This window comes from Lissotriton helveticus, unplaced genomic scaffold (genome assembly GCF_964261635.1).
Source record: "Lissotriton helveticus unplaced genomic scaffold, aLisHel1.1 SCAFFOLD_392, whole genome shotgun sequence".
Classification (NCBI taxonomy): Eukaryota; Metazoa; Chordata; class Amphibia; order Caudata; family Salamandridae; genus Lissotriton; species Lissotriton helveticus.
Genome location: NW_027611977.1, coordinates 294,500 through 366,588, shown reverse-complemented (window position 1 = coordinate 366,588; position 72,089 = coordinate 294,500). Strand labels below are relative to the sequence as shown.

The 72,089-nt window shown below is 46.8% G+C and overlaps 1 long non-coding RNA gene across 1 annotated transcript; it reads left to right on the top strand.

Annotated features, from left to right (window-relative positions):
- Window positions 1-45,823: 45,823 nt before the first annotated feature.
- On the top strand, window positions 45,824-66,022 carry LOC144807483 (uncharacterized). Its single transcript, XR_013606340.1, has 3 exons — window positions 45,824-45,876; window positions 58,420-58,539; window positions 65,783-66,022. It is a non-coding gene; the product is annotated as an uncharacterized LOC144807483 (long non-coding RNA).
- Window positions 66,023-72,089: the final 6,067 nt, after the last annotated feature.

Genomic DNA, 72,089 nt, shown 5'->3' with positions numbered 1-72,089 from the left:
CGAATCCAGAACACCTCGGCACGTCTGATCCTCGACGTCCCCCGACGCAGCCACATCACACCCCACCTGAGAGGCCTGCACTGGCTCCCCGTCAACAAGAGATTCACCTTCAAACTCCTCATCCACGCACACAAAGCACTACACAACACCGGACCTACATACCTCAACAACCGACTCAGCTTCCACATCCCCAACCAAAGCCTCCGCTCAGCCAGCCTCGCCCTCGCCACAGGTCCTCGTATCCGAAAAACCACAGCCGGCGGCCGATCCTTCTCCTACCGCGCCACCAAGACCTGGAACACTCTCCCTATCAGCCTACGACAGACTCAGGACCTGCTGACCTTCCGAAGACCTCTCAAAACCTGGCTCTTCGATCAGTAGCGCCCACTCCCCCACCAGCGCCTTAAGACCCCCACGGGTATGTAGCGCGCTTTAGAAATGCATTGATTGATTGATTGATTGATTAGATTATCATTGAAAGTTTGCATGGCAGATCATGGGGTGGTTTCACTGACATTCTTCTCCTTGTAACTGAATATACCCTCACAGATGTCCCGATCAAATTTGGTGTACGTAAAAGTTGTGTAATTGGTTTTCCTGAAACTACACATAATTATACAATATGCAAATCCATCATTTAGCATTATATTTTAGTGCAAAATGCTTCTTCGTGCAAAAAATAAAAGTTCCCCGAACAACAACTGCTGGCGCTCTAGTTGTTTGACAAGCTCCCATGTTCACATAATATGATTTTGGTATGAAAGGGGTATAATTACATGGTGTGGTATTATGAAGTAATTTCAGACATGAATTTCACATAAGTATAACTTGAAATTCCCAAAAATATGGGAAATTACACCAGCGAACTGAAAATTTCACCAAGGCCTAGAGTAAAATAAAAAAGATGCAATTACAGACATCAGGAACATTCTCTTATGCCAAGATTCATTCAAAGAGGATGAGTAGGAGGCTGAGGTTAGGTTGCAGTCCTGCATCATGGAATCTTACTTCCTAGATAGTACTACAAGGAATGAAGATTCATCCCTCGATTTGTAGACCAAGATGTAAATTCAGGGCCTGAAACGCATGAGTTAGTAAATATTTTAGAAATTAAGGGCCTTATTTATGAAAGCCTTGCGCCACCGGTGCGTGACTTTTTCCCATGTTAAAAGTGACGCACCGGCGGCGCAAGTCCTTCATAAATAAGGCCGTAAGAGCCTTATTACAATGAGGTTCAGCCGCAACCAACTGCTTGTCGGTTGCGGTCCAAACCGCATCGATTGCTGCGGTCCAACTGAAGCATTATAACTCCAAATAAAATAAAAGTACGGAAAGTGTTACACTTGAAAGATATTATATTTACTGCTCCTACTCAACATAAACAAACTCATTGAAAATATTAGACTTCAGACTCCAGTCTGAGCAACAGTACAGAAAGGTTTGGAATTCGCAAAGGTTAGACTTCCTATTCCTACTCTTATTTAAGCAGCACAAGGAAAAATATTGGACCTCAGGGAGGCTACATTTACTATTTCTCTGCAATCTAAGCAGCAGTATGGAAAGTATTGGACTTCAGAAGGTTTGGAATTAGTATCCCCACTCTGATCTAGGCAACAGTAGAGTTACTCTTTCCACTCCAGTCCAAGCAACTGTAGGGAAAGTGTTGGACTTGGACAGGCCAGATTTGCTACCCCCACTACTATTTAAGTAACAGTAGGGAACGTCTTAGATTGCAGAGCGGTTCAGTTTACTATTTCTACTTCAGTTCAAGCACCAGTAGGGAAGGTGTTGAACTTCAGAGCAGTCAAATGTACTGTTCCCATTCCACCCTAAGCAAAAGTAGGAAAACAGTTAAATTTTGGAGGGGGTAGATTACTATTCCCACTGCAATGTAAGCAAAGCTGGGAAAGTGTTGGACTTCAGGGGAATTAGATTTACTAGTCCCACCCCTATATATATACACAACAGAAGGCAAAGCATTGGTCTTTAAAGGGTTAGATTTAATACTCTCACTCCATCCTAAGTAACAGTATAAAAAGCGTTGGACTTTGAAAGGGTTAATTTTACTATCCCCGCTCTAATTAAGCAACAGTAAGGAAAGCATTGGAATTGGATTGGCTAAATATACTATTCCCACTCCAATCTGTGCAACATTAGGGAAAGTGTTGGACGTCAGGAAGGTTACATATACCAATCCTACAGTCATTAAAAAATATTTAAATATCTAAAAACATAAAAGGATTAACCATATTTAAAGTAAAAAATATATTTTGTAACGAGTTAAATAAGATGCTAAATGTATCATAAATATACAAAAAATGTATGAACAAATGAAATATTGAAATAAACAGATAGAATTCGCTTCTCTAGCTTCTACTGAAAAAAAACACAAACAAAAAGATAAATTGAATTATAAATAATAAAATAATAAAATGTAAATTAAAATAAATAAAAAGAAACATAAATGAAAAAAATAATATGCACTTGTTTATAAATATTACTAATATTACTAATCATTTCTTACATGTGGGCTGATTACGATGTTGGTCATAAAGCCTCTGAAGTTAGGTCAGTGGATTTACGGCCGACATCGTTGGTTTCAAGTCCGGTCGGCTGATTCCGATAATTGGTCAGAATCAAAACCTGCCAGTCATTCTGGCTGGCTTTCAACGGGCTCAAGGAGCCTGTCGGCCCCTCGGAACCGTCCTGTAATTCATATTGATGGAGGTTTAAGTCACCTGGATTACAATGCAAGGTTTATAGCTCAGTTTCCAAGCCAACCTTTCCGAAATAGAAACCCTGTTGGAAAGCGTGTTTGGGGTCCCCTAGCAGGCCTGCTTTCCCTTGCTGCCTCCGGTTGTGGGCCGAGGGGGCAGATATGGTGCCCCACTGTTAATCCCTGGATAACATGACAGGCACCTTGAGGTGCCTGCCCCGGGATGTAGAGATTAACACAATCTCCCATGTATCTATGGGGGCTTGTGTTACGACCAGTGTATGCCCATAACACTAGCTCCCATAGTGGAATGGAAGAATGAGACCACACCATGTGCAATCGCATCATAATTAGACGGTCGTGATCGGTCCCCTTTCTGCCATGTGTCACGCTGAGGAAACTCCGACATCGTAATAGGCCCCTAAGTCTAAGTAAAACAACATTTTTCATATTAAATAATCAAGGAAATAATTATATAATGATTTATACATTTTAATATTTAAATAATCTAAACAATAAAGAAAACTATTTTAATTTAAGTAATTTCCACATTTAAACCCCCCAAAATGAAAGAACAAATAAATATTTTTTAACATTTACATAATAAGCAATAAAATATTTAATTTACTTTATATCCCTTAACATTAAAAAACAATTCTGTAAAACTTATTTAACTTCCCACCACATTCCCCTACAAACCCAAAGTCCTGCTAGTAAATTATAAACAACTAATTACATTAGAAAAAATTAATCGATGAAAATTACAAACTATATTTAAAAATTGACAATATAATACTAATATTATTAGTATATACATATTTATGTATTTAAAACCAATGTTTATTACACCTACATCAAAGTACAGAATATTAATTACAACACTTTTCTTCCTAACGATATTGTATTCAATAAAACCTACATTCTCACTTTTGATATTCTGTTCCACTATATTTTTGCAGAGGTGAGCTTTTTGACATGTTTGTTGCATGATATTTTGGAATCAATGTGTGTTTTATTCACCATATGTAACATATGCCCATTTTGAAAATGTCCCTTTTCACATAAAAAGGGTAGTTGCACAACTGTAAGGGATTTTCTTTACTCCAGCACAAAGGGACCTCCAACCTAATTGAAAAATTAGTGTTTAAGACTCTATGTACAAAATGCCCACTGCTGAAAACATGTTTTTCAACTTGGTGAAGGACTCCTATCTTTTACAGGGGCACATTTTAAATATTCTTTGTGTGCAAAAACAGCTAGTGCATGACTATCAACTTATGCTTCTCTATTCCTGAACAAAGGATTCACCAGCCGCTTTTAGGAAGCCTAGTTGTATACCCCCCACACACCGATGTAAAACATTTGGCCTCACCTCTCAAAAATGTTTTTGTTAACATTGCAAAAGACTCCTATAGTTAAAACAGGAGCATTCTGTATTCCCATGAAAAAGACAGCAGTACATCAGCCAAAGTGACTTTCTCTATACTCATGCAATGAGCATACCAGTTAAGTTCAGGAATAACATTTGTAAGACTTTTGTATAGGATTTGGCCTTCAAATAATAAGACCTTAAACCCAGAGAACATTTGTTGCAGTTGACCTGGGCACTTCTGAGAAGGTGCCTTTTTCCATGAAGAAGGCTGTTGCACCACAGAGTCAAACTACCTTTTCCTACTCTTGAAAAAAAACACAAGCAATGTTTAAGAATTTCTATTCTACGCAATATAAAAGGTTGTTTCTCAAATGGGTGTTTCAACTTTGCGACAGTTTCCCATGTTTGACCTGGGCACATTTTGAGAATGTGTCTTTTCAAATAAAAAGGCGGATGTACCACTGCCAACGTGATTTTTTCTACATTTGCGCAAAGGACAGCTAGCCCCATTCTGGAAAAACCACATACAGAATTTGTGCTTCCAAGCACAATAAATGTTTTTAGTTTGTTAAATATGGTTTATGTACATATGTATTTATGTACATATAGAGTGTGAGCCTGGGTAGCTAGAAAGAGCCCCAAGAGCAGGTAGGATAAATACTTGAGAGAAATAGGAGGTTTATGAAGGAAGTACCATTACATTCTTTAATTATTGAGACGAAAATTATAAAGATGTGCCAGTTCCTAAATCTATTTCTCTATTGTAATAATCCTAAAAGGTCAGATCGAATCAGCATGGGGAGTTTGTTGCAATCAGAATTACAGTTTTATCTTCCTGATAGAGACTAGATTCCATAAGATGGTGGCTAGAAAAGAGAATGATCACTCAGGTATTTGGATTTTTAAGGAAGTGTGAATCTTCCTGAAGGGACACAGTTTAAATCAGTTAATGCTTCGTTTTAGTTGGGATTAATAGATATGGAATAATTCCAGTCTATCTCTGGTGTTGGCTTAAGCACCACTATTACCACATCACATCATCTCATGTGCATATATAAAGTACACATTCACACCTACGGGTATCTTGGTATTAACTACCATATGTTTATTGTTATCCAAGTAAATGGTAATTATTGTATGTACCTTTCAAGTATGGAAGACTGAGTGGAAGCACAAGGATTCAAACATGTGAGAGAGAGGTGAAAGACATATCCCACAAGAGGATGCATTAGTTTACTAAGCCACCAGACTAAAATAATCCATATGGATCCTTCAACTTACCTATCATAACACATCAAAGTGGAGACTTGAGCATGACTATAATCACACACTATATCTGTGCACTCTCCCTGTGCATACCTATTATCACACACTTTCTCTGTGGGGACCTAGGGATGGCTATAATCACACACTATCTCTGTGGTGACCTGGACATACCTTTAATCACACACTATCTCTGTGGGAACCTGGGCATGTCTATAATCACACACTATCTCTGTGGGGACCTGGGTGTGTCTATAATCACACACTGTCTCTGGCAGGACCTGAGTATATCTTTAATCACACACTATCCCTGCAGGAACCTGGGAATGTCTATACTCACACACATTCTCTTGGGCAACCATGTTAATACTATAGTTACACACCATCTCTGTGGGGACCTGGACATCTCTATAATCACACACTATTTCTGTGGATGCGGGGAGCATGTCTAAAATCACACACTATCTCGGTGGGGACCTAAACATCTCTATAATCACACACTATCTCTGTGGGGACCTGAGCATGCCTATAATCACACACTATCTCTGTGAGGACCTGGACATCCCTATAATCACACATTATCTCTGTGGGAACCTGAGCATGTCTAAAATCACACACTATCTATGTGGGGACCTAGAGATCTCTATAATCACACACTATCTCTGTGGGGACCTAGACATCTCTATATTCACACACTATCTCTGTGGGGACCTGAGCATGCCTTTAATCACACACTATCTCTGTGGGGACCTGGACAACCCTATAATCACACACTATCTCTGTGGGGACCTGGGTGTGTCTATAATCGCACACTGTCTCTGACAGGACCTGGGTATATTTTTATTCACACACTATCTCCGTGGGGAACCAGGCATGTCTTTAATCATACACAATCTCTTCAGGAACCTGGGAATGTCTATAAGCACACACATTCTCTTGGGCAACCATGTTAATACTATAGTTACACACCATCTCTGTGGGGACCTGGACATCTCTATAATCACACACTATTTCTGTGGGGACCGGGAGCATGTCTAAAACCACACACTATCTCTGTGGGGACCTAGAGATCTCTATAATCACACACTATCTCTGTGGGGACCTAGACATCTCTTTAATCACACACTATCTCTGTGGGGACCTGAGCATGCCTATAATGACACACTATCTCTGTGGGGACCTGGACAACCCTATAATCACACACTATCTATGTGGGGACTGGGCATGTCTATATTAACACACTATCTATGTGGGGACCTGGCTATCCCTATAACCACACACTATCTCTGTGGGGACCTGGGTGTGTCTATAATCACACACTATCTCTGTGGGGACCTGGGTATGACTATAATCACAGGTACCCCCCTGCATTTCAAAGTGCAACATGGCAGGCACCGCGCGGTGTGCTTTGAAATGCACAATGTGCATTTTTACCATTGCGGCGGGCGGCACTTTCTGCACCGCCCGCCGCAATAGTAAAAATACAGGATGCGCCTGCCTAATGCCCAAGGTGGGACCGCCGCTCCTATGGCGGGCGGTCCCGTTTTGCATGAGGATGGCGGGCGGGCAAAGTCCGACTGCCATCCTAATGACCCCCTATATCTCTAGGGACCTGGGCATGACTATAATAATCAGACACTATCTTTTGGAGGATTTGAGCATGACTATAATGACATGCTATATGTGTAGCAACCTGGGCATCACTCTAATGACACGCTATCTCATGCAATTTCAACATAACTATCAAACACTATCTCTACAGAGAATTGAGCATTATTACAATCACACACCATCTCGGTGGGGGCTTTAACATACATATAATCACACTCTGTCTATGGGGATTTGAGAGTGACTGTAATTAAACACTGTCAGTGGGAACCTGGGCATCAATATATACATGCACTATCTGTGTGGGGGCTTGAAAATGACTGTCACAACATACTCCCTCTGTCAGCTCTAGAACATTACTATAATCCCATGCCATATCTTTGAAGACTATTATTGTACAGCCATATCAATAATATGGTGAAGTTGATGTAAAAAAACTAGGTAGCTTCAACTTGACCTTTCCATATGACCACACTGCATGCTTTTTGGCCTTTACATGAATTTAATAATTTGTTGCTTCCTTATCTCTTAATGTTTGTGAGAACTCAGCAATAGACTAGGTATCTGTAAACCCCTTTCCGTGGACTTTATATACCATATGTTTCTACTGAGAAATGTATTAACAAAATCCATTTGCTGAAGGCTCTTAGGATACAAAGAGATATTGATATATGTCTAAACAATCAAGTAATATAGGCAAATCACTGAAAAATAACATTTAGTCATTTGTTTTTGAATGTATTCAATCAGACATGATTATTATTGAGTAAGTCCCCACAAGGATGGTAACACACGTTCAAGTCCCCACAAAGATGGTTCTGTGCGCGTGTTTAAAAAACAATATATTCGCAGATTTGAATCAGGATCCTATATAATGAATTTTTTCTCAACATTTTTCTGTTATTGGTTTATTTTTAAAACATTGGGAAAGGTTAGTCCCCACAATGCAGGTGTTCACACATAGTCCCCACAAGGATGGTAACACGTGTATGCGTGTGTGCGTCTGTGTGTCTGTGTGCGTCTGTGTCTCTGTGTGTGCGTGTCTGTGTGTGTGTCTGTGTGTGCGTGTGTGTCTGTGTGTGTGTGCGCGTGTGTGTGTGTGTGTCTGTGTGCGTGTGTGTGTCTGTCTCTGTGTGCAAGTATGTGTCTGTCAGTGTGTGTGTGTGCGTGTCTGTGTGTGTGTGTCTGTATGCGTGTGTGTGTCTGTCGGAGTGTGTGTGTGTGTGTGTGTGTGTGTGTGCGTGTCTGCGTGTGTGTGTCTGTGTGTGCGTGTGTGTGTGTCTGTCTGTGTGTGTGTCTCTGTGTGTGTTTGTCTGTGAGATGTGTGTGGTGCTCTTCTAAGTGTGACCGTCCAGCTCTATGAGTCATAATTTGAAGGGGCTGAGAAAAGATTTGTTTTTACCAACTATGCTTGTATATGTGTCCGAACTGTCAGGGCCTCTTGTCCCGGAACAGCAATCCCCGATAGAAGATTAATTCACACATATAAAAATGTATACAATACACAATTATTTTAAACATGTAAAGCCAGGGTTGGTTAGCAGTAAAAGTGATGCTGATAAAGAAATACTATTGGTGCTTTTATGTTGAAAGAACATAGAAATTGCTTTGTGACTTGGCAAGTTTTCCAGTTTGATCAAAAGAGGGAAACTCAAGCTACGCAAATGCATACTCGCACTATGTTGGAGAGAGAATCTGGGTCCTGGAGCAGAAATAGGGTTGCCACCTTTCCCAGAGAAAATACCGGCCTCATGTTTTACATTCCATTATAACATAACGGGGTAACCCAATAAATATCCGAGGACCTGGGTATCAAGTGGTACAAAAACAGTTGGTCCTGGACTTATTTGTCGAGCAATAAAGTCTAAAAATATTCATGTTTTTTTCAATTTTATGCATACATCTAATCTGCAAGAATTATCAATACAAACAAATTCCTCATAAGTGCACCAGATATAAAAGACATAGGCAGCTGTTGACTTTGTAAAGGTAAATTCGATTTATTATTCATAGATATACTTCTAGAACTGGTAGAAGGCACTACCTTATTTAATGATAGTCGGGAGGTTGATCCAAGATAAGGGCGTGTATGCTAGTGGTATGGAGCCTGGCCAAGTTTTTGAGAACATCACAATGTTAATTGTGTATGGGGGCAGGTTGCATGAGAAGAGTCCTACCTTGGTATGTCAGTTTCCGATGCGAGAGGTTCATCTAATATATCACCCTGATATACCAGAGTTAACAGACCAGCCCAGTACTTTTACTAGAGCGGGTGTAGCGGCCCATTTCCAAGAACAGTGGGCCCGATTCACAGAACTAACTTAAGACAAAATCCTAAACTTACGACCATTTTGGTATTCACAGTAGGCACTTACTCATTTCGTATACACAGAAGTCATTTAGGAGTCCTAAAGTTATGAGTCCTAACTTTAGGACTCCTAAACTGAGAAAAATTCTAACTTTAAGACTTTCAGTATTCACAGAAGGCATTTAAAAGTCTTAAAGTTAGGAGTCCTAACTTTAGGACTCCTAAATGCCACCATTGGTCTCATAGTGTCAGTGTACGATCCAGATCAGGCGAGAAATGGAAATTCATCACAGTCAGTAGTAGTAGAGAGAACTAGCTCTGAAGGGAATGGCACAGTGAGCGTGATAGCTCAATTGCCGAGACCCAGGGAATTGAGTACACCATTGCCAGTCACTGAAGACTCATCAAGGGGACAGATGGAGTTAAGGACGGCGAGGCCGAGATCCCTTGCTGATTCGAGATCAGACCTAAGAATGTGGGAGCCACACGTGAGGAATCGGAATGACAGGATGACAGTAAGTTGGGATCATGGAGGCGAAGGGAACAAACCATTCCTTATGGATACAGCCCAAGTGAATAGGTGTAGAGAACAGAGCAGTGGAAGCGAAGAATTGAATGGTGCATCTAGTCGAGAGACTCTGAAAGTGGACATAAGGGCAAAGATGCTGGATGTAGTGAGACTGAAAGCAGAGGTAGATGAGATAATCGAGGGAAATTTACCTCTGGAGAGAGTGGAGCATTATGAACCAGATGAGTTATTGTTTGTAGCAAAGGATGTGACTCGAAAGGCTAGGTGGGCACATGAGAAAATGTCTGCCTTAGCGAAGAGGTACAAGGTGGATTTGTCCAAATCAAAGATGTTACAAAGGGGTAACATGTTGCAATACAGTGAGCAGGAACTGGAAAAGAAGAGGGTCAATGGATTAAGGACATTCGGGAACTGATTATAGGGATACGCGCATGGAAAATGCTCAAAAAATGGGAAGAAAGATGGTCTAAAAAGAAGAGTGCTAAAAAGAGCGCAGGAGAGACACCACCTCCGGGAGGGGGAGTGTTGGGAGTACAGAATTACCCTTTGCGGGAGGTAGCTAGTAGAAGGTATGTGCCTTAGAGTAGAAGTGGCTTAGCAGCGTTCACAAATGACTTCCCTAAGCTGAGGGAGAAACCAGTTGAAAGGTACACACAGGTTGATCGCTTTGTTAAGATCTCAAAGGTGTTGTGGTTTAATATGAATACGCTGTTTGACATTGAAGTTCCGAGCGATTTGTGGACAGCTTGTAAAGTTGCTATTGATTGGCCTACTTATAAACCAGTTAGGGATTCTGTTGCAAATGGTCCTTCGCCTATTGTCATGAAGAAGTTTGAACAGATGATCACATGGCTGAAGTCCAAGGTAGCACCACAGGACATTGATTGGGTCAAGATAGATCGAACGATTCAGGAACCGAAGGAGACGGTACATGAGTATTATGAAAGACTTTTGAAAGTCTTCAAACAGTACAGTGAGTTAGATACGTTGGACCCTAAAGACATGGGACAGTTCATTTCAAAGACCCTAAAGACATGGGACAGTTAATTTCAAAGTTTGGTTTGGGCCTGAGACAAGAGATTAGACTTATGATTCAGCAGCATTTGATCTGTTGGCAGAACAAGCCAGTAGATGAGATACTGCGATATGCCAGGTATTGCAGTGATGAGGTGGACTTGAAACATAGGAAGCTTAAAGATAAGCTGATGTTAGTCCAGATGCAAGCTGCTGATAAGGGACTCCAGATTCAGCCAATTGGAGTAACATTAGGGAGAAAATAGGGAAGTAATCAGGGAGGAGCACAGAATGGTCAGGATCAGGGAAAGGGAAAACAAGTAGACCCCAAAACGGGAATGGATGTGGCGACAGTGAAGAAGACCACTGCATGTCATCTTTGTCACCAAATCGGGCATTGGAAATGCGAGTGTCCATTGAACCCAGCAAATCAGTTGCAGCAGGAGGGAGAGACAGTGCAGGTGCCTGAAATGATTAATACTGTGACAAAGCCAATATCGATGAAAGGGGGGACATTGGTTCCACAAGAGCAGGATCCCCTGCCACCGAGAATCCCGCAAGGGACTCGGACATACCAGCAGATGTCTCTCTTTGATGGGCTTGATGAGTACAGTCCTGACTCGTTGGTATGACGGTGCCTGAGGGGGGAGGAAGACTGCACTCTTTGGGTGGTCTTGGAGGTAGACCAGAGGTGACCGTTTGTAGAAGCTGACATTGACCGGCATCCTACCACCTTTTTGGTTGAGACTGATGCTACCCGTTCTACTGTTAGATCTGCAGTAGTTCCCAACCTACCCCTCCCGGAACAATCAATCCAAGTTGTAGGAGTAGCAAACAAGAAAATGACAAACCCTTTGACTGAGCCGATCCCTGTGAGAATAGGAACTTTCTGAGATAGACATCAGTTTGTGGTATGCGACTCAAGCCCAATCTGCCTGTTAGGGAGGGATCTTTTGTGTAAGCTTAACTGCACTATTTACTGCATAACAGATATATCTGTACTAGTCTAGTACGCATCATCATGCATGCATTTCCTTTTCCTCCCATAACAGATTTATGATGCTCGGCTGGCAAGATGAATGGGTTGTCCATGTGTAATGTTTGTCTTTGTCAAACCTTTCCCTCAAATCCCACTTTCCATCCATTCATTGAACCCCTAACCCTCTTACTCCCGGCTGTGTAATTTATTGAGGTGTGACTAAATCCAAATTTACATCATTAAATGATCACACACTTGCTGGGGGGGATGTGGTGAAAGCAACACCAACTGAAGGCAGGGCGAGGATCTTCTTCTGCTATAAGTATATAGCCCACACTGGCAATATTATAAATAGTAGATCGCCCACCCATGCACAGTATTCGATATTCAAGATTTTCCAGAGGAACCTAATCCATGATAATTGAAAGCATCATCCTCCTTTCAGCACTAAAGGTTACGCTTGTCCACTTCACAGCTCAAGTCGACTTTAGTTTGTAACTTGTACTAGCCCACCATTCTGATTTATGTTACTTTAGCATTGCTTATCATGGTTTCTGGTTTGGCAGTCTTCTTCTCGTGTACTGTACTAGTAGTCACACTCTAGTCTCCCTCAGGTGGCTGTCTCATTAAGTTGGTGTCAAAACTTGCATATAAAACGGCATTAAGTCAGTTTTAAATATGTCAATTTAATTAGTCCCTGCGATCAATATTCATTCCTCATCCTACAGTTTGAGTTCGGCTAGGAGGGAGTGAAGCCTCGGTGCAGGGTCTGGTGCTTACTGCTTCACTTCATGTTATGTACTGCTAGTGCTACTGTGCCACTATATAATTTTAAGTGTTACTGTTTTGCTAAGAGTATTGGTTACAATTTGTCTTTTTCTTTCTTGATATAGCTACTCCTGCTAATTCACCATCTGACAGGCTGGAGAGAGTAACCAGGACCTGGCAAAAGGCAGCTGGAGGCCATCGGGGCCCAATAGCAGTGGCTGATGGAGTAGACAAGCATTCTTCTTCTCTCTCTCTTGTTTAGCTAAATTAATCTTGTAGGCATGCCAGCTCGGCTTGCGCCATAGACAGACATGCTTGTGTCGCAGACTTGCGATACCTTACTACTGTCTGCAGGTGGGTCAGCTGTACTACACAATTATCTCATTTTCTATTATGGCCAGGCTCTGTTAAATGGCAAATGCTCAATTTCACTTTCGCCCCTGACTAGTCTACAACAAGGCAGATGAATAGTTACTAATATGAATGATGATAAGCGTCACAACGCCACGTGAGGTACTGCTATTATAATTCTTGTAACCATACAGCCGATAGGCCACCCATGGCTGACACTGTCGAAAAATGCCATGGGTAGGGAGTGGGCCTCGGAGGGAGGCGACTGATGAAGGGTGGGTTCATAATATATATGTTGTGCTTGGAAACTACTGTGAGTCAAGGGAGTCATCCTAAATACAACCACAAACATTTTAACAAAAACCTTGATAACCAAAAACATTCCTTGTTTATTCTTCTTCCCAGGGATTTTTCCATTTATAAATGCATTGTTCTTCTAGCATTATTTTATCACCCTTGTCTTTGCTACTCCGGCACGGTTTATGTTTTACATTCTCTTCATCCAGTCTTCACCTCTGATTGAATACCATCCATCCATCCAAACGTGGCTATCATTCTCAACAAACCTTTCACCAACATACATTTGTCCTTTACCCACCCATGCGTCCTTGCTTTGAGTCGACCCATCAAACCCCTTGGAGCATTCCTTTCACCACACACTTTCACCCACCCGGGCAGGCATCCTTTCTTTCACCTTTCACCCATCCTTCAACCGCCCATGCATCCTATCAGCCACCTCTATCATCCCTTCACCTACACATCCTTCTCTGCCAGTCATATTACATTTCACCCATCCTTCCTCCTTCCACCCTTCTTTTGCTTTTCCGTCAACCCATCAAGGTCTGAGATTTCATCATAAAACTTTCTTTGCTGAGTTGAAGATAGAAGAGGCTATTAGTTACTCAACTCCGGCTGTATATGCTGATGCTAAGTAAAGAGTGTAGGAGAGTAGGGTCTGCTATCCTATGGTCACCCCAAATTTTTGCTTTTTGCTTCACTGGTTTATGACTTAATGTGGCTGTGGGCCTGCTAATCAGACCCACAGCCTGCTGTTCTCACTCTAAATTATTACCAATGTACTTTAGGTGCATTACGAAATTGGAACTGGTTCACCTTATTGGCCCCTGTAACAGTGTACCCAGGTACCCAGGGCATAGGTGCTTCCAAGGCCTACCAGGGGCTGCAGCACGTATTGTGCCACCCCTGGCCTGGCCTCCATATTTGACACAACTGGCTGATCACTCAGCTGGGGTAAGTCGGTGTAACCACCCCTTACTTAGGTATAGTATGCCTATATATAACTTAAAATGGACACATATGTTCCTATCAGCCACTCCTATGGAAGGCCTCATCAATCCTGCTTGGAAATATGTGAGCTGGTGCTCTGGCATCAGCTGAGCCTGTCTGCAGCTTTCGGAACCATGTCCTTTAGCTGTTTCATGATACTGCCATACCATATACTCTTATGTGCATTATAATCCTCGCGGTTAAATGCTATCTCTGGTTTGGCTTTATCAAAACATGTCGAGTAAGGTGTCATACGAATTGGAATACTACCCCCTCGCCAGTTCTGGCGACGGGGGTAGCATTCCACCCTTCTAGAGGGACATGACATGTACCTAACCTGAACCACGGTTAAAGTTAAACAGAGCCTCAGCATCGCAAAATGGATGCTGCCACCACAGACACAAGTCTGACCTCCTTCTGCTGGGAGTCCTTCCAGCGAGGGCGGCTTGGACAAAGGGTTTCCTGCCTTGGGAGGTGCTAGCACCACCCCAGGCAGGATTTTGTGTATTGGGTAGGACAGGGCTGAATAGAATCAGACATGCCTGGGGCACACAAGGTGTCCCCGTGCATTTGCCAGTTCAAACCGGTGCTGGGGCTTTCCAGCCCCAGTCTTGGCGCGAAGCTGGACAAAGGAAAGGGGGTGTAACCACCCCCTTTCCTGGTCCCACCCAGAGGAGGGACCTAGTAGGTGATCCGGCCCCTAGATTTGGAATAAGAGTAGGAGCTGTGTCCCAGGACTTCAGATCATCCTGAACTTGACTTGAAACTAAGAAGAAAACTGGACTTCGACATTCTGCTGCACAGAAGACTGAAGAGAATCTCCCTTGTGGCCAAGGAGTGACCACCCTGTGAATACAGGCACCAACCAGCAACTCGACATCTGCTTTGCCGCCGCCTCCCGCCGGAGCCCGAGCCCAGAAAGACCTGGATTCCCAGACATCTCAGAGCCCGATCCACAGTCCCTGAAAATAAGAGATCCGTGGAGGCACCGAGAGACGTGGGACCAGACACCTTGAAAGACCCCCGAGAAGCTGACTGCGCAGCACCCGAGGCACTCTCGATGCTGTGCTTTGGGGTTTGAGAAGCCCCGACATTTGCACTGAAGATCAGCCCCCCAGCATCTCCACGATCTGCATGGGGCCCTTTTGCACTTTGCCACTTGACGCGCCATCCCGGCCACTTGCCACGTGGCTAGCGGCCATCTTGGCGACGAAAACTACAACTTACACTGCTGGTCTGGTTGCTCCAGACTGGCCTTTGCTCCCCTGCAAAGGAGCACCCGCTCTGACCTTGCTGGTCCGAGTGAGAAGCTTGCATCGATTCCTGCATGGCTTGCATTAGCCAAGGCCTGTTTGCTCTGATCAAGAAGCCGATGCCGCCAACAGCTAGAGCCTTTGTGGGACAGCTTGTGACCAACGCCTGGACGTCCTTGACCTCTTCGTGTCCACGTGGCTGCAGAGACAATCTTCACCTTTTCACCTGTTTGCATCCGACATTGCCTGGTTCCATGGTAGTCACTGGCTAGTGACTTTGAACATTGTCCCCTCTGCTTTCAGGTCTTTACCTCTTCAGATCCACCCTTGGATCCACCGGAACTCTCCTCGACGACCCGCCTGCAGCATCTTCAGCTCCAAGCACCATCGACCTGCGTGACGAAACCCGACACTACTTCGCACCTGTGCACCCGCTTCCTGTGGGTGAGGTAACTCAGCAACGCCGGTGTTCCCACACTGGTATACTCCTCTAGTGCCTGTGTCTAAAGTTTTATCCTTGTAGAACCATCGGAAGGTTCCTAAAACACTAACTTTGTAACTTTTACGCACCATTGACATTGCATTGGTGCATGCGTGCGCTTTAAGCGCTGCACCCGAGTCCCGCGGGCCTTTCCCGACTTCATCACTGCTAGTACCGAACAGCTCCAGCGATTCCCCAGGCCCTAGGCCTCTTTCTTTTCTCCATAGTGGTTCTTATACCACTATTTTAGTAAGGTGATCACTAGAACTAGTGAGCAGCATATACCAGGCCAACTTCTCACAAAGGGTGTCTTTGACTATTCACAACTTAGTCTCAACAGTGCAGTGTACATCCTTGTAGCGAGTGTATAAATTGTCAATAAGCAAGCAATAAGACTCACAACCGCCCACCACTGCTGCTGGCTCACCCCCTGCAGCTGCCACAGCTGCTCCCTGCTGGCTGGCATCGCCGTCTCCGCTGGCCCTGACACTGGTGGTCGGTACGGCTAGAAAAAACATTACACATTGTTTAGATGCCATATACACCTCCCCTAATCATATTTTTTCCGTAGCAAGATTGAAAATATATACACCACACACATCACTACAATTCGGGTACAGACAATATGTCCTATCAAAAATAATAAAATATCCGGTTGTGCATTTTGTTGGTGGCAATTTTTGAAATGTCGCTCAAGAAGACAACCTTTAAAGGTCTGGACTCAGAGTCTAGAGCTATTGGTGAATCTGGGTTTTTGCTAAGAAATAAAACTGGGCGGACAATCGGACTTAAGGTCTTCTTGGTAGGAAAATGTAATGGTGCCGTCTTCATCCTCCTCACACTTCCTTTCAGCCGTGGTTCACGGTAATCAGTTCACCATCAACTGCTACTAATATGTATATAATGCTAGGCCTAGATGACATGAAGAGCAGCAAACACAACTTTGTGGTATCCAATGTGACCATGGCCACTCTCTCGTTTTACTGATTGGACATGAGATAGTAAAAGAAAGCCTTCCCATCTCAACAAACACGGGTATAATACCTTACTTGGGCATGCAATCTGCACGGCAGAGTAGTAGTACTAGTGTACTAGTAGTAGTAAGGACCAATGGGTTCTCTGAGTCTTACATACTACCACTAGGCAGTCCACAAAATAGTTAAGGGGAGAGGGAAAGCTGACTGAAAAACCAGAAGAAAGCGAGCTACAGACAGACTAATACAGACAGAGGTAGTTTGAGGTACAAATTTAAATACAGACACTAGAAATATAAAATAACAAAGTTAGTAAACAGGATAATGCAGGGATAACAAGAACTTAGAAACAGTAGATTGATCGAAGAGGATTTGGGCAAAAAATTAAATTAGGAAACCAATGAAGGCACGCCCATAATGAAATTTTCCAGGCTGATGCAGCTAAACAGTGAAGTACAGAGAATAGATTCTTAGGCCACTCTCTACTACTCAAGGTCGCTCTGCCTGTGCCCACCACTAGACAAGTGGAAAAAGGTTTCTATCTAGTGGGAAAGTAATGCCGAATAAGGACAATGTATTCATTAGTGAAGCAAAACCCAGCCTCGAGAAATGAATCTCAGCAGAGGCCTCTTCTCAGAAATGACGAAGGATTAGTTTAGATTTTTAACTCAAAATGGCGAACACATAGAAAATGGCGCCGCAAATGCTAACTTACACAAAAAAGTACGCAAACATTAATTTTTCTATTCTAACAGTATCTAACACTATGCTGTACTGCATGGCACAGAATGTTTACTTTTTTACCTTTTTTAAAACTTTTATAATACAAACATTCTAGTTTAATGCTCCACATGCATGGTTACGTATATAGAAACAATGGTTCACATGCAAATAAATCTCTTTAGGAGTTTCACCAGAAGGGAAACACATAACGCACACTTAGAACAATTCTTTTTGACAATAAATGTAACAGGGTCAGGGACACAGCCCTGTCAAGTATCACGCTTCAGGCGTGATTCTAATGCATTTCAGTGTCTTGGTCCGCACCACCGCACTGAAATGTGAAGTCACGCATATTAGTGCTTGTGGTCCTCAGCTGCCAAGCACTGCGGTCGAGCCCTGGCCTGTTTAATTAGTAATAGCAGCTGGGGAAGCGCGCACAGTTCCACACACTTAAGAGGCTGGCCTGGGTAAGCCCACTACACATCATGCAACACTGCTGTATTCTATGACAGGACCGGAGGCTTCAGATTATGCTTCTCTTTCTTTACTGTATTATTCACAGCAGCCAATAAACATACAGTTTAATGAAAACAAACTACAGAGGCCATGATGCTTAGCCTTAGCCACGCCTCTCTGAACCCTATAAGAGTCCTGGTAACACTCCCAGCGTCCTCTTTCTTTGCTGCTCACACAGCAAGAGATAAGTGCTATGTTCCCTATACTACTTTGTATTGAATGCTTATTAATTGTTACTATACTATTGAGGCAGTGTCTATGACCTGTTTATCAGCGCGCGCGCTGTGAATTCTTGGTTGTTTTTGCTTTTAGTGGTCTTTATTACCCCTTTGCATCGGTGCTCGCGGGTGCTTCCCGCATCGGGAGAAGCCACCTACGCGGCTTGCTGACAGCGCTTCAGAGTGCATACACGGAGCTCCGCTCAGATTTTATTTCAGGCAGGTTGTTCAGGATCAGCACATATCACGCGCCAGTACCGGACCGCTTCGCGGTCGGTTTCCTCACCTCCGGTGGCTGTATTCGCTGGCAGGCAGCGCAAGGGCTCCCCCTCATCGCCCGAACGTGCAGTGGAGCCGCGAACCTCTCGGCAAACGCGTGCAGCGTGACGCGCGCCCATTGGGCTATTTTTTGGTAGGATTTGGGCACGCGTTGGGCTGCACACGTTGTTTGCCGTTTCTCCACCGATTTTCACCGCGATTTCATCGAGCTGGTGGAGAGTGACGCCTAACTGGCTGGAACAACAGTTTTTTGCCTTATTGGAGTGCGCACACGCTCCTTAGACTTTGTTTCTTGGCTCCTACGCCCTATTGGGCTGCAATAATTGACTACAGCACCTGCTGAGGGGGTCTGGTACTGGTTTCCTTGTAAATTGAACAGTGTGCATTGGGTCTGACCCCCCCCTGACTCCCCTAGAGCCTGCCTCTGGAGAGATTGCTTAAGTTTCTATATATTTATTTACCCCACTGTTGTTGGAAATGGAGGAGTGGGTGCACTTTGATGAGGAGGCAGGGGAAGAAACTTATGAGGAGCAGCCTGCTGCTGCTGTGGAGGACAAGATTGTGGAGGCCTTGGACGCATCGGTCCAGGCCTCAGTCAGTAAGGCAGTTGAAAGCGCAGTTCCTGCAACTGTGCAACAAGCATTGGCAGCTGCACTCAAGCCTATTACTAAGCAGCTGGAGAACTTTGCAAAGCGCCATGGCTTTACAAAGGACAAGTCCACAAAAAAGACTCCACCAGCTCCCAAGTCTAACCCCATTACACCCACTACTGATCAATGGCCACACTCTGGCGCTTTAGCTTCCCTCCCGTCAGCTTCTGGGCAAGACCATGCCTATCCGGCAAGTGGCAAGGCTGCCAGTAAGCAGCATTATGTGGATACAGACACCACTACCACCACTGGTACTGACACCACTGATACGGATGAGGAACAGCCACCGAAGAAGAAGACTAAGAAGGACGTCGCTTCGGCGTCAGAACCTCCTCCTAATACCCTCTTTACCTTCAACCCATCCGACATTGTTCACCCTAGATCGTCAGATTGGGTTCCAGCCCCGGCGGTGGCAGAGTATCTTCAGCAAAATATCACAAAAGGGATTTGACAAAGAGGTTAGAAACCGCCTTAGATCGGAATGCCCTCGTCCCGACCTTGCCCATAAGGTGGCGGAGACTCCGGAAATAGACCATAGTCTTCTAACCTTCCTAAAGAAGTTTGCAAAGGATCCTAAAAAAGAGCTGGACCGAGCCTGGCGAGGATGCAAGGACAAAATGTTGGACGTAGTTGGCCCTCTGGCAAAAATACTGGAGATGGCTTTGCAGGCGAAGGAATCCAATGTTCCAATTGATCCTGATATCTTGGATGGTTGGACTCAACGAGCCATTTGCCTTTTAGGGAACGCTAATTGTGCAGTGTCCACGGAGCGGCGCAAGTCCCTCTTGATGCGAACTGACTCTAACTTAACAGAACTTGCTACAGCGGAGCCTGGGCCACTTGCTGAGGGCAATCTTTTTGGCGACCGTTTCGTGAAGGATGTCTCCAAGTACGTGGGCACCTTCACTTCACTAGATAAGGCTCAGTCAGGCATCAAGCGTGTTCTTCAGCAACACCTTTTTATCAGGGCTGGACGAGGTCGGGGACGCTCGCCAGGCCGCTTCGCCAATCAAGGTCCCCCCAGAGGTGACTTCGGACGTGGTTGAGGAGACTGGGACTCGACCAGAGGTGGCACATTCTACCCTACTCGACGCCCATATTCCAAAGGCAGATACCAAAGAGGAGGCAACAGAGCGGGTTTCCAGGCCCAACATTCCTCAGGTGAGCGTAATGGATTGTTTCCTTTTACCATTGGGGAGTCGCACTAGTCACTTCCTTCATACTTGGAGTCTACTGACTCAAGGCGCTTGGGTCCTTCAAACCGTTCAGGGGTTCCACCTGGACTTTTACGAGACACCGAGGCAGGTACAGCACCCAAGGGTTCTCCATTTTCCCAACCAGAGAGGATTTGTATAGACAAAGAGATAGAAGAATTGCTTTGCAAACAAGCCGTAGCCGGTTGCGAGTACAACCCACACGGGTTTTGCAGCAGTATCTTCCTAGTACAGAAAAGGGGTGGTGGTCACAGACTAGTGTTGAATTTAAGAGGCTTCAATTATTTTCTGGTCTACAACCATTTCAAGATGGAGGGGATCCATCTGTTAACAGATCTCTTACAACCGAACGATTGGATGGCGCGCTTGGATCTCAAAGACCCCTACCTTTCGATTCCCATCTACCCTCCTCATCGCCGTTTCCTCCAGTTTCAGTGGAACGGACGGTGGTTCGAGTACTCGGCCCTTCCTTTCGGGCTTTCCTCGGCTTCTTGGTGCTTCACCAAAGTAATGAAGCCGGTGGTCGCGCACCTGCGGCAGCAGGGTGTACGCATGATTATATATCTCGACGACATCCTGATCATGGCTCAAAGCCCGGACCTACTGTCACGACATCTTCAGATGACAATATCTCTGCTCCAGGCTCTGGGGTTTGTGATCAACCAGGCCAAATCGGCCCTGATCTGGTCTCAGATGATGGATTTCCTAGGATTCGTGATCGACTCGCAGTCGGCACAACTCAGTCTGCCACGATCCAAATTGAAGGACCTGAAGAAGGAGATTGTATCCCTTCTCAGCAAACAGATGATCTCACTCAGGACGATTGCCAGGGTAGTGGGTTTATTGGCATCATCAGTTCAGGCGATATTTCCCGGCCCTCTACACTACAGGGCGTTGCAGAGACTCAAGATTCAACATCTCGAGAGAGGTCTGACTTACTCAGACCTGGTCCCTCTGACTCAGGAGGTGAGAGACGAGATGCGTTGGTGGTTGAGCCACGTGGAAGCGTGGAACGGCAGAGCCATTTTCGGCTCCATGCCTGAGATAGTCAATTTCAAAGCTTTTATTCGATTTGTAGGTACAAATCATACAAGCAAAACTTATAAAACAATTTTTTACATTAAAATTATTATAAAAGGCAAAGTTATACAAGAGAACTCCGGAAAATTACATATGGGAAGAGAACAAATAATAACAAGCACTAGACATCAATTCATGTTTAGAGATATAATAATAAACTAGAAAACTAGAAAATGCGGGGATTATGCACGTGCCTGAGATAGTCATCGAGTCCGACACCAGCCGTTGGGGCTGGGGGGCACGCTGTGGAGATGTTTCCACAGGAGGGAGGTGGTCTCCGCAAGAGCTAGAACTCCACATAAATTGCCTGGAGCTCCTCGCGGGCTCCTTCGCCAACAGGACTCTCTCGCCGCAACGGACCTCTTGTTGCATCCTCCTTCGGATGGACAATGTCTCGGCGGTACGTTACATAAACAAGCTAGGAGGGATGAGGTCGTGGAGGTAGCCAAGGTTTTTTGGCATTATTGTCTCAGTCATCAGATCATGATTATAGCAGAGTATATTCCGGGCCAGTCCAACGTGATAGCGGACTGGAATTCGAGACACCTTCGGGATTACAGCGATTGGCAGCTGCTTCCCAGTGTGTTCACCGGGCTTCAGGACCTTTGGGGTCCGTGTCAGATCGATTTATTTGCATCCAGGCTGAACCGCCAGCTTCCCAGGTTGTTCAGCTGGAGACCGGATCCAGCAGCGGAAGCGACGGATGTGTTTTTACAGGACTGGTCGGGGGCGGTGAACTATGAGTTCCCTCCTTTTCTTCTGATCCCACGTGTGACCTCTCACATTGCCAAACAGAAGGCGGAGGTGGTCCTGCTGATGCCTCTGTGGAGATCGCAGCCCTGGTTCCCGATGTTATTGGGGATGTGCTGCGACCTTCCCAGGATGCTCCCGTGCTAGGACCTCTGCGGGAACAGCATCCGTTGATCCTGTCTCAACGAATATCGCTGATGGCATGGAGGCTTTCAGGCAACAGTGGAGTTTGCCTGGAGTTTCAGGAACGGCTAACGACTTTATCAAACTGGCATGGGCCCCTTCCACGAGAAAAAGGTATTCTTCAGCCTGGAAAGTTTGGTTATGTTGGTGCGTGGAACGGGATTTGGATCCCGTGGGGGCAGGACTCACACAGATCGTAAATTTCTTGTCAGACAAAGCGGCTAGCGGGTTAGCCTATAGATCCGTGAACAATTTCCGGTCGGCTATTTCAGCGGGGCACACCCACGTTGACGGGAAACCGGTGGGTATGCATCCCTTGGTATGCAAGCCCCTCAAGGGCATAAGTGTCGCGAATCCTCCCAAGCCCAAGTATTCTGGGCTATGGGACGTTTCGTTGGTCATCAAGCTGCTTGATAGTTGGCCCGCTAATGTTTCCCTTTCCAGAAAACAGTTATCGGTGAAATTAGCCATGCTATTATGCTTGTCAGCTTGTAGAAGATCGTCGGATGTACGCGCCTTGGACGTTACAGGTAGAATATTCACTCCGGAAGGAGTCTCTTTTACCATTACAGGTCGTACAAAGACCCTTTCTAGACAGGTTGATTATAATGCTTTTCCTACTAATCCAAAATTGTGTGTGGTCCAATGCTTGAAAGCTTACGAGGAGTGTACTCGTTCTTTAAGGCCAGAGGTGGTCACGTAGCTTTTGATTGCTGTTCAAAAGCCATTTAAACCGGTGTCCTCTGCTACTATTGCAAGATGGCTTAAGTTTATCATGAAGGAAGCTGGTGTTGATGTTCAACTGTTTGGGGCGCACTCTGTTCGTGGTGCCATGGCTTCGAAGTCATACCTGTCGGGAGCTAACATTCAGGATATCATGCATTGTGCTGATTGGTCGTCTGAATCGACATTCAAACTGTTTTATTATAAGCCGGTGGGAGACATTACATCTGTTGTTTTTGATACAGCGTTAAACTAGCATAATCTGAAGCCTCCGGTCCTGTAATAGAATCAAAAATAAGCTAGCATTCGCGCCAAGAATTTTCAATTCTATTAAGGACACGGAGGCGAGGATTATCCCACCCGGCTATGTTCAAATGTTTGATCATGATTGCCCACCCGTTATGATATGTTTAAGACTGTTTATACAGGAATTACGGGTTGTTATATTTCCTTTTTCCTAGGCAAAGACAAGAAGTCAGAATGAAGTGTCTTCCGTTGAAGAATGAAGTTGGAACGACGTTCCCTGTTATTCCCTGTTGGAGAATATTATAGTCTTTGGTTGTTGGACTTATTCTGCAAGTTCGTGCAAAGAAAGAGGACGCTGGGAGTGTTACCAGGACTCTTATAGGGTTCAGAGAGGCGTGGCTAAGACTAAGCATCATGGCCTCTGTAGTTTGTTTTCATTAAACTGAATGTTTATTGGCTGCTGTGAATAATACAGTAAAGAAAGAGAAGCATAATCCTCGCCTCCGTGACCTTAATAGAATTGAAAATTCTTGGCGCGAATGCTAGCTAATTTTTGATTGCTTAAATAATCACTGCGCAGCCGCACGCATTCCGCACTTTCCTGACGTCACAACTACTGCAGCCAATCATGGGAAGATATTGGGCAGCAGTTACTTCTGCGCTGAGCCCGCTCGTTGTAAAATGAGGACTCCTGTGGTTTTGGAATTAAGCATGAGGCGGCCACCATGGTTTGATGTCGCCCAAGCAAACCGGCCCAGGACCTCTGACTGCAGCTCTCAGCTGACACTGAGCCGGCCAACCGAGCTCGGGCAGTCAGGCATCAGACAAGCGAGGCCGACATGGAAAATGCAGCTGTACTCCCTCGGCAATCACTGCATAAAGTAAGTGTGTGCAGAAGGCAAGTCCTGGACGCATAACATAATTCATTGAAGTAACGTTAATTTAAAGTTCCAAATGTTGTGGTTCCCGTAATTAAGAGCCTCTGCCTGCCAGCAGTCTATTTAGTGATAAGAAATAATATTTATCAAAAGTCCTGGATAGTGTTTAGGTAATCTTTGCTACAAAACATGCTTGCTACCATTGGAGGGAACACTTTCTAGGTAGAAACACACATTTTCTAACAGTATGGGTTTCAAGCTTTCAGCTCCTGCTTCCTATAAAGCTTTGAAGTGTCTAGTCTCGGCTTTTTCCTGACCTCAGGGCACTCTGTACCTCTTTTCCGGTCTCTTGGCCTCTGGAAGATACCCTCGGGGTGCCCTCAGAGCCATATCTAAATATCCATTAATGTACGAGACTTTTACTCCGAGTGTTTACACCGCTCGAGCTCTAGACGGTAACTAGGGATGGCATCTCTTTGTCAATGGAACACATGATTACAATCCATTCGGAGAAAATATCTTAATGATAACTACAAATAGTGTTCACCATGTTTGTAAGTATTTCAGTTTAAGAAGCACCTGCTGTCGCTTTCATTTCCTCCTGAAATGTTCATACAACAATAAAAATGGCACGATAACTCTGATTAATGTTCTTCTTGAAGTACGATCATTTTCTCCAGTCGATGTTTTGACTGATTACAAAGTAGCACAGCAGGTTAATATACCTACTGCAAAATACACGATTCATGCGGATCAGGGAGTGCATATATGGGAAATAGGTCAGTGCTTTAGTTAGAGAGGTCATTTTTTACTTGAAGTGTAAAAGTTAAAATCCCAGTTTAGAACAGGGAACTAATAACTGTCATAAAAGAGCTGGAAATAACTGGAAGGTACAGATTAGGGCGCTATGATCCCCCCTCAGTCTTTCATTATTATAATGTTGCAGAAAGGGGTCATTTCGATAAAAAAATAAACAGTTATTATTAAAGAGAACCCCCAACCACGGAGTAAGATGTTGAATTATGAGTTTGTTGCTTCTCCAGACCAAGTCCTCCTAAACTATACTGTCTATCAGTATGGATGCTTGCAGTTCTCTGTCTTAAGTAACATTCCTATACACTGATTTACACATTTTGAATGAGTGTATGTGTGTGATGTAAAGTGCTCTAACACCCACACTGGTATGAGTGGCGCTATAAACGTAGTTAAATGCATCCGAGCTACAGTGGTTAATGAGAATTGAGGGGACTGTTAAAGGGGTGGCAGTAAGGGAATCCGCAGCAGAGGTGGTCATTGGGGGTCCAGCAAACAAACAAGCCGGCCCTGGATATAATAATATACGTACAGCTGACAACAAGGCAAGTGATTTTCTGCAATGGCCAAAGTCATACAACTGAATTGAATTACCACCTATCTTAGTGACTCCACTGTTGACTAAGCGTTTGTCCAGCATTAACAGGCTTGAGAGCAGCAGTGAGCCTGGCTGACTGTAACCTATGTGTGCCTCAGCCTCACTCTCCTGAGGCTTGCCTGATGCGGAGAGTCTTTGACCGCTGACCGAACAGGCTACAAGGGCACTAGGTTGTGCCCTGCAATTTATGGTGCTTCGCAGATATATTTTAAGATCTTTTTAGGAGTTTCTCGTTGCTCAAATGGGTGTCATTTCTTATAATTGTTTGTTTCCCTCGTCTTCATTGCTTGATTTTGCTTGTGAGAAAGTGTCACTCATAGTGGTTTAAATGTCACTCACAATTACACTGAAATTAAGAAAATGTCACACATAGCAATCAGAAACCTTGGCAGCTCTGCTGGTGTCTGACAAATGCGGCATCTTGCAGGGGGCTTTGGTTTCCTCAGAAAACATAATCTGCAAAACCATCAAATGACTGAACTCTTATGATCCCTCGGAGGGTGTTTACAAGTGGTGACCGGTGACTGACTCAGCTTTTTCAACACTTCAATGCTCCCCCCGCCCGCCCCATGGCCACACTGGGAGCAGCAGCTCCAACCTTCTCCCAGCCCCAGCGGCCGTTGAAATGTCCCAGATACAAAGCGACCAACGCACCTTAGAAACGGGGATGACTGCCGCCAGGCTTAAAATAGACAGTCTCACGCGCCGTGCAACTGCGCATGCGCGGAAAACAGACACTGTCTCTAGCACGCGCAAAGAGTACAATAACAATGGAGCTTGGAAACTGGGATTAGAGGGCCTCACCTCTCCTTGTGCACCGCTCAGTGGGGGCAGCAGGGCCGGGGGAGAGGTGGGGGCTGCCCCGCTGAGTCCGGCACCGGGGGCCCGGCTGCCTGTGAGGAGTGTGTCCCGGTGTGTTATTGCCCCCGGAGTGACGCGCACGCTCACGCCGAGCCACAGGCACGTGAACAAAACATTGCGTCTCACGGCTGCGCCCGCGCAGGACCGCTCGTCACTGCTGCGCATGTGCAGAGCTAAGACACTACTTTCTATCGCAGAGTTAGGGCCTTAGACGGAGGGCAGTCTTTGAACTGCCCTGGACAGAAGACACTCAGTCTCACTGTGCCTGCGCAAAGGAGAGACACTTAGGCTCACTGCGCCTGCGCAGAGCAAAGCCAACCCGCGACGCTTTGCCCTGAAATCTCAGCGTTTGCTGTGTCGCGAGGCGCCTCGTGGTCCTTGGTGGGAGAAGTGTCTGTCCGGCGCGCATGCGCAGTTAATTCAAGGCCTATTCACCCCGCGCTCATGGTTCAGTCCTGCACTCGGGCTCAGCAGTGAGCCCAGGCCCCGAAATAAACCCCAGGTGAGGCCCGACCCACAGCAGGGAGCCCAGGCCCCGAAATAAACCCCAGGTGAGGCCCGACCCACAGCAGGGAGCCCAGGCCCCGAAATAAACCCCAGGTGAGGCCAGACCAGGTGAGGTCAAGATATACAAAGACTGTCTGGGGCTGGGAGTGTCTCAAGCCTGCTCTCCGGGATTCATTTGTTGTTGTTGTTGTCTGCATCGAGGGATGATTATTTTGTCTCAACAATGCTCATTCACCCTCTCTGCTGGAGTTGGGTCACTCTTTTGAAGGCCTCAGCAAACGGTGACATTTGTTTCGCCTGAAAAGTCTGTGATGAGAAGATCGACTTGAATCCCGTTTCTGGCTTTCACCAGAGTGAAGGGGGGCCGCCCCGTGAATCGAAAGTGAAAGAACGCACTCCCGGGCAGCACCGACTGCGCCTCATTGCACCTGGGAGAGTGAAGGGGGCCGCCCCGTGAATCGAAAGTGAAAGAACGCACTCCCGGGCAGCACCGACCGCGCCTCATTGCACCTGGGAGAGTGAAGGGGGGCCGCCCCGTCAATCGAAAGAGAAAGAACGCACTCCCGGGCAGCACCGACCGCGCCTCATTGCACCTGGGAGAGTGAAGGGGGGCCGCCCCGTCAATCGAAAGAGAAAGAACGCACTCCCGGGCAGCACCGACCGCGCCTCATTGCACCTGGGAGAGTGAAGGGGGGCCGCCCCGTCAATCGAAAGTGAAAGAACGCACTCCCGGGCAGCACCGACCGCGCCTCATTGCACCTGGGAGAGTGAAGGGGGGCCGCCCCGTCAATCGAAAGAGAAAGAACGCACTCCCGGGCAGCACCGACCGCGCCTCATTGCACCTGGGAGAGTGAAGGGGGGCCGCCCCGTGAATCGAAAGTGAAAGAACGCACTCCCGGGCAGCACCGACCGCGCCTCATTGCACCTGGGAGAGTGAAGGGGGGCCGCCCCGTCAATCGAAAGAGAAAGAACGCACTCCCGGGCAGCACCGACTGCGCCTCATTGCACCTGGGAGAGTGAAGGGGGGCCGCCCCGTCAATCGAAAGTGAAAGAACGCACTCCCGGGCAGCACCGACCGCGCCTCATTGCACCTGGGAGAGTGAAGGGGGGCCGCCCCGTCAATCGAAAGAGAAAGAACGCACTCCCGGGCAGCACTGACTGCGTCTCATTGCACCTGGGAGAGTGGAGGGGGGCCGCCCCGTCAATCGAAAGAGAAAGAACGCACTCCCGGGCAGCACCGACCGCGCCTGATTGCACCTGGGAGAGTGAAGGGGGGCCGCCCCGTCAATCGAAAGTGAAAGAACGCACTCCCGGGCAGCACCGACCGCGCCTCATTGCACCTGGGAGAGTGAAGGGGGGCCGCCCCGTCAATCGAAAGAGAAAGAACGCACTCCCGGGCAGCACCGACTGCGCCTCATTGCACCTGGGAGAGTGAAGGGGGGCCGCCCCGTCAATCGAAAGAGAAAGAACGCACTCCCGGGCAGCACCGACCGCGCCTCATTGCACCTGGGAGAGTGAAGGGGGGCCGCCCCGTCAATCGAAAGAGAAAGAACGCACTCCCGGGCAGCACCGACCGCGCCTCATTGCACCTGGGAGAGTAAAGAGGGGCCGCCCCGTCAATCGAAAGTGAAAGAACGCACTCCCGGGCAGCACCGACCGCGCCTCATTGCACCTGGGAGAGTGAAGGGGGGCCGCCCCGTCAATCGAAAGAGAAAGAACGCACTCCCGGGCAGCACCGACTGCGCCTCAGGTAAACAAGCATTGGCAACGCACTCCCAGGCAGCACCGACTGCGCCTCAGGTAAACAAGCATTGGCAACGCACTCCCAGGCAGCACCGACTGCACCTCAGGTAAACAAGCATTGGCAACGCACTCCCAGCCAGCACCGACTGCGCCTCAGGTAAACAAGCATTGGCAACGCACTCCCAGCCAGCACCGACTGCGCCTCAGGTAAACAAGCATTGGCAACGCACTCCCAGCCAGCACCGACCGCGCCTCAGGTAAACAAGCATTGGCAACGCACTCCTAGGCAGCACCGACTGCGCCTCATTGCACCTGGGAGAGTAAAGAGGGGCCGCCCCGTCAATCGAAAGTGAAAGAACGCACTCCCAGGCAGCACCGACTGCGCCTCAGGTAAACAAGCATTGGCAGCGCACTCCCAGGCAGCACCGACTGCGCCTCAGGTAAAGAAGCATTGGCAACGCACTCCCAGGCAGCACCGACTGCGCCTCAGGTAAACAAGCATTGGCAACGCACTCCCAGCCAGCACCGACTGCGCCTCAGGTAAACAAGCATTGGCAACGCACTCCCAGCCAGCACCGACTGCGCCTCAGGTAAACAAGCATTGGCAACGCATTCCCAGGCAGTACCGACTGCGCCTCAGGTAAACAAGCATTGGCAACGCACTCCCAGGCAGCACCGACTGCGCCTCAGGTAAACAAGCATTGGCAACGCACTCCCAGCAGCACCGACTGCGCCTCAGGTAAACAAGCATTGGCAACGCACTCTCAGGCAGCACCGACTGCGCCTCAGGTAAACAAGTATTGGCAACGCACTCCCAGGCAGCACCGACTGCGCCTCAGGTAAACAAGCATTGGCAACGCACTCCCAGCAGCACCGACTGCGCCTCAGGTAAACAAGCATTGGCAACGCACTCCCAGGCAGCACCGACTGCGCCTCAGGTAAACAAGCATTGGCAACGCACTCCCAGGCAGCACGACTGCGCCTCATTGCACCTGGGCCTGCACAGCATCATCTGATGAGGATAAAACACCCCCAAATATGACTCAACCTCACTAGGGCCTCAGTAACTAGGCAGCGGCAGCCAATGCCCATCAGGTAAACAAGCATTGGCAACGCACTCCCAGGCAGCACCGACTGCGCCTCAGGTAAACAAGCATTGGCAACGCACTCCCAGGCAGCACCGACTGCGCCTCAGGTAAACAAGCATTGGCAACGCACTCCCAGCCAGCACCGACTGCGCCTCATTGCACCTGGGCTGGGCCTGCACAGCATCATCTGATGAGGCTAAAACTCCCCCAAATATGTCTCAACCTCTCTAGGGCCTCAGTGACCAGGCAGCGGTCAGCCAATGCCCATCAGCTAAACAAGCATTGGCAACGCACTCCCAGCCAGCACCGACTGTGCCTCATTGCACCTGGGCCTGCACAGCATCATCTGATGAGGCTAAAACTCCCCCAAATATGTCTCAACCTCACTAGGGCCTCAGAAACCAGGCAGCGGCAGCCGATGCCCATCAGGTAAACAAGCATTGGCAACGCACTCCCAGGCAACACCGACTGCGCCTCATTGCACCTGGGCCTGCACAGCATCATCTGATGAGGATAAAACTCCCCCAAATATGACTCAACCTCACTAGGGCCTCAGTGACCAGGCAGCGGCAGCCAATGCCCATCAGGTAAACAAGCATTGGCAACGCACTCCCAGGCAGCACCGACTGCGCCTCATTGCACCTGGGCCTGGCCCTGCACAGCATCATCTGATGAGGCTAAAACTCCCCCAAATACGTCTCAACCTCACTAGGGCCTCAGTGACCAGGCAGCGGTCAGCCAATGCCCATCAGGTAAACAAGCATTGGCAACGCACTCCCAGGCAGCCCCGACTGCGCCTCAGGTAAACAAGCATTGGCAACGCACTCCCAGGCAGCACCGACTGCGCCTCAGGTAAACAAGCATTGGCAACGCACTCCCAGGCAGCACCGACTGCGCCTCATTGCACCTGGGCTGGGCCTGCACAGCATCATCTGATGAGGCTAAAACACCCCCAAATATGCCTCAACCTCACTTGGGCCTCAGTAACCAGGCAGCGGTCAGCCGATGCCCATCAGGTAAACAAGCATTGGCAACGCACTCCCAGCCAGCACCGACTGCGCCTCATTGCACCTCGGCCTGCGCAGCATCAACTGATGAGGATAAAACTCCCCCAAATATGACTCAACCTCACTAGGGCCTCAGTAACCAGGCAGCGGTCAGCCAATGCCCATCAGGTAAACAAGCATTGGCAACGCACTCCCAGGCAGCACCTACTGCGCCTCATTGCACCTGGGCTGGGCCTGCACAGCATCATCTGATGAGGCTAAAACTCCCCCAAATATGACTCAACCTCACTAGGGCCTCAGTAACCAGGCAGCGGCAGCCAATGCCCATCAGGTAAACAAGCATTGGCAACGCACTCCCAGGCAGCACCGACTGCGCCTCATTGCACCTGGGCTGGGCCTGCACAGCACCATCTGATGAGGCTAAAACTCCCCCAAATATGTCTCAACCTCACTAGGGCCTCAGTGACCAGGCAGCGGCAGCCAATGCCCATCAGGTAAACAAGCATTGGCAACGCACTCCCAGCCAGCATCGACTGCGCCTCATTGCACCTGGGCCTGCACAGCATCATCTGATGAGGCTAAAACTCCCCCAAATATGTCTCAACCTCACTAGGGCCTCAGAAACCAGGCAGCGGCAGCCGATGCCCATCAGGTAAACAAGCATTGGCAACGCACTCCCAGGCAGCACCGACTGCGCCTCAGGTAAACAAGCATTGGCAACGCACTCCCAGCCAGCACCGACTGCGCCTCAGGTAAACAAGCATTGGCAACGCACTCCCAGCCAGCACCGACTGCGCCTCAGGTAAACAAGCATTGGCAACGCATTCCCAGGCAGTACCGACTGCGCCTCAGGTAAACAAGCATTGGCAACGCACTCCCAGGCAGCACCGACTGCGCCTCAGGTAAACAAGCATTGGCAACGCACTCCCAGCAGCACCGACTGCGCCTCAGGTAAACAAGCATTGGCAACGCACTCTCAGGCAGCACCGACTGCGCCTCAGGTAAACAAGTATTGGCAACGCACTCCCAGGCAGCACCGACTGCGCCTCAGGTAAACAAGCATTGGCAACGCACTCCCAGCAGCACCGACTGCGCCTCAGGTAAACAAGCATTGGCAACGCACTCCCAGGCAGCACCGACTGCGCCTCAGGTAAACAAGCATTGGCAACGCACTCCCAGGCAGCACGACTGCGCCTCATTGCACCTGGGCCTGCACAGCATCATCTGATGAGGATAAAACACCCCCAAATATGACTCAACCTCACTAGGGCCTCAGTAACTAGGCAGCGGCAGCCAATGCCCATCAGGTAAACAAGCATTGGCAACGCACTCCCAGGCAGCACCGACTGCGCCTCAGGTAAACAAGCATTGGCAACGCACTCCCAGGCAGCACCGACTGCGCCTCAGGTAAACAAGCATTGGCAACGCACTCCCAGCCAGCACCGACTGCGCCTCATTGCACCTGGGCTGGGCCTGCACAGCATCATCTGATGAGGCTAAAACTCCCCCAAATATGTCTCAACCTCTCTAGGGCCTCAGTGACCAGGCAGCGGTCAGCCAATGCCCATCAGCTAAACAAGCATTGGCAACGCACTCCCAGCCAGCACCGACTGTGCCTCATTGCACCTGGGCCTGCACAGCATCATCTGATGAGGCTAAAACTCCCCCAAATATGTCTCAACCTCACTAGGGCCTCAGAAACCAGGCAGCGGCAGCCGATGCCCATCAGGTAAACAAGCATTGGCAACGCACTCCCAGGCAACACCGACTGCGCCTCATTGCACCTGGGCCTGCACAGCATCATCTGATGAGGATAAAACTCCCCCAAATATGACTCAACCTCACTAGGGCCTCAGTGACCAGGCAGCGGCAGCCAATGCCCATCAGGTAAACAAGCATTGGCAACGCACTCCCAGGCAGCACCGACTGCGCCTCATTGCACCTGGGCCTGGCCCTGCACAGCATCATCTGATGAGGCTAAAACTCCCCCAAATACGTCTCAACCTCACTAGGGCCTCAGTGACCAGGCAGCGGTCAGCCAATGCCCATCAGGTAAACAAGCATTGGCAACGCACTCCCAGGCAGCACCGACTGCGCCTCAGGTAAACAAGCATTGGCAACGCACTCCCAGGCAGCACCGACTGCGCCTCAGGTAAACAAGCATTGGCAACGCACTCCCAGGCAGCACCGACTGCGCCTCATTGCACCTGGGCTGGGCCTGCACAGCATCATCTGATGAGGCTAAAACACCCCCAAATATGCCTCAACCTCACTTGGGCCTCAGTAACCAGGCAGCGGTCAGCCGATGCCCATCAGGTAAACAAGCATTGGCAACGCACTCCCAGCCAGCACCGACTGCGCCTCATTGCACCTCGGCCTGCGCAGCATCAACTGATGAGGATAAAACTCCCCCAAATATGACTCAACCTCACTAGGGCCTCAGTAACCAGGCAGCGGTCAGCCAATGCCCATCAGGTAAACAAGCATTGGCAACGCACTCCCAGGCAGCACCTACTGCGCCTCATTGCACCTGGGCTGGGCCTGCACAGCATCATCTGATGAGGCTAAAACTCCCCCAAATATGACTCAACCTCACTAGGGCCTCAGTAACCAGGCAGCGGCAGCCAATGCCCATCAGGTAAACAAGCATTGGCAACGCACTCCCAGGCAGCACCGACTGCGCCTCATTGCACCTGGGCTGGGCCTGCACAGCACCATCTGATGAGGCTAAAACTCCCCCAAATATGTCTCAACCTCACTAGGGCCTCAGTGACCAGGCAGCGGCAGCCAATGCCCATCAGGTAAACAAGCATTGGCAACGCACTCCCAGCCAGCATCGACTGCGCCTCATTGCACCTGGGCCTGCACAGCATCATCTGATGAGGCTAAAACTCCCCCAAATATGTCTCAACCTCACTAGGGCCTCAGAAACCAGGCAGCGGCAGCCGATGCCCATCAGGTAAACAAGCATTGGCAACGCACTCCCAGGCAACACCGACTGCGCCTCATTGCACCTGGGCCTGCACAGCATCATCTGATGAGGATAAAACTCCCCCAAATATGACTCAACCTCACTAGGGCCTCAGTGACCAGGCAGCGGCAGCCAATGCCCATCAGGTAAACAAGCATTGGCAACGCACTCCCAGGCAGCACCGACTGCGCCTCATTGCACCTGGGCCTGGCCCTGCACAGCATCATCTGATGAGGCTAAAACTCCCCCAAATACGTCTCAACCTCACTAGGGCCTCAGTGACCAGGCAGCGGTCAGCCAATGCCCATCAGGTAAACAAGCATTGGCAACGCACTCCCAGGCAGCACCGACTGCGCCTCAGGTAAACAAGCATTGGCAACGCACTCCCAGGCAGCACCGACTGCGCCTCAGGTAAACAAGCATTGGCAACGCACTCCCAGGCAGCACCGACTGCGCCTCATTGCACCTGGGCTGGGCCTGCACAGCATCATCTGATGAGGCTAAAACTCCCCCAAATATGTCTCAACCTCACTAGGGCCTCAGTGACCAGGCAGCGGCAGCCAATGCCCATAAGGTAAACAAGCATTGGCAACGCACTCCCAGCCAGCACCGACTGCGCCTCATTGCACCTGGGCCTGCACAGCATCATCTGATGAGGCTAAAACTCCCCCAAATATGACTCAACCTCACCAGGGCCTCAGTAACCAGGCAGCGGTCAGCCAATGCCCACCAGGTAAACAAGCATTGGCAACGCACTCCCAGGCAGCACCGACTGCGCCTCATTGCACCTGGGCCTGCACAGCTTCATCTGATGAGGATAAAACTCCCCCAAATAGGACTCAACCTCACTAGGGCCTCAGTGACCAGGCAGCACCGACTGCGCCTCATTGCACCTGGGCGTGCACAGCATCATCTGATGAGGATAAAACTCCCCCAAATATGACTCAACCTCACTAGGGCCTCAGTGACCAGGCAGCACCGACTGCGCCTCATTGCACCTGGGCTGGGCCTGCACAGCATCATCCGATGAGGCTAAAACACCCCCAAATATGTCTCCACCTCACTAGGGCCTCAGTAACCAGGCAGCGGTCAGCCAATGCCCATCAGGTAAACAAGCATTGGCATCGCCAGTAGGTCTCGCCTCTGGGACCTTATAAATGTTTAGTTATCTAGCACAATATCCTTGGGGCAACAACATCAACTGTTGCATGGCTAAACACTTATAAGGTCCCGAAGGCGAGACCTATTGGCTATGCCAATGCTAGTTTTCATTGGTTCCTGTTTGAGCCTTTTAGAGATGCATGCTTCTGTTTCGTCCTCGTGTCTAACTACTTCCGCCTTTTGTTTACTACCAGATTTAAGTTTTATGGATATCACAAATATTGGCCTTTTCATAGATCAGGTTTTTCCCAAATGTACAACTTGAACACAGCAATCCGCCACAAACAAACAATATTTCCTCGAAAAAGAGCTACTTTCTCGCAAGTTCCCTTTAAAAATGCTTTCCTTCCCCTTATCAAAGCCGGTGCGGGTTAATGATCTTTTCATAACGTATCAAATTAAAAGATGCAGCATTTAAAATGTTATAAATGAACATAAAGAGATAAAGCGCACCGCTAGTTTGTGTGCGTAATCAAAGTTTAGCAGTCTTGTTGAGTTCTTTTAAAGTTCGAGAGTGCCTACCAGGGCGGCGTCTCTTGTCAACGGCGTCCTAAAAGGTAAATCTCTAGTAGTGCCCACAATGAAGCATTGAAAGCATCCCCCGGCGCCCTTCTCAATTAATCTCCTGGTAAGCCCAGGATTCCTTCTATTTAATGATGCAATCCAATCAATGGTTTCTATTCATCCAAAGATTTCATTTTATTCACCCACTCACCCAACCATCGAACCAACGCCCCCCACCGCCACCCTTCGCACCTGTACCACGGTGACCACCGAAGACACAGCCCGCACGATGAACACCATCCACTCCGGATCACCGACCGACCCCTCCCCACACCACGTCTTCAACAAGGCCGACTCCACCATCGCACCCCAACTCCGGAACATCATCAACGCCTCCTTCAACACCGCCACCTTCCCGGAGAGCTGGAAGCATGCCGAGATCAGCGCCCTCCTGAAGAAACCTACAGCGGACCCCACCGATCTCAAAAACTTCCGCCCCATCTCGCTCCTCCCTTTTCCTGCTAAAGTCATCGAGAAGATCGTCAACAGACAGCTGACCGCCTTCCTCGAGACGAACGGATCCCTCGACCCCTCGCAGTCCGGCTTCAGAGCCAACCACAAGACCGAGACCGCCCTCATAGCAGCCACGACGACATCCGGACCCTACTCGACAAGGGCGTAACAGTGGCCCTCATCCTCCTGGACTTCTCCGCTGCGTTCGACACGGTCTGCCACCGCACCCTAGTCCAGCGCCTCAGCACCATCGGTATCCAAGAGAAGGCACTGGAGTGGATCATCTCGTTCCTCGCCGGAAGAACACAAAGAGTCCGCCTCCCCCCGTTTCGCTCCGAGGCCACCGAAGTCATCTACGGCGTCCCGCAAGGATCTTCACTCAGCCCCACCCTCTTCAACATCTACATGAAACCTCTCGCAGCCATCGCACGCCAGCACAACCTCAACATCATCTCTTATGCCGACGACACCCAGCTGATCCTCTCCCTCACCAGAGACCCCGACACCACCAGAACCTGCCTACACGAAGGGATGAAAGACGTCGCCGAGTGGATGAAGGACAGCCGCCTGAAACTGAACTCGGACAAGACAGAAGTCCTCATCCTGGGATCTTCGCCCTCCGCCTGGGACGACTCCTGGTGGCCCCCAACCCTGGGCACCACACCCAAGCCAACCGACCACGCACGCAACCTGGGCTTCATCCTGGACCCCTCCCTCTCGATGACCAGACAAGTCAACGCCGTCTCCTCATCGTGCTTCAACACCCTGCGTATGCTTCGCAAGATCTTCCGCTGGATCCCGACCGAGACCAGGAAGATTGTCACCCAGGCACTCGTCACCAGCCGACTGGACTACGGAAACGCCCTCTACGCCGGAACCACAGCCAAGCTACAGAAAAGACTCCAGCGCATCCAGAACGCCTCCGCCCGACTCATCCTGGATGTCCCCCGATGCAGCCACATCTCCAGCCACCTGAGGAACCTGCACTGGCTCCCCGTCGACAAGAGGATCACGTTCCGGCTCCTCACCCACGCACACAAGTCTCTCCACGACCTGGGCCCCAAGTACCTCAACGACCGCCTGACCTTCTACACGCCCACCCGCCAGCTACGGTCCACCAGCCTCGCCCTCGCAGCCGTACCACGCATCCGAAGAGCCACCGCCGGAGGGAGATCCTTCTCTTACCTGGCTGCCAAGACTTGGAACTCCCTCCCCATCCACCTTCGGCTGACCCAGGACCATCTCGCCTTCAGGAAACAACTCAAGACCTGGCTGTTCGAGCAGTAGCATACCCCTGCCCCCAAGCGCCTTGAGACCCTCCCGGGTGAGTAGTGCGCTATACAAATGGCATGATTGATTCATGAAATGCCGTTTCATATGTTTTTTCAACTTAATATATTATTCATTTCATTTCAATTGACTTGCTCTCAGTCCAATGCATTTCGGGCTATCATGCCCTTCATCGGGGACCGTTAACTGTGAAACGAGACAGATCCCCGAATGCCTTGCCCCTGTCGGTTGGAGCAGTTGAAGGCCGCGCAACAGATCACCATCTCCGTGAAGCTGACTTTCTGCAAGAAGCCTCTCTATGCACAATCTCACTGACACACTCCCTCTGATATAACGTCTGCACAATGGTTCCCGGTGCACACATTTCTCTGAAGACACGCGCCTTACACGCACTTTCCATGCGGGGTGTCACAGCGATATATGTACCGCCAGCGCATTTTCAGGGCATCGGTGACGTATCACGCACTGCTGGCAGACAGTTGTTCTCAGACACTACCTGCACTCACAGTCACCTCACAATCACGCTGCACACACCTTCAACGAGCAGCCCTTCATCGCTGTACACAGCCCTCCAGCAGACAGTCATTACACACTGGTACACCCTCTCCTTGCTTCCTCACAACCTGCACGGATGCAACCTTCACACGGTGATTCCATACACTCACTATCACCCGTGCACACATCCACTCTCCCCACAGTGACTTCTTACAGTTTGCGCCCTATTCACACCTCAACCACACGCGTGCACACACAGTCCCGGTAGACAGGGACTTCCCCCCATACAAACTCACTCCTTTCAAGATCTCACTGTGACGGCTCACTACCAGACGCGCACCTCTGAACACTCCCCGAGTTACACCTTCAACCAGTGACTCCCTCCGTGGGGCATCCAATCTCACACCAGAGGAGCGCCCGTTTACACACTTATCACACTATCTGCTCCATCCTTTTGTTGTTGTTAGCCACTGCCATGGCACTCCTCACTGTGGTAGTGCCCCCAGCCTCACCCTCTTCAATGCCCTCGATGAAGTCTGCAGCGATCCCCTCTTGTGCACAGCTCCCAGGTACACGTCAGTGCCCTTCTCCCACCAGCAATGTCCCCACTCCCCCCTTGCAGGGCATCCCTTGCCCCCTGCAGTCCCCGTCCCTGAACCTTGTGTTACCCTTCTAACCCCCGAATTACTGCTTGTCTACTACAGTGCCCTTTCGCTCCCTCTTCAGCACATCTGTTACCCCCACCAGGCCCTCTCTCGCTCAAGCAGTGCAGCTTTCACACCACCTGGAGTTCTTTCTCACCTCTAGCAGAGCCCCTCTCACCCTTATTAGCGCCACTCTCATCCCCAGCAGCACCCCTCACAGCGTCCTCTCACCACCCCATAGCGCCTCTCACATCCTCGAAGCGCCCATCACACCCTCGCAGCACCCATCACACCCTCGCAGCGCCCATCACACCCTCGCAGCACCCATTACACCCTTGCAGCGCCGCTCTCACACCAGCTACAGTTCTCTCACCTCTCGCAGCCCCCTCTCACCCTTAGCAGCCCCCCTCAAGCTTTGAAGCAATCGCTGTTGCATATTTATCTTATGCAACTAACGACCATTGACAAAGCCAATAGTCCTGGCTTGTAGTGGATGTAATGTTACTTGTTGTATATGGATGGAATGGCGAAGCAGCAAAATACCAGTGGGGCGACACACTATGCCGAGCATGGATTTTCAATTTGGGTTTTTAAGCCACGCCCTTCATTACATCGACCACGTCCCTCTGGGAGCCATCACAAGGTTTTTCATTCCACTTAAAGCACTTTCTCCGGTATAGTGACTTCCTGCTGAACTGGGAGAACAAGTTCACTCAGACTTGGCAGTCCGCTCCAGAGAGACTAATCCATGCCCGGGCCCCTCAAGTGTGGCTCACTGGTTAGAGGAGGCAGACCCTGATGCAGAGGTCAGACCCGGGACCAGGGTTCAATTCCCGACGCGGCAGGGTCTTGAGCCCAAATATCCACGGACTCGATAATTCTCGCCTCGGTGCCTACTCGAATCATGGGTTCACACTCTGCAGCTCTGGGCAATAGCTTGCTTAATCTCCACTACGCCCCCCCCGCGGCGGGATGCCTGGTCTTCACCTTGGGGATGCCCAGTAGGGGTAATCTCGCAGGGAAAGCCAGGACGGGTTCCCAAAGCAAGCGCTAAGAGACCTGTCGGTGATTTGGCGCTATATAAATCGAAATTAACATAACATAACATTGGCACCTTGTGATTCTTACAGCGTTACAGTTCATATCTCATTCCCCTTATTGGATTTTGTCATTTTAATGTCATTTTATTCAATACATTTTACTTTTTTTTTTCTATTTTGGTTTGGGTTTTTTAATGTTTTGCATTTTGACTTTTACTTTTTTGGTTTCTGCATAAATATTTGACATATTACCTTAAGTTAAGCCTGCCTGTTCTGTGCTTAGGTACCAGGGGGTTGACCCTAGGTTAATTGAATGGCTTTGAAAGTTCACTCTGATAAAGGTTGTGATTGTTTCTCATCTACCGTAAATAATAATTCAGTTTCTTACAGAAACTATCTGAAATTATCTGCAAAACAGGCAGGTGATATCCTACCAGGCTTGAAGCACCCTGTGGACAAACTGGAATATGGGAATAGTATTGTGTGGCAATAGAACCTCTAAAAAAATTCAGCTTGGAGATGAACCAAGAATCACGCTTGAATGTCACAACTTTTTAAAACAAGGTAGTCAGGAAAGTGTGGCGAATATATTGCAGCTCTTTGCATTTTGGCAGCCCCAAGCAAATTTGAGAACAGAGTGGATGTATGTAGCAGAGGCGAGTCTGTTCACCCAATGTGAGTGGTGAGATCCGCTTTGCTGTTCTGCCTGAAGTTATGATGCTGCTGACAGTGGCCTGTCTGCTAATAGCGATGGCGTGACTGGTGGAACTATAAAGCCAAATAGGTGAAATCTATCTTCCGACACCGCAGTCTTCGTGACTGAGACCAGTAATACTGAAGACTCTGAGACTCACAGCAGTAATTTCTCCTTTCAGAGCGTTATTGCTGCAGATGGAGTGAAGCCCAGAAGTGAGCACATTACTAAGGTACCAACAAAGTTTAATATTGTTCATTTGTATTAACAGTTTCTCTTTTGCAGCTTTTGGAAATGCATTTTCTAGTTTTGTTGCATTTTGTTTAGTTTTTTATTGTGGGCTGTTATCTTCGCTTTAAAGGGAAAGATGTTGTAGTGTGTGACAGTGGCGTGGGATCAAGAAGAGACCTAAGACCAGTTCGGGGTAGGTAAGGTTCTATTTTGGAAAACGTCTTTTTATGTCAGGTTGTCAAGGTGTCTCTCTGAAAAGCTCTGGGGTCCGTGATGGCGTCTGGTTATGGTCTTGTTTCCAGATGGTTAAGAAGCAGACTTCAGGGGATGTTCCGTTCTTCCTAATTCCCAGTTGGACTCCGCCAGGGAAAAGAAACAGGTACAGATCATCAGGATATGTACTCTATCTGGACTCTCCCACAGGGAACCGGGCAAGTGCAAGGGTCACCCGTGCTAAGGTGCTAAACACTTTATTAAACGTGCGGGGGTGCAGAGGCGTGATTACTGGTGAGGAGGGGTTTATTTACACGGTGAGGACAAAGAAAGGTTGGGCATATAGTGTGGCACACACGCGGCTATAGCTTACAAGAACCTCGTCTTCCTACCCAGCCCGCCAAACGCTGCCATACCTGTTGTAGCCACACTCCTCCCTTGGGAGTGTGGCACGGCGATTCACGGATCCAGTGGCCTCCTGGCTTACTCCTGTCGTCCTCGGGTTCGCCTCCAAAAGCTCCGCTCTCTGCTCCTCCGGGCCACTCTCCCACGCTCGATCCTCGGTCGGTGACGTCACACGCCAGGACATCTTCTTTCGCGTTTTTACCCACTAGGAATCCCGCGTCGTCATCAGGGGCCGGAGCTGCATACTCGTGTGTCTTCCAGTTTAAGGGGCCGTCATCCAATTCGTCGGCTAGTTCCCAGGAACAGGCTTCTCCCCTGTTCCAGTCATGCTGATAATGAGGCAGAGAGGGGGAGGACGTCAGTTCACTACGCCACCACTCAACATTATCCGGTTCTTTATCTCCCGTCCCCTGCCCAGTGTTACGTTCCTCCCCCCCTGGTTTCTGCCGATTGGGAAAAATGAATTGTCTGGATAGGAAATCAGCGTTTCCATTCTCAGTGCCCTTATGTTGTATTGAAAAAGAAAAAGGTTGTAGAAAAAGGAACCACCTGAGTACTCTAGGGTTATGGGCTTTGGTCCTATTCATCCATTGTAGCGGGGCGTGATCTGTATAAAGTACAAAAGGCTTGCCTTCTAGGTAGTACTTTAATTTCTCCACCGCCCACCTTATCGCCAGGCATTCTCTTTCGATCGTGGGATATTTGCACTCCCTAGGATGTAGTTTCCGGCTAATGTAGAGGATCGGATGTTCTAATCCGTCCTCTCCTATTTGGGACAATACAGCTCCTAAGCCTATGTCCGAAGCATCCGTGGCTAAAGAGAAAGGTTTACTGAAGTTGGAAGGTATCAAAATTGGGCTTGTAGTGATGCCCACTGTAAGGGTCTTAAAGGCTTGTTTAGCCTCCGAAGGATTTAGGATGGAGGAGGGTTTAATATCCTTTCCTAAAAGGTCTGTGAGCGGAGCTGCTGTCACTGCAAAGTTGTCTATAAATCGCCTATAAGGCCTAGAAAGGCTCGTATCTCTCTCTTTGTTTTGGGGAAGGGAGTATTCATGATGGCTTTTACTTTTTCCTCTTGAGGGGCTATAACACCTTCCCCCAACATATTCCCCAGGTATTTAACCTTAGAGTATGCCGCTCTAGATTTCTTTGAGTTAATGTGTAACCCTGCCTTGTGTAGGGCTTCCAGAATAGCTGTTAAGTGGTCTGACCAGGTATTGCTGAAAATTACAATGTCGTCAAGATAGACGGAACAGAAGGAGGAATAGGGGTGTAGGATGGTATTCATCAACCTCTGGAAGGTCGCAGGTGCCCCATGCAGCCCAAAGGGCACGACGTTGAACTCATATAGGCCCTCCTCTGTTGCAAAGGCAGTCTTTCGTTTATTTTCTTCCTTAAGGGGTACCTGGCAGTACCCCTTAGTGAAGTCTAGCATGGTAATAAACTTGGCTTCGCCTATCCTTTCTATTAAATCATCCACCCGGGGAATGGGATAGGCATCAAAGGAGGAGATGTTATTTAAAGCTCTAATGTCCAAACAGAACCGGGTCGTCCCGTCCGGTTTAGGAATCATTACAATAGGGGACGGCCAGTTACTTCTAGATGGACGGATAACCCCCAACTTGAGCATGTCCTGTACTTCCCTTTTTAGGTCGAGGCTACCGTCCCACAGCAAAGCTGTGGGGGCGGAGCCGAAGATTTAATGAGTTCAACAGTGGTGCTTCAACACGCCTCTCTCTTCCATTGGCTAGAATTTGAATTTGAATTTGAATTTGAATTTGAATTTGAATTTAAAAACATTTATTCAGCACACTTCTACCTAGCGGTTTCATGGCGCTATTGCGATAACAGAGGATGTCAACAGTGGGAGGGATTTAAACAGAATAGGCTTTAATGAAAAGAAAAGTTTTAAGATCCTTCCGGAACTGGGTATAGGAGGGCACGGTGCGTAGGGCAACAGGAAGGGAGTTCCAAAAAGTAGGGGCCAGGACAGCGAACCTCGCGCCGCCAGCCCTCAGTTTCTTAAATCGAGGGATGGCTAAGAGGGCTGCGTGGGAAGAGCGGAGCTCTCTGCAGGGGAGATAGGGGATGACAGCGGAACAAAGAAATTTAGGGGCGGTCCCTGCTCTTGCCTGGAAAGTGAGGCAGCCGAGCTTGAAGAGGGCACGCTCCCGCACCGGCAGCCAGTGTAGAGCCTTTAATAGTGGGCTGGCCCGATGGTATTTGGGAAGGCCATGAATCAGGCGCGCAGCCTGGTTCATTACCAGCTGCAAGCGATGAATCGCGTAAGCGGGAGCCCCGTTGTAGATTACGTTGCCGTAATCAATACGGGACAATACCAAGGCTAGCACGATGATTTTCAGGGCGGGGAGAGAAAAGAAACGGGAAACCTTCCTAATTGTTCTCAAAGAAAAAAAACAAGAGGAGACGACTGAGCTAACGTGTGAATGAATAGAGAGTTGTGAATCCAGAAAAATCCCAAGGGTTTTAGCTTTAGGCACAGGAGAAGGAGGGACACCAAGTGAGGGGGGCCAGAAGGAAGGGGACCAAGGACTGCAACCACCTCCAGTCAAGACCAGCTCGGTTTTGTCTGGATTGAGTTTGAGGTGATTGCAGTTCATCCAGTCCTGGATGAATCTCATCACTGACTGGACGTTCTGGGCAGATGAGGGGGAGTGGGAGAGGTTGAAAATTAGTTGGAGGTCATCGGCGTAATTGAACACCGTGACCTCCAGCTGCTGTAACATAAAAATGAGGGGGAAGATGTACAAATTAAAGAAAAGGGGGGAGAGTGACGAGCCCTGGGGGACCCCACACTCAACCCTACGGGAGGCCGCGGAAAAACCGGTAAGATGAACCGCCTGGGTTCTCCCGGCTAAAAATGACTCAAGCCACGAGAAGGCCAAGCCCTCAATGCCCGCCGCCCTGACACGGCAGAGAAGAATGGAATGATCCACCGTGTCAAAAGCGGCGGATAGGTCTAAAAGTATCAGGGCTTGAGGTGTCTTGATGTCAATGCCTTCCCGTAGCCTGTCCATCACCGAGATCACCACTTTCTCCGTAGAGTGCAGGGGTCTGAACCCGGCTTGATGGGAGGAGAGGCAGTCATTGGCTTCTACATGAGCACTCAGAGAGGTCGTAACATGAGTCTCAAGGACTTTTGCTAGGTAGGGCAGAAGGGAGATGGGGCGGTAATTGACAGGGGAAGTTGGGTCAGCACCCGATTTTTTTATAATTGGGACAACCACAGCTGATTTGTGAAAACTGGGAACAGAGCCCAGTATAAGTGAGTCGTTGAGGAGGGTCAGGGCCGGTGTGGGACACGCTACATAGATTTCCCTAAGGATGTAGGCTGGGGCGAAGTCCAAGGGGGAGCCAGACTTGACTCGGACCAACAGCGGAGGGAGAGAATCAATGGTTAACGGAGGGAAGGTAGTCAACTTGGGACCCGTGTGGGGAGGGGAAGGGTTGACAAATGTGGGGGAGGGAGGGGGAATGTTGAGTTTAATTTTAACGACCTTGTCAATAAAAAACTCATTGAGTGAGTTACAGAGGGACTGGGATGGAAGGATGGTAGGCGCGGTTCTGCCAGATGAAGCCAGTTCGTGAATCGTAGCAAATATTTCCTTGGGTTGAGACTCTGCTGCCATCACCCTGTTCGTATAGAACTCAGTTTTAGCTTCGAGAATGCCCTTTTTGTAAACTTGTAGCACGGACAAGTAGACTATCTTCTGCTCGGGGCTATAAGATCTTCTCCAGACTCGCTCAGCCCTCCGTGCAGCCAACTTCAGTTTTTTTAGTTCCGGGGTGAACCAGCGGTTGGCGGCATGGGCTCGCTTGACCGTAAGACGCTTTAGAGGGGCAAATTCGTCACCTGCCACGGTCAGCCAGTTGTCAATGGCGGCCAGCTGCGAGGTGGCTGTAAGGCCCGATAACTCTGGGCTAGCTTCGTAAATGGAGGCTAGCCATTGGAAGAGATGTGTGTCAATTACTATTTTACCCGCCTTGATGCGATCCGTGGGCGTTTCTGCCTCTTTTTTTAAGTCACGCCCCCCACACCCTCCCTCTCACCGAGGTCCCATACTCTTTTCCCCGGCTTGATGCGATTTGGGCGTTTCTGTCTCTTTTTTTTTTAAAGTCCCGCCCCCCACACCCTCCCTCTCGCCGAGGTCCCAGTCTATTCCTTCCTCTCTTTAAGACGCTCGACTAGCAGACACGGTATGAAAGGTACGCATACTGTAAAATGACAGTGCACACTCTGTGGACAAACTGGAATATGGGAATAGTATTGTGTGGCAATAGAACCTCTAAAAAAATTCAGCTTGGAGATGAACCAAGAATCACGCTTGAATGTCACAACTTTTTAAAACAAGGTAGTCAGGAAAGTGTGGCGAATATATTGCAGCTCTTTGCATTTTGGCAGCCTCAAGCAAATTTGAGAACAGAGTGGATGTATGTAGCAGAGGCGAGTCTGTTCACCCAATGTGAGTGGTGAGATCCGCTTTGCTGTTCTGCCTGAAGTTATGATGCTGCTGACAGTGGCCTGTCTGCTAATAGCGATGGCGTGACTGGTGGAACTATAAAGCCAAATAGGTGAAATCTATCTTCCGACACCGCAGTCTTCGTGACTGAGACCAGTAATACTGAAGACTCTGAGACTCACAGCAGTAATTTCTCCTTTCAGAGCGTTATTGCTGCAGATGGAGTGAAGCCCAGAAGTGAGCACATTACTAAGGTACCAACAAAGTTTAATATTGTTCATTTGTATTAACAGTTTCTCTTTTGCAGCTTTTGGAAATGCATTTTGTAGTTTTGTTGCATTTTGTTTAGTTTTTTATTGTGGGCTGTTATCTTCGCTTTAAAGGGAAAGATGTTGTAGTGTGTGACAGTGGCGTGGGATCAAGAAGAGACCTAAGACCAGTTCGGGGTAGGTAAGGTTCTATTTTGGAAAACGTCTTTTTATGTCAGGTTGTCAAGGTGTCTCTCTGAAAAGCTCTGGGGTCCGTGATGGCGTCTGGTTATGGTCTTGTTTCCAGATGGTTAAGAAGCAGACTTCAGGGGATGTTCCGTTCTTCCTAATTCCCCGTTGGACTCCGCCAGGGAAAAGAAACAGGTACAGATCATCAGGATATGTACTCTATCTGGACTCTCCCACAGGGAACCGGGCAAGTGCAAGGGTCACCCGTGCTAAGGTGCTAAACACTTTATTAAACGTGCGGGGGTGCAGAGGCGTGATTACTGGTGAGGAGGGGTATATTTACACGGTGAGGACAAAGAAAGGTTGGGCATATAGTGTGGCACACACGCGGCTATAGTTTACAAGAACCTCGTCTTCCTACCCAGCCCGCCAAACGCTGCCATACCTGTTGTAGCCACACTCCTCCCTTGGGAGTGTGGCACGGCGATTCACGGATCCAGTGGCCTCCTGGCTTACTCCTGTCGTCCTCGGGTTCGCCTCCAAAAGCTCCGCTCTCTGCTCCTCCGGGCCACTCTCCCACGCTCGATCCTCGGTCGGTGACGTCACACGCCAGTACATCTTCTTCCGCGTTTTTACCCACTAGGAATCCCGCGTCGTCATCAGGGGCCGGAGCTGCATACTCGTGTGTCTTCCAGTTAAAGGGGCCGTCAACCAATTCGTCAGCTAGTTCCCAGGAACAGGATTCTCCCCTGTTCCAGTCATGCTGATAATGAGGCAGAGAGGGGGAGGACGTCAGTTCACTACGCCACCACTCAACATTATCCGGTTCTTTATCTCCCGTCCCCTGCCCAGTGTTACGTTCCTTCCCCCCTGGTTCCTGCCGATTGGGAAAAATGAATTGTCTGGATAGGAAATCAGCGTTTCCATTCTCAGTGCCCTTATGTTGTATTGAAAAAGAAAAAGGTTGTAGAAAAAGGAACCACCTGAGTACTCTAGGGTTATGGGCTTTGGTCCTATTCATCCATTGTAGCGGGGCGTGATCTGTATAAAGTACAAAAGGCTTGCCTTCTAGGTAGTACTTTAATTTCTCCACCGCCCACCTTATCGCCAGGCATTCTCTTTCGATCGTGGGATATTTGCACTCCCTAGGATGTAGTTTCCGGCTAATGTAGAGGATCGGATGTTCTAATCCGTCCTCTCCTATTTGGGACAATACAGCTCCTAAGCCTATGTCCGAAGCATCCGTGGCTAAAGAGAAAGGTTTACTGAAGTTGGAAGGTATCAAAATTGGGCTTGTAGTGATGCCCACTGTAAGGGTCTTAAAGGCTTGTTTAGCCTCCGAAGGATTTAGGATGGAGGAGGGTTTAATATCCTTTCCTAAAAGGTCTGTGAGCGGAGCTGCTGTCACTGCAAAGTTGTCTATAAATCGCCTATAAGGCCTAGAAAGGCTCGTATCTCTCTCTTTGTTTTGGGGAAGGGAGTATTCATGATGGCTTTTACTTTTTCCTCTTGAGGGGCTATAACACCTTCCCCCAACATATTCCCCAGGTATTTAACCTTGGAGTATGCCGCTCTAGATTTCTTTGAGTTAATGTGTAACCCTGCCTTGTGTAGGGCTTCCAGAATAGCTGTTAAGTGTGTTAAGTGGTCTGACCAGGTATTGCTGAAAATTACAATGTCGTCAAAATAGACGGAACAGAAGGAGGAATAGGGGTGTAGGATGGTATTCATCAACCTCTGGAAGGTCGCAGGTGCCCCATGCAGCCCAAAGGGCACGACGTTGAACTCCTCTGTTGCAAAGGCAGTCTTTCGTTTATTTTCTTCCTTAAGGGGTACCTGGCAGTACCCCTTAGTGAAGTCTAGCATGGTAATAAACTTGGCTTCGCCTATCCTTTCTATTAAATCATCCACCCGGGGAATGGGATAGGCATCAAAGGAGGAGATGTTATTTAAAGCTCTAATGTCCAAACAGAACCGGGTCGTCCCGTCCGGTTTAGGAATCATTACAATAGGGGACGGCCAGTTACTTCTAGATGGACGGATAACCCCCAACTTGAGCATGTCCTATACTTCCCTTTTTAGGTCGAGGCTACCGTCCCACAGCAAAGCTGTGGGGGCGGAGCCGAAGATTTAATGAGTTCAACAGTGGTGCTTCAACACGCCTCTCTCTTCCATTGGCTAGCTTCGTAAATGGAGGCTAGCCATTGGAAGAGATGTGTGTCAATTACTATTTTACCCGCCTTGATGCGATCCGTGGGCGTTTCTGCCTCTTTTTTTAAGTCACGCCCCCCACACCCTCCCTCTCACCGAGGTCCCATACTCTTTTCCCCGGCTTGATGCGATTTGGGTGTTTCTGTCTCTTTTTTTTTTAAAGTCCCGCCCCCCACACCCTCCCTCTCGCCGAGGTCCCAGTCTATTCCTTCCTCTCTTTAAGACGCTCGACTAGCAGACATGGTATGAAAGGTACGCATACTGTAAAATGACAGTGCACACTCTGTGTGCTCTACCAGTGCTTTGGTATAGGCCTCGAGGAATCAACTGAGCACGCAGCACTTATTCACGGCCGCAGGCCGTGACTCCTTTACCACTGCTTGTTTTGACTAGAGGTTGTTTAAACCAAGAGCTCTCTCCCGGTACTTAAGTAATTACTTGAAGGGTAAAATATAAAATGTGCATAAAACTGGTGGCAAATAAGTTTTTTTCTGGATAACATGTTACTAACAGCTTCCTTCCCAGCATCCGAGGCTGATTGTGGCAGTCTGCGCGTTTACTGCACTTAAATGCATTGATTCGCACAGCCTACAAACCAAGTTGATTCTGTGAACTCTAAATGAAAAATCTTGCTGTAGCCTATTGAATGATGCTCATAGTGTCTTCTTCAGTAGGATGAAATGCTGAGCCGTGCACGCCAGGGTCACAATCCCTCACGTGCAAGTTTCAAAGAGATCTCTGTAGAAGGCGCCCAACCCCCGAGCTATCTCGTTAGATGTATAAGACTGTGATGGGTGGAGTTGCCCATGGGAGGGTTTTTTTGCAGGAGGCGGAGTCTGAGGCCTGGCAGCTGCCAGACGCAGGAGGAGAAAATGAGCGGCCAAGAGACTGAATGGTCTTTTGCAGCCTCGCCCTACGCAGGCCCAGAGAAAAAGTGTGTTGCCTCACACTCCTGCCAAGTCACAGCCCAAGGGCTTTGTCGACAGTCGATCCCGTGTTTAGAATGGATTCGAGTTTTTAGATAGCGCACACTAGAGTGCAATCAGGGCTACAAGGCGCTTTACAGCAGCTATTGTTACTGTTAGGTAGTGATTGTTACAGAAATGGCTGAGAAAAAAAGCAAAACATAAAACGACAGAGCGGAGAAGGGACAACATTAAATAGCAAAAAAATAAATGACGGGCAATACATCTCGGAAAAATGTCACATCGTGTCCTGGAGGCAGGCACAGTACTGTTATAATGCTCTTTTATGGTGCAGTAATATTTCGTTTTTGACTGCGCCGCGCTCTCCCTTCTTGCCCGGATCTGAATTGGCCTTCCTTTATGAGTTCTGACTAGTGCCGGAGGTTAATGCACCAGCTGCAGCGAACTGCAGGTGCCTCCTCCACGGGCTCAGCCCCAGGCCCTCAGACTTCTGAGGTTTGTAATATGAATGCAATGTCTGTTTAGCACATGTGAGCTGCCAGTCCCGGGTATCATGTATGTACTCGGCTGTAGTCATCAGATGCGGTCTCACTGGAGCGTAGCCTAAAAAAATACCGGGCGTATTTCCCTTCAGCGACCACAAACCATTTCTGCAGAAAGTGTGACACGACATTTGAGCGCACGTGACTAGGTGTGAGCACGGCTGAAGGCCACCAAACACGCGACCATGTTTACTTATGTTTGAACACGCTTGAGAGTGTTTCATGTTTGAGCAAGCTTGACTACGCGTGGCTATGTTTGACCTTCTTGTGTGACCATGTTTGATCTTGTGCAGTTGTGTTTGACCTTGTGTGTCCATGTTTGACCTTGTGTGGCCACGTGTGACCTTGTGCAGACGTGTTTGATCTTCCGTGGCCATGCTTGACTTTACGTGGCCATGTTTTGCCTTGTGTGGCCATGTGTGACCTTGTGCAGACGTGTTTGATCTTCCGTGGCCATGCTTGACTTTACGTGGCCATGTGTGGTGCAGACGTGTTTGATCTTCCATGGCCATGCTTGACTTTACGTGGCCATGTTTTGCCTTGTGTGGCCATGTTTGATCATGTTCGAACTTCGCCCATGTTAGAACATGTTTGAATGTATGTCACTGTGTTTAACCATATTTAAAAGTGTGTTTTAAGTCCATCCATGTTTGACTATGTTGGTGAAATGTTGCTCATATCTGAACATGATTCCCCGTATGCATTTGTGTTTCTCTCTCTTACGATGTCTGCCCTGCCACTATTTACTTGGTACCCTCACCCTCACACACTCTCAAACCCTCTCACCCCCTCACACACCCTCCCTCACCCCCTCACTCACCTTCACCCCTCACACACCCTCACTCACCTTCACCCCTCACACACCCTCACTCACCTTCACCCCTCACACACCCTCACACCCTCTCTCACCTTCACAGCCCCTCACCCACCTTCACAGCCCCTCACCCTCACACCCTCAACCCCTCATCCTCACACACCCTCACACCCGCACCACCCTCACAACCCTCACCCCCTCACTCACCATCACACCCCCTCACACACCCTCACTCACCATCACACCCCCTCACACACCCTCCCTCACCCTCACACCCCCTCACCCGCACACACCCTCACCCTCACACACCCTCACTCACCCTCACACCCTCACTCACCCTCACACCCTCACTCACCCTCACACCCTCACTCACCTTCACCCCTCACACACCCTCACTCACCCTCACACACCCTCACTCACCCTCACCCATCCTCACTCACCCTCACACACCCTCACACCCTCACTCACCCTCACACACCCTCTCACCCTCACACATCCTCACACCCTCTCAGCCTCTCACCCTCACACACCCGCACACCCTCACTCACCCTCACTCACCCTCACACATCCTCACACCCTCTCACCCTCACACATCCTCACACCCTCTCACCCTCACACACCCTCACTCACCCTAACACACCCTCACACCTCCTCACCATCACACACCCTCACATCCTCACACCCTCACTCACACCCTGACGCACCCTCACACACCCTTACCCTCACTCCCTCACCCTCACCCTCACACACCCTCCCTCACCCTCACACCCCCTCACCCGCACACACCCTCACCCTCACACACCCTCACTCACCCTCACACCCTCACTCTCACACCCCCTCACCCTCCCAACCCTCTCACCCTCACACACCATCACACCCTCGCCCTCACCCTCACCCCCTCACACACCCTCACTCACCCTCACTCACCCTCACTCACCCTCACTCACTCACCCTCATACACCCTCATCAGCATAGCATAACAAAACATAGCATGGTATAACAAAAAAAGCATAGGATACACAACCTCACAACCCTCTCACCCTCACCCTCGCTCTAACACACTCACCCTCACTCACCCTCACTCACACACCTACCCTCACCCACCCTCACTCACCCACCCTCACTCACCCACCCTCACTCACCCACTGACCCTCACCCACCCACCCTCACTCACCCACCCTCACCCACCCACCCTCACCCACCCTCACTCACCCACCCTCACTCACCCACCCTCACTCACCCACCCTCACTCACTCACCCACCCTCACCCACCCTCACTCACCCTCACTCACCCTCACCAGCATAGCATAACAAAACATAGCAAAGCATAACAAAACAAAGCATAGGATAGGAAAGCATACCAAAACAGAACAAAACATACCATAGCATAACACAACATAGCATAACAAAACAAAGCATAGCAAAACATAGAATAGTATAACAAAGCATAGCATTGCAAAACAAAACATAGCAAAACACAACAAAGCATAGCATAACAAAGCATAGCATAACAAAGCATAGCATAACAAAACATAGCAAAACAAAACATAGCAAAACACAACAAACGATAGCATACATAACAAAACATAGCATAGCATAACACAACCCAACAAAGCATAGCATAGCATAACAAAACACAACATAGCATAGCATAACAAAACAAAGCTTAGCATAGCATAACAAAACATAGCATAACAAGACATAGCATAACAAAGCATAGCATAACAAAACATAGCATACCAAAACAAAGCATAGCATAACAAAGCATAGCATAACAAAACATCTCATAACAAAGCATAGCCTAGCAAAACGCAACAAAACATAGCATAGCATAACAAAACACAACAAAACACAGCATGGCTTAACAAAACATAACAAAACAGCATGGCTTAACAAAACATAACAAAACATATAATAGCATAGCAATACACAGCATAGCATACCAAACACAGCAAAACATAGCACAGCATTACAAAACATAGCATAGCAAAGCATAGCAGAACAAAGCATAGCAGAGCAAAACATAGCATAGCATAACAAAACATAGCATAGCATAACAAAGCATAGCCTAGCAAAACACAACAAAACATAGCAAAACACAACAAAACATAGCATAGCGTAACAAAACAAAGCTTTGGATAGCAAAACTAAACATAGCATAGCATAACAAAACAAAGCTTTGGATAGCAAAACAAAACATAGCATAGCATTACAAAACATAGCATAACATAACAAAACATAGCATAACAAAACACAACAAAACAGCATAGCTTAACAAAACAAAACATAGCATTGCTGAACAAAACATAACAAAACATAATAGCATAGCAAAACACAGCATAGCATACCAACACAACAAAACATAGCATAGCATAGCATAACAAAACATAGCATAGCATAGCAAAACAAAGCATAGCATAATAAAACACAACAAAACATAGCATAGCATAACAAAGCATAGCAGAGCAAAACATAGCATAGCATAACAAAGCATAGCATAGCATAACAAAACATAGCATAGCATAACATAGCATAACATAGCATAGCATAGCAAAACATAGCATAGCATAACAAAGCATAGCATAGCATAGCATAACAAAACAAAACATAGGATAGCAAAACAAAACATAGCATAGCATACAGCATCACTCTGCACCACCACAGCATCACTCTGTGGCACCACAACATCACTGAGCTCCACCACAGCATCAATCTGTGCAACCATTCAACAACAACTGGTTCAAATATGTTATCTCAATGTTCCAAGCTTTAGTACAAATGTAAGAAAAAAATGTTAATATTTGACATATGTTCTTGGATTTTCATCACAATAAAATACACTGAACATAATCTTCACAAATGTTATTTACAAAAGTTTAAGCTATTGCCATTATAAATTACAATAACTTTTATTTAAGTATTAATTATTAAAAAAATTTAAAAACAATTGTTATTTGTAATATCAATACATGTAAGTCACGTAAATACAACACATATTGCATTACAAATGCTATAATTGTCACATTTGCAAAAGTTATAACTATTGGCATGATAAATGACAAAGCTATTAATTTCGCTATTTTCAAAAACAAAACCTAAATAAAAAATTTGTCATTTACAATACCAATAGCTCAAACTTTCCTAATACGAGACCTATTGCATTGCAAATGCTTGTTATATCCTGTCGTCATGCTGCCGGCACCCTGTAGGGTTTTTGTTTAACACATTTCTCTGGTTCTGTTTCTATTTTGTGCTCTATCAAAAGTGTTCATCCTGGCAGGTCCGAAAACATTGGAGAAAAGGGATATAAGGTGTTTTGGAGCTCAGTTTTCTAGGCGTATTTAAGTTCTTCATTAACAGGCAATTGTTCTAAGGTGCTCTGCTCTGACCCAGTAGGGATTCCGAAATGAGCTACCTTGAGTATCGGCCGATCCATTTTTTTAATAGATTGATGTGAAAGGTCTGCCTCCTCGAAGGGGAGATCTGGACCCTGTAAGTGGTTCTCCCTATGGTGTCTACTATGGGATAGGGACCCAGCCATTCACTCCTGAATTTATTAGTGGAGGAGGGTAACAACACTAAAACCCAGCCTCCCTTTTCTAGGGTTCTCCATTTCTTGCCTTTGTCATAATATTTCTTTTGCCTGTTCTGGCTATTTTCTAAGGAAGAGTATGCCATATCTCCCAGTTTGCTGAGCTAGGACTACAGCTGTTGAGGATACTCTATAAGGGTTTGCTGTTCGTGGTGTTTCTCTTGTTCACAAGTGTCCTTCATTATTTCCAAGAGGGACCAAGGTTGTCAGCCGTACAGCAGTTCAAAGGCTGAGCAACCTAAACTACTTTGTACCTGGGCCCTCAGTACATATAGTGCTAACGGTGGGACTTGGTCCCAGTCTTTGTGTTCAATGGAGAGCATTTTTTGAGGGTTGTTTTCAAGGTCCTGTTGTACCTTTCTACCAACCCATCTGTTTGGGGGTGGTAGGCTGAGGTTTTTATGTGAGACAAATCTAGCAATTTACAGACTTCCTTCATCAGTCTGGAGACGAACGGCTCCCCTGGTCTGTTAAGATTTCCTTTGGAAATCCCACCCTCGAGAATAATTCTATCAATTTCTCGGCTATGTTCTTAGCATTGGGGATTCTTAAGGGAAAGGCCTCCGGAAACCTAGTTGTGTAGTCCACTAGGACCAGGGCATAGGAATGTCCTTTTGCAGTGAGCTGTTGGGGTAGCACTAGTTTCTTTTGGATCACGGACTGCCTGCATCCTGAATCCAACAGCGCCCTTATTTGTCGTTGATTGACCGTTACCCTTACATAGATGGTCCAATCTCAGCGGTGTACATCACGGCCTTAGGTATGTACCCCACCTCCATTGGTTCTTCAGGGGCCTTTCTTCTGGGACACAGTCTAGCGATATGGCCCCATTCGCCACACTCGAAGCACTGGGGGCCTTTGAAAACTGGTTCCTTTCTTATGGGGTTCACTTTTGGCTGCTCTGGGCTGACTTTGAACTTCCTATCGGATTTTGGTAATGCGGACATCTTTGTAGTTTTGTCTTGGTCCCAAGCGAGAGTCCTAGGCTGCGCTCTGGAACAATTGGTGGCCATCTCTACGGCTTGTTGGGCAGTAAGGCCAGAATGTTGCTTAAGCCAACGTTGGCTTCCGTATGGTAACGCTTCCAGAAACTGTTCCAAGTATATACTAGTCATTATCTCTTCTTTGGACCGGCTCTCGGGTTTCAGCCACTTATCGGCTGCCATTTTTAACCGGAGATATAGAGTCTTGGGGTTTTCACCAGGAATTCCTTTTTCTTTCCTGAACCGTACACGATAGGCCTCTGAATCTAATCCTAAGTGGTCCAGGATTATTTCTTTGTTCTCTTGATATGGCGTATTCCCTGTGGCATTGGCCACCTGGTATGCAGCCTGAGTTTCCCCGGTTAACAATGGGGCCAGAAAGAAGGGCCATTTTCTTCTGCCCAACCACAGGCCCGGTCTGCCCTTTCAAAGTTAGTCAGAAAGGCATCTGGATTTTTGTAATGATACTCCCGAGGGATGCGTCGGGTGGCTCTTCGTTCCCCCCCGGATAAAGCACTGGGTTGTTGGACCGCCTTATTTAAGCCTTCGATTTGGGCCGTAATGGTGTTCTTGAAAACTTCCCTGTCTGCTTGAGCCGACGTCATTTGTCTTTCTACCGCCCATTCTAACTTTTCTTGTCCCTTTATAAGGTGTTGTATGATTTGGTCCATCTTCTGTTGGGGGATGGAAGGGGGATATCCCACTTCTGACACCAGTTGTGGCGTGGGATCAAGAAGAGACCTAAGACCAGTTCGGGGTAGGTAAGGTTTTATTTTGGAAAACGTCTTTTTATGTCGGGTTGTCAAGGTGTCTCTCTGAAAAGCTCTGGGGTCCGTGATGGCGTCTGGTTATGATCTTGTTTCCAGATGGTTAAGAAGCAGACTTCAGGGGATTTTCCGTTCTTCCTAACTCTTAGTTGGATTCCGCCAGGGAAAAGAAACAGGTACAGATCGTCAGGATATGTATCCTATCTGGACTGTCCCACAGGGAACCGGGCAAGTGCAGGAGACACCCGTGCTAAGGTGCTAAACACTTTATTAAACGTGCGAGGGTGCAGAGGTGTGATTACTGGTGAGGAGGGGTATATTTACACGGTGAGGACAAAGAAAGGTTGGGCAGATATTTTGGCACACACGCGGCTACGGTTTAGAAGAACCCCGTCTTCCTACCCAGCCCGCCAAACGCTGCCATACCTGTTGTAGCCACACTCCTCCCTCAGGAGTGTGGCACGGCGATACACGGATCCAGTGGCCTCCTGGCTTACTCCTGTCGGCCTCGGGTTCGCCTCCAAAAGCTCTGTTCTCTGCTCCTCCGGGCCGCTCTCCCTCTCTCGATCCTCGGTCGGTGACGTCACACGCCAGGACATCTTCTTCCGCGTTTTTACCCACTAGGAATCCCGCGTCGTCATCAGGGGGCGGAGCTGCGTACTCGTGTGTCTTCCAATTAAAAGGCCGTCATCCAATTCATCGGCTAGTTCCCAGGAACAGGCTTCTCCCCTGTTCCAGTCATGCTGATAATGAGGCATAGAGGGGGAGGACGTCCGTTCACTACGCCACCACTCAACATTATCCGGTTCTTTTCCTCCCGTCCCCTGCCCGGTGTTACAGTGACCTTAATGCTGCAATTTGCATTTCATTACCATCATTTGCTTACTCTGGAGAATCTCCAGGGTGTAGGAGGTTTGCTGTTCCAGAGTTCTTTCTTCAGCTTCTGGGTAGTTATCACTCTGTGGCGATCTGTGGTCCTGTTTCTCTGCTCTTCTTGTAGTAGCTCTTATCAGAGCTTCATCCATCCGTCAACGATAATAAGATGCCAGGCATCACCCAGCACACAACACAGACTATGTTGGGCTACGTCGGCGCAGTTAGAGCGAGGATAAAGTTCTCCGGACCCATCAGGCTGTGAATGTAACCTAAGGGCTTAAGATGAAATGAAGAGCTTACCTCCTTCCTGAGTGGCTCCAGACTGCTGTGTGCAGACCCGATAGCTGGCAGCACCCTGGAGTATGTATGTATAAATCAGATTATGTTGGAAGTAACCTGCAATATAGTGGCAGGCAGCACCCTGCCATAGAGTAGGGTTTCTCATAGTGTTTTAATTACTGACACATTAATGGAGATTGTCTTTTAACAGGCAGAAGAACAACACTGACCGTACATTTTTCTGGGTTTGTCTTTAAAATGACGTACACATTAGGAATGGCATTTCGTTCTGCTGGAATAATAACACAAGTTATCTTGCACTCTATGTTGTTGCATGAATTGTAGGCTGCAATAAATTCCATGTTTCATTCGAACAAGCTTTCTACAGGGCACATACATGATTTGCTGCTGTAGAGAAATAATGCTCCTGTGTACTGTGGCAGACTCAGAAATATTGAAAAACTTCATGATTTCTCTTTCAGTACTACCTAGTAAAATCTTTCACTTTTTGACTCCTACATTTAGCAGAAACATAACTTAGTACCATTAAAATAGTTGTGATGGGGAACATTCATGTGGGGTTAGGACTGGCTCGACCAGAGAGCATGCTGACTTGGAGGAGTATGGAGTTGACCACATTGCCTGGTCCGGTGTGGAACCAAGCCAGCGATGCTTTGCTACAGGCTCATTTGCCCTGATAGCTGGTCAACAGTTTGAGGAGGAGGAGGAGGTGAAGAGCTGGCTAAGTGTGCCATGAGGCTGGCATTTCAGTACATCCCTGAGAAGTGAGCTTTGATTCGATGTAGTGTTCCTCTTATACCACGTGCAATTCACCCTCTCCAAAGCCTCAAGAATTCCTGGGTGTGAAGGGCGGCTGATTCTGATTGGGTGCTTGATAGTTTTCCAGAAACTCATGTTCTTGATTGTTCATGTTTGTCAGTAGTTAATGAAACACGCCCAGGCGTTTTATCTCTTCAGTTGACACAAGCTGCAATAAAAGTTTCTTTCTCGTTGCAAGAAAATATGAACGGCTGACGAGCCTCTGTCTGTCAAAGAATGGAAGGGCTGAGGAAATGTCATTCATCTCACTGATAAGCAGAGCAGTGTCATGCTTCACCCTCACTCATGCCTCTGATTTTAACTAACATCGTTCAGAACACTGGGACTTTAGAGCCCATCCTTTTAATGAGAAAAACAAAACTACAAGTCCCATAAGCAATAGTGGTGGAAGGTGTCACCTATGACCTGGGGCAACATCCATTCAGCACATGCAGTTCCATTTTTTAAGTATTTGACATAATATTGAATTTATAACCTTTGTTTTTATGGTCATGAGTCACCAGAATACTAAAAAGGTCTTTTATTTTCAGGATCAATTAAGTAATGGTCACCAGCTTGGAAGCTCAGTTAATTCTTCAGTATTTGTCATTGATCTCCACGTGTGGCTGGTTTGGTTCTGCCCCCTGCATCGTTACCGATAACTTGCACAGGTAAGGAGCTTGTAGCAGTAACATGATAACCCCATACTCGTCTGTAAGAAGTGCGCTCCGAGGCAGGTATCGGATCATTTTTGTGAAACAAGCAAGCGCCAATATCTGCTATGTACATTTGTTAAAATAAAACACAATCAAATCACAGTATACTGTTCCGGAGGTTCAGTCCCAGAGTCATTATCTATAACTGAACGCAGACACCCTAGGAAGCATGTGCTCTTAAGACAAGTTGCGTTCACTCACCTGATGGTGACATGATTCATTATTGGGCTATTCTCCACACCAGGCCGGCACTACAATGCCTGGCGGGCACCACCAGAGGGCACTTTGTCGGAGATCTTGTATTAAGTATGCCGGATGAGCATAGTAGGACAGAGGATGTTGTGTCATTAGATGTGAGATTGGTGAAAGCCTGAATATAAGATCAACTATCGACCAGTTGCCGCAATATAGTTAATGTGATCATCCTGGTCCATGTTGAGATTAAAAACAGTGGCAGAGAAATTGAGGAACTAATGGCCCCTATCACTGTGTAAGTGTCGATCACCTATGGACCTGCTGGTAAGCTGGGGTCTATACTTCAGTTAAACATTTTCATGCCTTGTGTAGTCATGGAGAAATCTGTTGGAATTTCATCAGGACCAAATATGGGAAAATGGGTAAACGTGACCTAATCTTCTCCACAGCGTGAGGAGCTCTGTAACTCAAAGCCCTGCCCCGTGCATAGGTGATAAGGTGCCTATTAACATCTTACTGCCACAGGTGAGTGCTGTCTAACAGAGTGCACTAGATACGGTAACCCTCCTAAAATTCAGGACATACTGACTTATCCAATAGCAAGGACGCCGCATCAGAGGGCAACTGGTTTGAAAAGCACATGCTTCCTAGGGTTCCTGCGTTCAGTTAGAGATAATTTCTGTAGGACTGAACCTCCAGAACAATAATACTGTGAGTTGATTTATATGAAGAATGTGTATACTGGACTGCCATTTTCCTCAGCATCTCTTGTGCTATGTAAAATAAAACACAACACACTGGGAGGCCAACAAATCTATCATACATTTAATGCAAAAATAGCAAAATGCCAAGCAAACTAACAAGTGACAATTGTCTTTGCAACGGACGAGAGCATCCACCCTAAAGCAAGTTGGAGTATATAATGCTAATGCTACACAATGTATTTTTTATAAACTTTTCTCCTAATACAAGTCAATGAAACATGAACACGCGATAGAAACAGTTACTAAAACAACACTAATGAGTAGGAGGCAGGATCTTCTCTCGAGTGGAATGTGAGGAGTCCGTGAGGTGCAGATAAAAGATACACAGACAAGCTGCAGAATTCACTGTTTTCTGGAAATAACACTTCTGTTTGTCAGTATTCAATTTACTACAAGATGCAGGAAAGTGTGCCGATGGACTTCAGTAAATAAAATGGTTCTGGGCCCTAATAGAATCATGTAACTTTGTAGGCATATTAAGGCGAACAGTCACATCAAATTAATAGAAGAATATTGTAATTTGGTAATGTAATATATCAATGCACGTTGTGACAGTGATGTGTATGATGTGTAAACAATTATCGGTTTTAAAGAAACCAGTATATCCTGTTATGCTTTCTCAATTCCTTCTTCCTAGAGGCCACCATTGCTGCTATCCAGCTGTATTCAGCAGTGCCTCCTGTGACCTGGAATCCTGTATTTAATCAATACCAAATGTTGTCAATGCTTCTAGCCAACCCCGGTCACTGGTGCCTCTCGCACCCCACCACCCTTGGGCCTGTTATTCTTTTAGCCAGCTCCAGTGAGTAGTGGCCCCTTGGACCTGTATGTAAGCCTACTAGCCAACTCCTGTTAGTACTGGCCCAGGGACCTGTTATCATTCTAGCCAACTTGAGTCATTAGTAGCACCTTGGGACTAGTGATCATACTAACCAGCTTCAGTCAGTATTGGCTCCCTGAGACCTATTATCCTGCTAAGTAACTCCAGTCGGTAGTGACCCCTGTACCTTTAAATCCTGCAAATATTCACAACCAGAGGTTAACTCTACTGCCAACCAGTTCCATTCATTATTGACATGTATTGTTACCCTGCTTGTAATGAATAACAGGCGAGCGTTGTTGCTAGCCAGCTCCAGTCACCAGTGCCCGTCACATATTATCCTCAATAGGATCAATGCCCAAGGCCTGTGCAGCTGCTAACCTGCCCTAGTCAGTAGTGACCTCCCAGACCTGTTATTCTGCATATAATCAGCAAGGCTTCGGCCATAATAACACTCATCCCACATCTTGTGGGTATATTAGCAATGTAATTTATTTACATCATACAGTAGTTACCGCACTATATCACAGGATCCCAAAAACAAAGAAAATAAAACCGTTCAGCACTCCACCTTGTCAAAAATGACTAAATCACACCAAGCACTATAGCCTGCACCATCACATGGCACACTCAGCCACAACATGACAAGATACCACGGCAGGGATCTGGGGCCATTAATCCTCTGTTCGAGGCATGTATGCTGTAGATGCGCATGCTTCGCATACTCCTGCCATCTTGTGTTGGGTCCGGATGTTTGCAAGTTGTTTCATTATTACCCCTAGATTTATATTCCGGCATAAAAATTACCTGCACCACTTAACAAATCTTTATTCGTTTCATCCCCTCTGATACTCTCCCTCTTTGCTCTATTTGTTTCCAATTGTGATGGCTTATTCTCTACCTGTTTATTACATTCCTCCACTTGCAGCATTTCAAAGGACTGAATTTTCCCATTCTCTATCATTTTTATACTATCAGCTTGATTGTTTAGGCATTTATTTTTCATATCTGCTTGTACCTCCGATAGATCCTTATTAAATAGAGGGTAAAAGGGTTTTGTTGGAGACATATGTTTACCCTCACCTTCACAATATGATATTTGGTCATGGTTGTTTACAGTGTTCAATCTCACTATAGCTGATGCATTTGTATTTTTTATACTTTTAGAAGCTTTATTTCTTGCTTTCCGTTGTTTTTTCCTGTGTCTTTTTGATAGATGAACTTCCGGAGCTGCGTCTGTCATTGTTGATTGTGTCGGTTTATCACTTCTTGATCTTTTGTTTTATCATCTATTTTTTCTTTAACAACAACAGTATTGTCTTTACATTTTATTGTACCTTTAGAGGGGCAGTCGGTCTTGATGCTTTGAATTCCGACATTAGGAAAATTCCCTTTTACATTGTCAATTATTATTTTTAAAATATCCGGAATGGTAGCCAGTTTGTTAATTATTGGGGCACAAATACACTCTGCATACCTAGATATTAGCTGAGATTGTGCCCTTACTATTAGATTATTTTGCGTTGTTATCTTCTGCTCAATTCCGGTAACAGAGGATACCATAGCGCTCAAGAGATCTATTTGGACCTCCAATTTGTTGGACTGATATGTTAAAGCTTCTAGAGTTAATTGCGAGGTTTTAAAGAATAAATCCCAAATTGATCCCTCGTTCCCACTTCCTGGTACCTGAGTACCTCAGCTATGGTGTTGCCCATTTATGAATGATAGGTCCTTATACTCCTCTTTTTGTGTTCCTTGAAAATCATGTCCCTCATCAAAAGAATTAAAGAATGGTACACTACTATTCAAAACGTCTTTTTGATACGGAGTACTCCAACGCTGCAGAGTTTCTGGGTTGCTGGTGTATTCATCCTTATTAATTTGAGTTCCGTTATTTTGATTACATTTCGGCTGGTCCTGTTTTTCAACTGAATTTATTTTAGACAGAGTAAGATCCGATTTCAGTGGGTATTGGCTTCCCTTATGATTTTTACCCCACCATTTAGTTCATTTGGAGTTTCTTGCTCTGGTTGATTTATTTGGCCCAAATTAGATGGTTCCCCTATACCGTTAGCTTTTCGGATTTTTACTTGCACTTCTATTGGCTCTGGCTGCCTAGTCGGTAGTAATTGCTGAGTATCTCCCATTGTTAGATTTGTGCATTTTGGATCCTCTTGTGAATGACCAGTAAGTGCAATAGGTAACATCTCTATGTCCGTTATTTGACCCCAATGGTTGACTTGGTCCTTAGTTGAATTTGACATTCGTTCCACTTCATCTTCAGACTCAGGGTGGCCTCGTTCACTTACTCCTTGCTTAGGGGATATAATATTTGTTCTACTCAGTGGTTTAATTGGAGTTTGAAGAACACATGGGTTAGTTAGCAATGTTAGCATAGCACCAGTTGGATCTTTCATAAAATCAAACTTTGACGGCGACTTTCCCATTTTTCCAAATGTATGGACCTTAGATGATTTAAAGGACTGTATGTCACCTGCCTGTTTTATTTTAAACGTATCTAATATTAGTGTTTGTTGTATTTTTCTTTTCCTTTTGATAGGAGGGAAAGGTGGCCGCTCCTTTCCTGACCTCACAATACACCCTCTAAGGTGAAGAAGTCTTGCTTCTTTCAGAGAATCAAACGGGCCAGCGACAATACCAAAGGGTGCTGCTGGTTGCTTAATTAATTAATTAATTAATCGATTGATTAATATCTGGGCGCCGGGTAGGGCAGTAGTCTAGGCATGCAGATAATTCAGGGGTCGAGAGATGGTGCAACAGGGTCAACGTCTATTGTAACTTTCCCCTTTGCATAATTTCTCAGATTTTGTATAACAGACTTATTACAGACTCCAAAGGTTCAGCGACTTACGGACCGATCAAACTTAACTACTCGCCACACGCCACACACCTCTTGCCACTTGTCACTCACCACTCACTGTTCATTGCTTGTTCGTTGCTATTCATCGCTGTCACGAGTACAAGGGAGAATGCAGGCAATCGTTCAGGGGCAAGATCGGAATCCAGAGTCAGTCCCACTACCGACAGCAGATGTAGGCACTTCCCTCCACTCCTCTGCTCAGCTCTGCTCTGCTCAATGATTGGTGTATACGTAAAATCAGGCGGCAGTTCCCTGAGTTCTGAGGAATGATTGAAGCGTGCGATGTCGGACCATAGATGCGTCCATTCCTCATCGGAAATAGGACGGTGAATTAATTCTTCACACTTAAACATATACCGGGGGCGCGGGGAAAGCACTGTTTTAAGGAGGAAGCTATAGATAAAGGAGATCACCCCTTTCATGTTAGCAGTCTTGGTGAGAAAGGCCTCAAATGTTGTGAGAGGTCGAGTAGCAGCCTCCCGTATCTGAGGTGTGAGGGCCCAGTGCATCAATTGAATATACTGATATCTTTCCGTGTTCTTCAATACAAAGTCACTTTGACATTGATCAAAAGTAAGGGGATCAAAATTGTGGAACAAATGTATTAGAGATAAGCAGCCTCCCCTTCTCCAGGCATCAATGGGTCCCTCATGTTGGGCCGGGGCGAAAGCTGGATTCAAATGGATTGGAGTGAATGGGGATGGAAAAGGAGTCCACCTGTCATCGCCCGAAATTGAGTCCCATACTTTAAGAGTGGTGCGTGTGGGGCAGCTAAGGTCACCCTAGCAGCCACCTGGAAGAGAAGGGAGGCTCCAGCTATTTTCCTATGGCACTCTCGTCTTTGTAGACTGCTTAGCCTTGAACGTATGGCTGATATTTTCAGGGATAATGATAAGAATTTCGAATTTAAATGGGGCCCCCTTGTCTCCTTCCTCTCCCAGGGCCGTCCGTCTGCGGTGTGTCCCTTCACCATCAGAGCCCGCCATCTCTTCCAGTTTAGATCACAATCCCAGTGTCGACCAACCTCTCGTTAGTATGAACACGCCGCCAGCATGGGTGGGGTGGGAAGTGGTTTTTTTATTAGTTTTTTTTTCGTTGTTCCTTGTTAGATTCATAATTACTTATCCCATGTTAGGATGAGTTTGTCCACGTTTTTTGGCTATTCCGCATACAACACCTCGGTGGGGCAACCTGGAGAAATTTCCGTTACAGAAGGCCGTTGAGTTTTCTTTAGACCTATCTGCTGGCTTAGCAAAGTTGCATGATCTTCTTTTTTTTCTTTTTTATCTCTCTCTCTAAGCTCCGGGGCACTTAGAAGCTGTATCTTTCATTTGGCTTATCTAATAAGAGGAGGAGCTGTTTATATTGACCAATGCACTTTGTCCTCCTGTTATAATTCTGTTGAGGCTTTCTGATCCCCTGCGTGGGACCAAGTGATGATGTAATTTTTGCCTGTGGACTGTGGAAAAAAAAATTATAAACACATTTTTGACATAAATCAGGTGGCAGGCCAAGGCTCCTCTGTGCTCCTCTGTGCCTTGCAGCAGCCGCCGCTCGAGCAGCACCAGCAGCGCCTTAGCACCGCGGTGCCGGCAGCGGCCGTTCCTGCCCCCATCGCAGATCCGCAGAACTTAAAGCGCCCATATAACAGGACACGGGTGAAGCGGGAACTGGTCACAAAACAAACCCTGGCAGTCGTCCCAGGCTCCGCTCCGCTTGCTCGTCAACTCCTCCTCGGCTCGGCCCCTCGGCTCTAATCGATACGCTCTGCACTCAACACCGAATCACAGGCCGACAACAACTGTGAACACCAGCAGAGGGAAGAATTGTGTGTTTCCCCCAGTTAGAGAAAAAAACAGCATAAGTCTTGGCTGCTTCTGCTGCACCCAGAGTCTTATGCGTCTTTTCAGTCTAAGTTTTCTGTCTGGAAAAAGATTGTGTCCTGGTTTTCTGCACCCAGTAAATCCATATGCAGAAAAACCTATCGACTAATGATCAGGTGGAATAAAATGAACACATGAAAGTCCGCCTTCATTTCATTGCCCTTGATTCATACTCTGGACCATAGTTGAGGGATATATTTTGGCATAGTCCTCGCAGCACACAATAGATTTGCTTGAGGCAGAGGCCAAAACTCAAAAGTCAGGATACCAGATACAAGTAGGTGGTAACTCAGGGCAGGGGAAAACGCCTGTTGTCCGTGGAGGAGTCATTCCCTTCCCAGAAATCTGCATTAAAAATTAATTAATAGTATATATTTTTTTAATATTTGTTTGGTGCCAGTCCATATGACTTTCAAATCTGTCTTTGGGATTCGATGTTGCAACTCCATAGGATACATGTTCCTTTGTGAGCTTAATAAAATGTTGAAAAATCTACACAACCTCACTCCTACATCCAATTACTCTCATGCTACCATTCTGCACTCTGCTCTGTCTGAAAAACAGCTCAGCATTTTCAAAATTCTGCATTGATTTGGCTTGTAAATTATATTTTTGGAAATGTACATGTATTAACTATTTAATTCTAATACTATAGGTGATTGAAATTACGGACGAAGAAAGCAAGATTTAGCACTAAGCAACTGAATGTCAGTGCCATAAGAAGGATTATTTTGAAAAACTGAAGGACATCCAGCATTCTACGTTTAAACAATTTCCAAAAATCTAAGTGTGGCGAGGAAAGTACTATACCTGTAAGTGAAGTCTCTAATTTTGCATTTCATTAACCCAGAGCAAAGTCATATCTGTGCACACAGCATCAGAAATAATGTAGAAAGACCGCTTCAGCATCCTCATCTGAAATATTATCAGAAAGACAAATTGCCTCAGAATGACAGAATAACGTTCATCTAAAGCATCATCTAATTCTAGAGAGGAAGCACACACTGCATAAAAGAAAGTTACAACTAAATGTTTCTTCTGGATACCATCAAAGAAAAGACGCTGAAAGAAGACTCCGAAGCTGACACGTTAACAACCAAAAGATTGGAAAATCACCTTTGTTCAACAACCGTTTTAACCAGTTATGCAAGTTTGAGACTATCTGCCTCTGGATATAACACCTCGACCCACTCTGCTCAATCTGGCGAAAACCTTAAAAATTCACCACTTTATTGTGTTAATGACCATCTCAGATAGTTTCCTTTTTATTATGTACTGTTCTGTAATTCTATGTAAATCGCCTCAACATTATCTGTTGTGCGTGAGTGATATGTAAAACTGTTAAATATAAAAATGGATTAAAGGAGCACCGTTGCGCTATAGCTAATGTAAATAAATCCTCATCTTCAGAACTACAAACCTTAACCTTACACCAAACATAGAAAGGGTAGAAGGAACTGATGTTCTGCGACTAATGATCCACAATAGTACTCTGCACGTTCTAACGCCCTCAGTTTCTGCCATTAAAACAGTGCAAAAAGGTACTTATCAGTTTAATCATTAAATATCAGACTAACACCTTATTACTGCATTGCTAAGAACCTATAGAAATAGATTGGAGAAAAACTTCAGTCACAAAATAAGTTGCTGCTGGAGAGGCTATAACCTAAAGACTATTATCTGCTAGGAAAATTTCAACAGGTGTTGTTACAGGACTGCTTCCCGACATTTTTTGCTCAATTCAAGTGTTGAGAAGATTATACACAATTTCTTTTAGAGATAAGTGCTGAACATTATCTAAACAAGCACGACTCTAAAATCGAGGCAAAATAACCGAAGTTGGGGAAAAAAGTTACCTGTGTCCAAAAAGATACAGCCATAAATCTTATCTCACAGAATTTGACAGAATGCACACAGGGGGAAACCACTTTCACTGCAAAGTATGCCAAAAGAGTTTCAGGCGTAAATCTTATCTCACTGAGCATATGAGAATCCACACTGGGGAAAAACACTCTCCGTGTAAAGTATGCCAAAAAAGTTTCAGGCGTAAATCTTATCTCACTGAGCATATGAGAATCCACACTGGGGAAAAACCTTTTCAGTGCTCTGAATGTCAGAAAAGGTTTGGTATCAAACTGAGTCTATATCGACATGCATTAACCCACTCTGTGGAAAAACCTTACCAGTGCGCTGAATGCCAAAAAAGATTCAACCAAAACTCTCATCTCACTGAACATATGAGAATCCACTCTGGGGAAAAACCTTACCAGTGCTCTGAATGCCCAAAAGATTTCAAACTTAAATCACTTCTAATTGCACATGTGAGATTCCACACTGGGGAAAAACCTTATCAGTGCTCTGAATGCCAGAGATGTTTCAGTGACAAAATGAGACTCACTAAACATACAAGGACCCACTCTTGGGTAAAACGTTATCGGTGCACTGAATGTGACAAATGTTTCAGTGAAAAAAGCAGTCTCGCTCAGCATATAAGAACCCACACTGGGGAAAAACCTTATCAGTGCTCTGAATGTTACAAATGTTTCAACCAAAAATGCAATCTCACTGACCATATAAGAATCCACACTGGGGAAAAACCTTATCAGTGCTCCGAATGCCAAAAATGTTTCAGCCAAAAATCTCATCTCACTGAACATATGAAAATCCACTCTGGGGAAAACCCTTATCAGTGCTCTGAATGCCAGAAAAGTTTTTGTAATAAACGTGGTCTATCTCGACATGCAATACCCCACTCTGTGGACAAACCTTATCAGTGCCCGGATTGTCAGAAATGTTTCAAAGACAAAAGCAGTGTCACTCAGCATACAAGCTACCACTCTAAGACTAAGGAAAAACTTTATCAGTGCTCTGAATGCCAGAAATGTTTCGGTAATCAAAGCACTCTGACTCAGCATACAAGAACCCACACTGGGGAAAACCTCATCAGTGCACAGAATGCCAGAAATGTTTCATTGACAAAAACAGTCTCACTCGGCATACAATAACCCACACTGGAGAGAAACCATATCAGTGCACGGAATGCCAGAAATGTTTCAATGAAAAACGCTATCTCACAGTGCATATAAGATCCCACACTGGGGAAAAACCTTATCAGTGCTCTGAATGCCAGAAAAGGTTTTGTAACAAACAAAGTCTTTCTCATCATGCAATGACCCATTCTGTGGAGCAACCTTATCAGTGCATTGAATGCCACAAATGTTTCAGTGTAAAAAGCAGTCTCACTCTGCATATAAGAACCCACACTGGGGAAAAACCTTATCAGTGCTCTGAATGTTACAAATGTTTCAACCAAAAATGCAATCTCACTGAGCATATAAGAATCCACACTGGGGAAAAACCTTATCAGTGCTCCGAATGCCAAAAATGTTTCAGCCAAAAATCTCATCTCACTGAACATATGAAAATCCACTCTGGGGAAAACCCTTATCAGTGCTCTGAATGCCAGAAAAGTTTTTGTAATAAACGTGGTCTATCTCGACATGCAATAACCCACTCTGTGGACAAACCTGGTATTTGCATTTAACTTCGATGGAGGCCTGTCTTTAGTGATTCTATTCCACGTGAAAAAGGGGCTGTGTGTGACAGAGGCAAGAAGCCTTCAGCATTTAGAGCGCGTTCATTCAGATTCATGCTGTCGGCATGGGACTACATTTCCCAAGTACTCGTGGTCACGTGACTGCATCAGAGCAATGCGATTATACAACCTGAGTCAGTTGCCACACACCAAATTCGGCTTTAGCTAGCTCTGGATCCTCTATTCGAGCAACAGCGATTACTATGGACACCGTCCTCCATCTGCTGTGGTATAACGGATTGCTGGCACACCGTATACAGTTATGGGTCTCTGACCCTACGTTTGTTATATCTGTAATTTTTTCTTCATCGAGTTCCCTGTATACAGAAATGGGTCCCTGAACCTACCTTTTTGTTTAACTTGAATCTTTTGTGCTTTGAGTGCGTATTGTCATTTTTTTTCTTGTTCTGAAAACGTAAAGCATGCTGCATTCATGTTAAAGATATGGAAGTGTCAAAGCACACTCTCTCATGTCGTAGGAAAGTTCTCAGTGCACATGTGGCAGGTGTTGTGTCTTGAAAACAAAGCACGCTGCACCCATGCAGAGGTCAACTATTTTAAGCCCATTTCCTCCACTGCATTGCAGCTTTGTTATTACAGTGCACATCAAACACGTCCGCAGTTTTCAACTTGAAGAATGCTGCATCTATGTTTAAACTAGGCAGTGTTATCATGTGCCTTACTGCTGCATATTTTAATGGGGCCGTTGCTTCTGAAATCTAAGCACGCTGTACTTGTGTGTTAGGCCAACTAGCTCTAAGCGTCTTTTTTTTCCCATAACACCACATGTTTCCTTTGGAAGTTACTGCACTAGGTTCTGCCTTTGTTCACCCTGTGCTGCCGCAACACACGCCTGTTATGAGGCACGAGCCATCAAAAACATTGATACACAAACTTCAAGGCAGACACACAACTGCCTCCACGGTTTTGGCGTGTCTCCCTCTAGTGTTAACCACCATTACGCTGCCCGCTTGTCTCGATAAACCTTAGTGACATCTAAATACATGCTCAGGGAACGTATTAGGCACTTCACAACCATACGAAAATACCTCAGTCACTATTGCAGACACCGCCTATGAGTATATGGACAGTTTTTAATCTACATGGGCACACTTTTTCTTTACACTTGTTCTGAAATGCCTAGACTTGTTACAGCCTTCCAGAAGATTTATTTTCTTACCATGCTCCCCTACCTATAATTCTTTATTAGGGCGGAGAGTCACCCTGAGCCGCATGCCACGGTGAGTTGAGGCGCATTTCCCGACATCAGCGGATTAACCTTTCTACAGTATATTATTATTGTAGTGAATCTTGTTGTCTATAAATTAATTTATTTCCCACCTATACTAAGAATAACAGACATTGACTATTCAGTATATGGTTGTGTCCTGTTTGAACAGGTTTGTATGTCCTGGACTGAATAGTTTTGAAATGTAACGCTAGCACAGTTGTTCAAATGTCTGACCTAGATTTTTTCAAACCATTCTTATATTTCCTATGTATGTATTCTTTTAGGCACCACCAGTGAATTCACCACTCTATGTAGATTAATATGATCCCTGGATGGTTTTGTATATCAAAACCCTTCTTTATACTTATATTGGTTCGTACACCATTTTTAGGTCTCGCCTGAGCCAGGCTGCATGGATTGTTCTGCGAGGCTTTTAGTAAGGGCTTTAAACTCTGAACACACTCTTGCGGGTGTGCTTATTTATCCTGGCTGTCTCTGTTTATCACCTTCCCCTTTTCTGCCTTTCCCTCTCTTGCTTTTGGACCTTTTCAATGTTTAACAAAAAGCTGTAAAACCTGCTGACCGATATTTGTTCTTTTAATAAAGCGTTTTTTTACCACCCTTTGCCTGGAAACTGTGGCAGATTGGAAGACGACAAACCCCTGAAAAATGGACCTTGTCTGCCGGTTTCTAAGCATTAACCAAGGAGAAATGTATTGCATGATAGCTTGGAGAGATGAACTGACCAGTCAGAGATCCCATGGCAGCTCTGTGGAGACTCAAATTCACGAGCTCCTTCTTGCAAGGAGTTATGGGAACCAAATCATGCATGCCATGCCCTCTGACCTTTTGCAGGCGACATAGTTAATTTTAAATCCCCCCTTGCACACAAAAATTCAGAATTCCTAAGAATCCATTCTTTTGAGGTCTGGGGCGTGGCGTCTGTCTTCTATATCGATGCGTTTTAATACAAAATAATGAAAGCGCCTAGATCTGTGCACCATATATGTCAAGGTAGTTAACGAGAACGCTGCGTTCCCCATTGCATCTGTTCCCTGCGGCACGTGCATCATTCCAGAAATCCGACCCAGAGCTGGAGGCTCCTGCTGCATTCCTGTGCTTTGTTAGCCGGGTTCATCTGAAACATTTAACCCCGGTTTGTCCAAAATGCCTTCAGTATTGATATAGTGCCTTTTTATTCCTTTACATTTACTTTCCAGTTTGCCCAGTAACATTTTCTTTTTGGGAGGAGGTATGTTTTTGATAATTCAAATGTAACTCCTGTAGAGGCGCACATTTCCACAGAGGATATCGCATTCACAGTATATCCTTCCTGCCACATGGGAGATGGGTGTGGGCCGGAACGTTTTTCTAAATCATCCAATTTTATTTTGTATATTTAGAAAGCTTTTTTCCTATCCTTGTGCTTGCGAACATGAACTGTATTAAAAATACAAGCCTTGACTGAGCCAATAGACTCTTCGATAGATATTGTTTGTTGTGTTTTTCTCTGCCAGGCCCATAACATATAGACTGTTCACACACTTTCTGTAGTATGCTTCGTTCTGGGCAGATCAACTCTAAGCTCCACTCTACTTCTATCCTCGTGTCAGTGCAGCCCGATGTAAACAGTAATTGTAATGTATTTGCATTTATATAACGCTTACTACCCCTGACGAACATTGAAGCGCTTTTCCGGCGAGTAGCACGCTACTCCAGGACCCAAAAATGGTTAGTGATGAATTAGTATAGGGAAATATAAACTTAATTTGAGAGCTGACATGTTGGTCTGTTAGTTCGGTTGAAAAAGATAGTGGAGGGATAGAAGAGGGAAGGTTTTGCATTTATATAGTGCTTGCTACCCCTGATGAAGTGTTGAAGCGCTTTTCAGCAAGTAGCATGCTACTCCAGAACCCAAAAAGATGAATAGATAGATCAATTATGGTAGGTAGGTTGTTTTATTATATACACACAACTGAATGAAAATTTAAAAAAGTCTGTTGTAAAGTTGTATCCAAGAGACAAGTATGGTCTCTGATAATAATGTAAACAATACGGATACGTTTTAAGTTGGCTTGACATCAAGGCTGATGCCCAGTAATGTTGATGCAAAGTCAGTTGCGCTAGACTATTTTA